Here is a 72,089-nt window from a genome sequence, read left to right on the forward strand (position 1 = left end):
TTATTTCTCACACTGTCTTACAGAGAAACCATGCTTTTCCCCATGGTGCATGCTTTCCCACACTGCAATGAGTGATAACCCCAACTGTCAACTGCAGGTGTGTCCTCGTGGTCTCTGGCTGAACAGTATAGGCCAACCCCCTTGAGGGACTGCCTGGGCTGTGATCCTCTCTTGTCACATAATGATGATTATGATGACAAGGGTGATAATGATCATGAACTTGTTTATTGGTGTTACTTGGTGCCAGACCTATTCTGAGCTCTCCACCTACAATACCTTATAATTAATCCCCACAATAACTCTGCAGAGTAAGTCTTGGAATCCCTGCTGTTTGACAGCTGAGGGAGTGAGACATGCAGAGGTTTAGCACACTATCACCCAGCTAGTCAGTTACTGGAGCAGGGTTTGAACCCACGTGTCTGGCTCCTACTCTGATCTGGGTCCTCAACAGTCTTCAAGGCCTGGGTAGGACTTGGGTTCCTGACCTGCCTTCACCTCTCATAGGCCTTAGAGCTCACTGGAGTGTGGTAGGGAGGAGGAGAAGGTGCTGGGGACTCTGCGCATAAGACCTGGGGGCAGGGGTGGCACCTGTCATCTCAGAAGGGCCCATGAGCCCAGGTAGCCATATTTGCTGTTCTAAAATGACCACTACTAGGCCCACTAGAGACTTTCCCAGGGACTATGACTGACCTTCATGGATCTGGTCTGTCTGTGAGGGACACTTGGACTAAGGGTGTGTGCACTGGGGAGCTGAGAAGGGGCGTCTCTTGTGCTGGGCACTGGGGAGGGCATTTTGCAGAGACAAAGCATAGAGAGAAGCAGGAATGGCAGAGAGTGGGAGAGCACTGGAGACAGAGAAAGAGAAAGAGATACTGAGAGAAAGAGGGAAATTGGAGGGATGGATAAGAGACTGAGGGAAGAAAGGAAGGAGAGGAAGAAGGAGGGAAATTTACAGACTTGACAGAGACAGACAAACACACACTCCTAGGGAGTCTTAGGTCAGCACAGGGCCTATTGTGTCAGTGGACAGAGTTTTGAGAACCTGGCCTAAGGTTTTGAGGGGCACTGGGTGTGGCTTGGAGGCCCCTCCCTTTGTATGTGGCCTCCTGTCAGTCAGTTGTCAGGTGGGCGGTGCCTGCACTTGGGCACCCTGTTCCTCCAAGGCCAACCTGCATTCCTGGGAGCGACCAGAGATGGAGCTAGGGAGCCTGAGCCTTGGGAAAGGATAAGAGCTGCCCCTTCAGGAAGTCTGTGAGGCCTCCCCACACTTTGCTCTGGTGGGGCCTGAGGGTTTGGGGGCGGTGCCTACATGGGGTTGGGCAGAAGCTGCGGGTCTCTCCCTCCGGTGATGCTCAGTTCCTGGCCCAAGGCAATGGAGGTTGGAACCTGGCGGATCATGCAGGCAGGCTTTACTTAGGCAATGGCTTGTGGCTCCTCAGAATTTAGGCGTAGGTGAGCTCTGTGTGCCCGGGGGATGTCTGTGGGAGGTGTTAGTGTTAGGGAACAGACCCTTTTTGCTGAGTTTCTTACCCTTTAATATGCTGAACCTCCCCGCATTCTCCACTGGAGTCAGTCTTAGTGGATTTGTCTACAGTGGACCCTGAGGGGAACTCCAGATCACCGATTGTAGAAATTATTGTACTTCCATGAACTGCATTAGGATACAACAGATAAAAATGTTTGATTAGCACTGCAATGACTGTATGTTCCCCTTTGTCCAGGGCAGTCCTGGTTTATGTCTGTTTTCCTACCTATAAATGTCTCCCCCTTTCACTCCCAGGAGTATCCTGGTATGGGCTTTCTGTTATATGGTCACACCTATTAGGTCTAATAGAGAAATGTCTCTCAAAAAGTTTAATTTAGTTACTGAATAACAACAATTTAAGTTAAAAACTTAAAAATGCACAAAATAGGCTGTACAATCGACACAGACATGTATGCTTGTGCCAGGGTGACGTATCCATGCAGGGGATGCAAGAGATCGCAAAGTGTCTGGGAGGCTGTAGAACTGAGGGAGCAGAGCTGGAGGACAGGGAGACTGACCTTTAATTGTTCACCTTTTTCAGCATTTGATTTGTTTTTTTATTAATATGAACATGTGTTACTTTTCCACAAAGATACATTAATAATAATAAGATCCTTGGGAGGGGCCTCAATGGGGGCTGGAAGTATGGCCTGTTATGTGAATCCTGCCTCCTAGAACGTCTCTGGTCAGCTGGACATTAACAACCAATGTGACAAGATTTTGGATTTACGTTCATGAGACATTTCCTTGTGAAATTTTCCATTGTTATATATCATTATCTTGTTTTGGTATTAGGGTAATGCTGTTCCCTCTGCTTATTTTCTGAAAGAGATTGTGGAGAGTTGGTTTCACTTCTTCCTTAAATGTTTGGCAGAATTTACCAGTAAAACCTTCTGAACCTGGTGCTTTCTTTTTGGAATGTTATTAATTATTGATTCAAAAGTTTAATGGCTACAGGGCTATTCTCATTATCTACTTATTCTTCTGTGAGGTTGGTAGTTTTGTCTCTCATGGCATTGGGCCATTTAATTTAACAAATTTTTGGACACAGCAGTGTTCATAGTCGTCGATTATCCTTTTAATGTCCGTAGTAGCAGTGGTGATGACTCCTGTTCCATTCCTGATTTTGGTAACTTGTATCTTTGCTATTTTATGTTTGGTTAGCCTAGCTAAAGGTTTATCAGCTTGATTAACCTTTTCAAAAAACAAACTGATGTTTTTGTTTGGTCAGAAGTTTTCATTTCTAAGTGATTAACCAGCAAGGTTGTGTGGTAAGTGTATATTTAGATTTATAAAAACTACCAACTACTATCCATAATGACTGTACCATTTGACATTCCCTCAAGCAGTGTTTGAGAGATTCAGTTTCTCTGCATTCTCACTTTTTTATGTTACTACTTTTAATAGTGTGTAGTTATAACTTACAGTGGCCTAATTTGCCTTTCATTCATGGATGTTTAATGATAGCAAACATCTCTTCATGTACTTATTTCCCATCTATTTATTTGTTTTGATGAAATGTTTGTTCACATCAGGAAAATGAAGCCAAAACCTTACTGTGACACACTGAGAAAACTCTACAGGAGGAAGTGTCTCTCTAAACTGAACCCCAACCAAGGACACGGTTGTTTTGAATCACCCAAGACCTTCATCATAGTGCCATGCACACCAGGCCATCCACCCAGAGAAACACCACCAAACTTATCCACCAAATATGACATATCTGATCCTTTGCACCCATTTCTGGTGATCAGATATGTCATATTTGATGGGATAAGTTTGGTGTTTCTCTGGGTGGATGGCCTGGTGTGCACGGCACTATTATTGGAGCAAGCAGAAGAATTTCAAAGCAGGCAGATACTGTGATATGGGCCTAAAAATAACATTGTGTGAGCTAACATTGTTGAGCACTTACTATGTGCCGGCACAGTTACAAGACAATAACAGGTAGGTTTATGAGTCACTGAACGTAACTGTTGATACTTAGGATATGATATTGCTTCTGAGACTTAGTTTCATTAAAATTGTGATGTAATAGTTGCCTTACATTACATTTCCATTTTTGCCAGTCAATAAAAGTAAAATATCAGATTTGAAGTTTAAATTCCTTTATTTAGGAGCAAGCATTCAGAGTAATAAGCACAAAAATAGTTCATATCACAGTTTGTTTCTCGAAAATCAGACCCTGTGATGGAGTTTGGAATGCAAGATGCTTATTTAGGATTAATAACTATGGAAAGGAGGAGGAGAAAGCGGGATTGGATGGGGAAGAAATCAAACTGCAAAATCAGGCCTGGCAAAGCCTTGGCCTACCCAGCTCAGATTTCTGGAGAGCATATTGTCTGCCAGAGTGTCCCACATCAAGCTGAAATGGCTAGGCATTTATATTCCTGCCTATCTCAGTCCACAATGTGGACTACGGAGGCAGATGTGGGGGAGCTGATAGCTGGGGTCTGTCTTGACTTCATTTCCCAGCCAGATAGAAAGTCCATCCTCAATGGGCAACTTGGGTAGCACATCTCCAAATCTACAATGCAGTGCTCTGTAATCATGTTTTCACTTTTGTTTAGTCTTAATTGTCTGTCTATGAGTTCACTAAGGAGGAAAATATATATTGTTCTATGATTTACCTAACACCAAGTATAATATCAATTATACCATTTTTGAAACTACAATGCATAACCTTACATACATTTATCAAGAAAAAGAAAACTCATTGGGATTTTTGTTAATTTTTATAACATATTGGATTTTTCAAATCATTCTGAAACCATTTATAAAAAAATATGATTTAATTGAAATAGAATTCAAAATGTAAATGTCCTTAGGGGAAGATGAGTTATATTTCTCACTCTTTGGGATGTAACAATAATGATTTCCACCAAAGTCATTTTGTCTTTCATAAATTCAAGGAGATTATTTCCCAATGCCTTGTGAAGAGTAGAGTTCCTAGCAAATATATGTGTGTATATATATAGAGCTTTTCCATAACTTGACAACAAAAAAATTAATTTATATACCCAACCTAACATTTTAAAGCATCAAGATGATAATCTCTTGTGAAACACCACATAGAGATGCACCATTTGGCCTGTGTTTAGTAAAATGATTCTGGACAGTTGCTGCCACTTGATTAACAAAGGCCTGACTGAGAAAGAAAGAGATTCACTAGTCATATAAAAAAATATAGATAGGTGAAACCTTAGAGAACAACACAATCTGTCTAAAAGAATGTTCTTTTACTAATGTAGGAAATTAATAATCCTTTTCTTATATTCATCTACACTAGATACACTAAAGTGTTCTGGACTAACATGTAATGCTTATTGAAAATCCTCAAACTTCAGTAAAATGGTAACAAAAAGGATGCCTTCATCAGAAGGAAAAAAATGAAAATGATCCCTACACATCAGAACAAACTGCTGGATGCCTGCATGATCAAAGTTTAGAGAAAAGCTGTGAGTTTTCTATACAAGAAAAGGTCAAGTAAGACATTGCCCAAATAGATTTGCACCTCATATGTTTGAGGAATTCCCCAATTTCTTCAGTTTGAATATACGCATCCATGAGTAGAACCATGCTCTAGCTCAAGCAAGTAGCCTAGCCAGTGGATTCTGAGTGTGGAGAAGCCTACAGAGCTCCCTCTATTTCATACTTTAGGCAAAAGAAAAGACCACATAGATTAAAATGTAAATTTTAAAAGGTAACTATAATGTACTCAAAGTGAAACACTTTCATATATTTTCACACCTTTGTACACACACAAGAAACCCTAAATGAAAATACTGATATGTCTAACTATACAAAGATATTAAGGATTATCATTAAATAACTTAAATATAGTACAGATAAAATGATAAATGTGAAAGAATATTTGTTACATTTATGTCAGAGAAGAAACAGTTAATAAGCTTTTTATGAAAAGCTCTGATAAATCAACAAAAACACAATGCTCTTCAAGAAAAAGAAGAATGGCAAAATACAATAACAGGTAATTCACTACAGAAAAAGAAAGAAACACCAATGCAACCAAAATCACATTATAGATGCTCAAATTACTATTAATCACAGAAATATAAAGTTAAGTATAACAGTTTTCACCTATAATTATGGCAAAACTTTTCATAGATGTCATGGATTCAAACTTTTAGAAGTGTAATTTAGCAATAAGATTGCATTTGACCTAGGCAATTCCAGTTCTAGTAACTTGAGTTTTTCTTGTTATATTTTATTAAATCATGCAATGGGCTCATATTACATTTATCATTATGAAAACAAGCTTAATCAAAATGAAGTATTAATTAAAATTAATCATATAGTTCAATTCCATTCTAAGACTAACCACAAGTCACTCTATAACCACACATTTTTCTACAGACCAAAATGGAAAGAATTAGTCAACCCAACTAAATTGGTCTTTCTTATAAATAACCAAATTAAATTCAAGGGGTTGATAATGAGAATATGCAAACTTCCTGTAAATCAAACTGTCCTCCTAAATGACAAAGACTGTTTTTTCTGTTTCAAGTTCAAGATCAAGCAGTGCTAGACATAAAAAAATGGCAAAATGATCTCTTTTGAGAGACAGGCCAGTTGCTAATACCCAGCGGCACTTCAGATACATCCCTAACCCCTACTCAGACAAGGTTAGATCCTCTGGGGACTTGCAAATAGCCCAACAATTGTGTGGCTGCTTCTCTCAACCCAAGCAGAATACCTAATGGCAACATGGGATGGCCAGACTTTTTCTTTCTGTGTTCTGAGGGAAGTATTGTCCTGCCTACTGAAACTGGAAGGAGAACATGCAGGTCAAAAAATAAAGTAAAATAGACCCCCTAGGTGGCCATGTGAAATATTTGAAAATAGGAGTTTTGGGAAAAAGAGAAAATTATAGTCATATAGGCAATTAGGCTCTACCTTTGTTGATGTGACATATACGACTACACCTTCATCACTCTCCTTCAAGACTTTCTCCACACAAGTAGGAAGCATAGGATTTTTCCTGAAGATGTTGTGGCAATAATTGATTCTGATTCATTATTATCCACAACATCAAGGAGCTCTCACTGCAGGTTCAGAGGACAATTTGTGTCAAGAAAGTGAGCATTATATTACCAAAATAGATTAAATACTTTCAATATGGTTATCTGAACCTCAAATGGAATGATTGGGTGCTACTAACATATAGAGAGATTTATAGGAAATGAGGACTTGTGTCATTCTCCCAGAAGAGAGATCATTTTATTCCACTAAATATCTGGAAGGTGAGTTTTCTGCCTAAAACACAGAGAGTGAAAAAAAATGGAGAGTGAGACTAAAGAAAATACTATCTTTTTATTGCAAAGTCATTTTTTCTCATTACTTTTCATTAGTAAGTGTAGAATGACTGTGAGAAATTAAGTTCTAAGAAGTAGCTAATATCTATCTGATGGTAAAAATGACAGGATAGAAAACATAAAGACTCATACTTTTACTATTTATTTCCTATTTTCTATAAAGAAAATGCCAAGTACTTATCTTGGAGGGCATGTGAAAGCTTCATGGGCTTTCATTCCATCAGCCTATGCTTTTATTGCAACAAAAAAATGACTAGTCAAAGAACCAAAAGCCTGTCTGATGGGCAGACAGAATATGGAAAAAGACCCCACCCTATGCTCTGTGTTCAATCTAGGTCCACACCTGGTCATGACTCAGAGCAAAGTGGGCCTCAGAAAAATTACAGTGAGCATGGAAGTCATAGGGACTACTAGGCTGCCTTGTGCCCTACATTGAATTGAGAAAATGATCCTCCAGCTCTAGAAAGGAGGCATGAATTCTTAACGATATTCCACCATCATCAACATAAGAAAGATCAAGTCAGACTCTGCATGGGAAATTCAATTAGACTGAATCTACGAAATCACATTTTATGTTCAATTTATCAGCAATTTTATACAGTTCAATATGTATAGGAAGACACTTTTTCAAATTTTTATCAGTCAATACTGATTTTATATACCTTGGTAGAATAGCTACTACAGTGACATGTGATGTGTGAAACATTTAAACAACTGTCCTATTGTTTACACTACTCAAATTTCTCTGCATTTATTATTTGCATATGAATTCTATTGTCACACCCAAAACCTGGAGGTTGCTCCTAATGATATGTCTGGATGTCACATCAAAAACATATATGTGGGAGGATCTAAGATGGCAGCATAGAGAGGAGTGGAAGCTAAGTAGTCCCCCAGGAACAACTTGTTAATAATCTGGGATAACTGTGGGGATACAAACATGACCGTCCACTCTCATACACCAACCTGAATTGGGAGGAATGCTCAAAATCACAGCATAAAATCTGTAAGTAAAAACTGCAGAACCAAATCAGGAGACCCCTCCCCCACAGTCCAAGCTACAAAGCCTCATGGTGCCAGAGAGAAGCTTTCTCCCAGCAAGTGAATATAGCTTAGCTGAGCTCCAACTGACGTTTTAATTAGTGAGTGTGAACTGCTCCCTATGAGGAATGGATCCCCAACAAGCAGACAGAGGCTTTGGGTGATGACTGACCTTGGAGAGCCAGAGGGTTGCCTCAGACTACCTCTGAAGGGGACTCTCTGTTCCTTTTTCATCTCAGTGGAGAAAGCCTCAGTCATTTTCAGTTCCCAAGTTCTGTGACACAGACAAGGGTATAGCACAGGCAGAGAGAGACCATTGAAATGCTAATGACCTCTGTGTAGGGGGTCTATCTTCTCTAAGAGGAAAGGGGTGGGGCCCAGCTCTACTATCTGCCTTTCATTCAGAACTTGGGGAAAAAGAGCCACACCTCCTTACACCAGTAAAGAATTATAGGCTAACAGGTGCCACCTGTGGGGCAGAAAACCACAGTGACCAGAGACATCAGAGGGTATACCAATTTTCTAAGACACACCCTCAGGGAAACCAGATACTGAATATTTCTTCCTTCTGGGACCTCAGCCCATTCTGGTCTGGGGAGGCCTGATGGGGGTAACCAAGGAAACCATGCCTACACAACAGAAAACTACAACCTACACCAAAAAAAATGAGGTTATGGCCCAGTCAGGGGAACAAACTTGTACTTCAGCTGTGATTCAGGAATTGAAACAACTAATAATAACTGAATTCAATAAGTTTAGGGAAGATATGGCAAAAGAGCTGACCCATATAATGAAAACACAGGATGTACATAGGTAGAAATTGAAAGTTCAAAAAACCAACTGGTGGAATCTATGGAAATGAAAGACAAAACACAAGAGATGAAGGACACAATGGAAACATAAAAGAGCAGATCTCCAGAGGTGGAAGAAAACACTCAGAAACTGGAGAACAAGGCATATGAAAGCCTACACACAAAAGAACAGATAGAGAAAAGAATGGAAAAATATGAGCAATGTCTCCAGGAACTTAAAGATAAAATGAAAAGCAAGAATTTACATGTCAATGGTGTCCCAGAAGGAGAAGAGAAGGGAAAAGGGGCAGAAACAATAATAGAGGAAATAATCAATGAAAATTTCCCATCTCTTATGAAAGACACAAAATTATAGATCCAGAAGTGCAGCATACTCCAAACAGAATAGATCTGAATAGGCCTATGCCAAGACATTTGAAAGAGATTTAAGTATACTATTTAAATAATCAGATTATCAAACATCAAAGATAAAGAGAGAATCCTGAAAGCAGCAAGAGAGAAGCGATCTACCACATACAAAGGGAAGCTTGATAAGACTATGTGTGGATTTCTCAATAGAAACCATGGAGGCAAGAGGAAGTGGGGTAATATACTGAAGATACTGAAAGAGAAAAACCACCAACCAAGAATCCTATATCCAGCAAAACTGTCCTTCAGATATGAGGGAAAGCTTAAAATAATCTCTGACAAACAGACAATGACAGAGTTTGTGAACAAGATACCTGCTCTACAGGAAACACTAAAGGAAGCACTGCAAACAGAAAGGAAAATACAGGAATGAGAGGTTTGGAAAACAATTTTGGGAGATAGCACAGCACTGTAAGTACACTGAACAAAGATGATTGTGAATATGTTTAAAAGAGGAAGGCTGGGATCATGTGGGACACCAGAACAAAAGATGAACAATAAAGACTGGGACTGTGTAACTCAGGGAAACCCAGGGTGCCCAACGATTGTAATAAAAGGTACAAATATGTTTTTACATGAGGTAGAACAAATGAATGTCAACACTGCAATGTGTGAAAAACATATATGTGAATCCATCAAGAGATCTCCAACAAAATGGTCTATATATAAAAATTTCAATTTGTTTAAATGGAAAAAGTCTACATTTCACATTCTCAATGATAGAATGATTTTAAATGACAGTGTCATGATGCAATACTAAGAAGTTCATGTGAAATATAATAGGTGGAGACACAATCATGAGAAACTCTTGAGATCACAATTAAAAAGAAAACACCAGAATGTTAGTTTCACTTCACATCATTATCTGTCAAGTGTCAGGAATAAAATCCAGGACTCAGGGATCTGGATTTTTTCTCCCAACTCATACAAAATGATGATCCATGAATTGTAGTTGAAACAGAACTGGACCAATGCCAGTTGAATATTTATTCTTTTTTCTTCTCCTTTATGTCTTCTCCTACAATCTTTATTATTTATTTTGAAAGAGATTTTCAGTATAAAATTTAAATAATTATATTTTACTGACTACTTCCTATGGGAGAAGCATTTTTAACACATTGTAAACTGTCATTTTTATTGAAGAATTTCTTTGCCACTGAAATCACCTTTACTATGAATAAATTAGCAGACACCAAGATCTTCAAACATGTCATTGTATTTATAGCCTCAACCAAATATATTTAAAGACTGTTGAATAATCACACTATAGGTTTGAGATATTTTGCTAGAATTAAGTATAGGGTTTATTTTAAGTGTCTCCAGAGATTAACTGGCATTTAATCTGTTTTTCCAGGTAAACATTTATACAAACTTCCTAATTCTTGATTGCATCAAGTTTGGTTAGCTTGATTACTAATAATGACTATGAACAAAATATTTTCAGTTAAAAAAATGGAGCATTGATGACTATTTATAAGACACTAAGTATATGCAAAAATTACTCTAGTATATTAAAATGGAGCTATTTTAAACAGATGTACCTTGTTTGGATAAAGAACTTGTCAATTCATCAAATCCTAAATACTTAAGACATCTGGCTATAAGTTGATGATCTGCTTCTTGCAAAAGTTCTGGATACTTTCCATTAAGGAGTGGATCCATTTCATCATTGAAAAGCTATACTTAGATCCTTTGAGGTTTTGCCTTTGTAGAGAGTAAAAAATAAAATTGCTTTATAAAGATGATCAGAACTAACAAATGTTTCATTACCTAAGATTAATCATTCAGTCTATCAATTAATTGATAGACTATTTAAACTCACTATCTTACTTGATATTTATGAAGATTTATTTAGAGGAGAGAGGACTGAACTTAATGACTAATATAACTTTAAAATGCAACTATCCTCACTTCATCACCTCCATGGATAATGGAAAGTAGCAGAGCAAGTATTTAGATAAAAAGAAAACCTTCATAGTTCATGATAGAAATAAGATCATTAAAGCTCAGGTTTGTATAAGTTTCTAGGATACAATCTCCCTCCACTATTATTTTCATATTACTTCTCAAGTATGCTCAAATAAAAATATGTATATGACTTTAAATATCAGGTCAAAATCTTAACATTTTTTGAATCCTACTCTTGTCTATAGATAACTATTTGCAGTAATCACTTCAACCTTCCCAGTCAGTCAGTCAATTTGAACCTCCAAATACAGACACTGTTAATCCTCTCCATTACTGTATGTTGAGTTGTGCCATGTGTATCCTCTTCATTCCACTGCCACTGCCATTGCTTTCATACTCAGTAGGTTGGGGCTGTTTTGGTGCCCCATTTCTTATAACAACCCCATGTTTCATTTGGTCAACAAACCTTACTGAACTCCTAATGAATGCCATAAGAGGGTACAAAAGGAACGTACTGCTGAGCTCTTCCGCTCCAGTTCCATATAGAGACAATGCATAGCCCTTGACCTCCCCAAATAAAGCATTAGAGGCAATAGAAATTTATGCTAAATGGGAATATTTTAGGAAGAATTTATGGAAAGATGTCCTATGTATGGACTTGGAAGATAGGTAGAATTTAGGAAGATGAAAGACAAGGAGGAGAATATCTGTAGAAAATACTGCTAGCTGTCTACTCAATATATATCACCCAATGTTCCTTACATATCCGTATAGCATCACAATCTGCAATGTTTCCATGTTAAAAAAAAAACTACATTTTCCAATACATCTTACAGTTAGATGTAGACCTGGACTAGGTTCTGGTTAATAATATCTAAGTAAAAGTTGTTTCATGAAATTTCTAGGAAAGCTCCTTAAAGGGAAACATACAGCTGGAATGAAAAAATTTTGTCTTCTTCCCTGTCTCCTAAAATCTTCTATAATGGAGCCATCCAGGAATATGAGGCATTTTGAAGAATGGAAGTCAATTACCAAGGATAATGGAATATAAAGATACAAGAAACTGGTCACTGATGCCCCCGTGGAGCTGCCATAGCAGCCCAGGAATGGTTGCCTCTGGACTTCTTCTAAATGTGAGTGAAATAAACATCAATATTCTTTTGGCCACTGTCAATTCTGATCTCTCTGCAAATCCTAACATCCTGGATGGGGAAAAATACATAAGCTAAATCTTATTCCTCTCACTGTCATGCTATGCTGAGGGCAGAATTCAGGATACAGTGAGAGTTGGGATAAAAAATGAAAACTAAGAACTCGGTGATGATGTGTAAAATGGATGTGAGTGTGGAGATGCTCCAGACTGAGAGATCAATGAGGTTTACTTAGAAGACTTGCCAGTTTGGGTGTGTTCTGACACCTGATCATTTCAACTGTTATCAATTTACCCATCTCTACCTAGCCTTATTTCCACCTTATCTTTCTCTTGCTGTGTCTTCTTTTCTTTTCTACTCCCTGCTATAGGGATTGATAAAGCACAGCAAATGGAAAGCCACAGCAACCTTCAGAAGAATTCTATGTGCTAGGTAGGCATGATCCTAGTTTTACACAGGGGGAAAATTATGGTTTGGATCTCCCAAGGGTGAGTGACAGATTCTACCTGAGTGTCTCACCATCTTTTTTGGTCCCTTTAGCGATGCTTATATTTGTAAATAGTTCTTTTTAAAACACTATCATTGATTTTGTTTTTGAATATGCAAAATATTTTCTGCTAAGACCCTCTCTGAGATTTCATTACTCATTGGTAAAATAGAAACAATAATACTTGTCTTGGAGGTTGTTCAAGTTTGCTAATGCTGCCAGCATGCAAAACACCAGGGATGGATTGGCTGTTATAAAAGGGGGTTTATTTTGTTACACAGTTACAATCTTAAGGCCAGAAAGTGTCCAAGGTAACACAGCAGCAATCAGGTATCTTCACTGGAGGATGGCCAATGGTGTCCAGAAAACTGTTAGCTGGGAAGGCATGTGGCTGGCATCTGCTCCAAAGTTCTGGTTTCAAATTGGCTTTCACTCAGGACATTCCTCTCTAGGCTGCAACTCTTCAAAAATGTCACTCTTCATTGCACTTGGGATATTTGTCCTCTCTCAGCTTCTCCAGAGCAAGAGTCTGCTTTCAATGGCCATCTTCAAACTGTCTCCCAACTGCAGCTCCTGTGCTTTCTTCAAAGTGTCCCTCTTGGCTATAGCAAGCTCACTCCTTCTGTCTGATCTTATACAGTGCTCTAGTAACTCAATTCAGACCCACCCTGAATGGGCAGGCCAACACCTCCATGGAAATTATCCAATTAGAGTCATCACCCACAGTTGGGTGGTGTGCATATCCATGGAAAATTCAAAGAATTACAATCTAATTAACACTGATAGGTCTGCCCACACAAGATTTCATCAAAGTATATGACTTTTTGGGGGGAATAATACATTCAAACTGGCACAGAGGTTTTTGTAAAGATAAAATCAGATTATGTATGCAAAGCTCCCATGAAAATTTCCAGTTAATAAATGCCAGCTATCGTCATTATATTTTTATTAATTTTCCAATTCACTGAAGCAAGAAAAATAGAACTGCATACCTTTATCTTGGCAATATTCTTTCCATGCTTTCAAGCACACAGCTAACCCTACCATTTCAACTTGAAATGTCACTGAATTACTTTTACATGGTTTCAAAAAATCTTCCAATTTCCTTATTCCAGAGTTTAAATTCTCTTTCCTTTTCTGTTCAATAGAAAATGAGAGAGCATTCCATTTTTGTTCTTTCTGTTCTTCTTTGGCAAATAACCTCTTCTTATTCTCTCTAGCAATTATTTCAGCTTTGGTCTCCTGCCCAAAATGGAAAGAAACATATCATGAAACGTAATGGAAGTATGCCAAATGACATTTCATTAATGAGACAGTATTTTTAATCTTGTATTGATGACTTCTACAATCATCATATTCTTGAATAGGCACAATTTCAGTTTCCATATCTGTTTCTTATAATCAATGCCTCTTGTTATTTCAAACCTTAGGAAAATTCAATTTAGTAAGTATTAAGGCTCTGTTAAGATAATGTTCTAGATTTCCAATGCCATAGATTATTTATAAAGGAGTAAATGTTATAAAATCAATGAGACACTAGATGGAGGTTCTTTCACATCTCCATGCACTGGTACCTGTTTGCTTTCTTGGAATCCCCTTTCCTCTTTCATTCCTCCCCAGTCTCCTCTCCCACCTCTCTTCACCTTTGAAGACCTTCTTTCCTAAACCCCTCCTTGACTCTCCCTAGCCTGCTTTTCTGTTATAACCCAAGCATCTCTTTATTGAAGTACTCACCAACATGTCCTGTAGTCATGATTTACTTACCATTCTTCCTCTCTACACTGAGATTCTCAAGTTGAGAATGTACCATGTTCATCTGAATGTCCCAATTACAAAGCAGTTCATCCATAATGTTTGATGACTGAATGAGGAAAGGTAGGGGAATGAAGAAAAGGTGCTGATAGAACAATATAAATCCAACTGATTTTTCAGGAAACTAGAAATGGATTAAAGATTGACTTAAAGTGCCCATTGGAACCCCTTTTACTATGTTGAACAAATTGATTTATTAGTCCACCAATTAAAACTGTTCTAACAGCAAAAGAATTTCAAGTCACCATTATACCACTTAGTCATATTATATGTAAATGTTTCCTAGAATGAAGTCAATTACAGTTAACATCACTTAACTAGTTAATTCTGATCAATTTTACTTTACTTTCATTTCTGATGACTTTACTATGCTGACTTGGCAGGGCAGATGTGCAGCCAATGTCTCTGTTCATGATTGGATTAGTTAAGTGGGTGTTCTAAAACCTTTGACCTTAAGGAAAGCTTTAGTGTAAAGAGTGCAGATGTCTTTACCAATTTTGAGGCAAGCAGAATATATAGCAGCCTAATGAGAGGTCCATTTTAATTAAAAAGACAGCAAAATCATACCCTAAAACAAAATCACAAATATCTTTTTAACATAAAAATTTCTTTACTCATATATTAATACTATCAGGACTATTAGCTGATCATTTTTTACATCACAAGTTATTAGTATCACTATTTCAAGAATACATTTAAGCTTTCCTTATTTACTCCCAGTACAATCCAAAACTAGGAAAGGTGTTGAAGAAGGACATCCTAAGAAGGAAGATCAGATGGTAAGAAATTGGGAGTTCTTACTTTCCGCTTATACCAAGGTGGTAGACTGATTATTTAAATATTTGGAGAAGTGTAGACAAACTTTACAATTTAAGCCAAAAAGAGCAGAAAAGTATTTTATATCCATTTTATCCACCGATATATAAAAAGATTTTCTTTGTCACTAATTAGTAAACATCTATATTTTAACCTTATTTCAACATTTCTAAATCCATGTCTTTATTCATTTAATGCTTTCTAATCTTTTTTAAATAAACATATTTTTATTATGCATAGGACCCATACATAACCTTTTATATGCAGGTTTAATTTCTTAACATGTAAGTAAAGTATTAATCAATCATATATAAAAGGAAAAAGCATAGCATTACAAGAAACACTGATGGGTGAACAAACATCAGCTTAAGAAACAGCAAAGCACAGTGAAAACACCTGATAGAATTTGCTAAGCCTATAAAACTACATGTGCCTTTGTGCTCTTGGGTTGACTGAAACCCTTGGGTTCCATAGCCTGAGTTACAGTGAGTTTTGATAAGACTGATTCTAGTGAATTCCCATTAAATCATTGGAAAACATGAAACTTTTGCACAGATTTAAGAATACTAGGACCCTCAGATTTTTCTGAAGAAAAGGAAAGACGTCAATGTAACATTCCCAAATAATTCCTGGTCTTATTATAATACAGAAGTGACAAAAAAATCTTTCATGGTCCACCTCCAAAAGCAAATATAAGGGTGCTACCAAAAAATGACAGATTCTGGACTTTACCTCTGCCTGTGCCCTGAAAACTGTATTGAGAAGAAAGTAGAGGCAGAGGTGAGAAGGTATCATACAGGACATTCTGGCTTCTTGTATCCCCATTAGGAAAATCTCTGCTGGGGAAAATAGCCTTAGAGTCAGGAGGCTGGCACATGAGAAAAGCAAAAACCTCATTCACTATTGTAAAATCCAGTGACAGGAAATCCCAGCAATCCAGGTATGATTAACTCTCATACCAAAAGAAAACTCACTTAAAGGGAAAAAATCTAGTTGATTAAAATTTTCTTTGCCTGAATCTACACGTCAAATCAAGCCACATTACAGGTTGTTAATGGCTAATCCACAGTGTCACCTCACATCTTGCACAGTATTGGTAGCTGGTTATATTAGCAAGAATGGTAAGTATGCCATAAAAGCATGCTTACTGTGCACGCTTTTACACTCATCTGAAATTGTCAGCCCAAAGGGTAGGGTGAATATGGGAGTAGAAAAAGATGGGATGAAAACAAGGAATTAGCCAGAGAGACAAACCCCCTATTTCAATCTCTGGTGACCCACTCTGAGTGGTTCCAAAGACCTCCTGTTGCAGTTTCAACCTCCCTGAGCATGAACACAGATCAAATGCTTGCACTTGTTACCTGCCATCAATGGTACCGAGTGAAAGCAGCTGAAACTATTTGAAAGTCTATGGTTCTTCAATATGCTTGACTTCAAAGAATACTCAGATTTTTTAAACTACCATCCTTCCTTTAAACAGTTTTGACATTTGAGGAGACAGATGTCATATTTGTGCACTTCCTCCTAAGACACCTGCATACCTAACTATATGTACACATCAGTAAACAAAGTGGGAAAGTTTCATTAACTTCCTTCCTGATAATACAATAAGTTTTTGGTATACAATAAAAAGCAGAAAGTGAAATTGATTTAAATGTATTTAATCAAGAGTCACAAAGCTTACCATCAAACTGACATTTTGTCCTTTCATAATCATCACTGTTTGTGAGAATGCCAGTGTACAAGTTCATCAAATTCCTTTTGTTTAATCAGTGAAGTAACGATGGGATCATCACTGTGAGACAAAAGGAAATACATGCATATTATAAATTGCATGCTTCCAGATACAACACAAAGATTTCAATTTTATAGTATTTTAAAAATTCAAAGCTCACTTTTCTCTTTCTCTGATACTATGTGAATGACAGAATCCAAAGTTTAGTTGATCAGAGGTTTAAGAGTCCAGAATCCTCTCCATTTCTCTAAGTGTACCATGAACTTCAACAAATATTCATTAAAAACATGTGGCTGGAATGATTTTGCTCTAAGATTAAGACCACATAGATTTTTATCCAGCAATGACTAAAGGACATTGATGAATTTAATATTAAATGTATTTTGTGTTAAACACATATTCCAGTTAATATACTGATTTAATATATTGATTTTAAATATTCTTTGATTAAAGATTAACAAATTCCACAAGTATCTAATGAGGCACACTTCTGGTTCTATACCCCTTTCAAAAAGGCAAACCTTTCAAAATATCTCCCACAAATGTATTAGCCATGCTAGATGACCTTGCAATAAAGCCCAATTAGGCATATTTTCCTTGGAGCTTTCTGTAAGTAAATAAAAAATTAAGACAAAGTCAAATGTAAAACTCTCATATAGAAATATTACACATTATTTTCTAAAATTCACATTAGAAAACATTTTGTATTATTCTTATTTACATAGATCAATTTCAGCCCTTCCCATAAAACTAGTTCTCACATTAAAACATTTTGGCACAAAGCGGAGTATAAAGATATAGATGACATTTAAGCATTCAGGTAGCTGGGTAAAGAGGTAGAAAAGGAGGAAAGGGAGAAACAAAGTTACATAAGTTTTCTATTTAGTGTTTATTCCTTTTGTAATTCCCTATATGAGATAAGATTCTCAAAGATGGAAGTCTCATTCAGAGATCTCCTATGTACACACACACACACACACACACACACACACACACACACACACACACTTTTATGAAAATGAAATTTAAATAGTAGGGAAAAATGCATATATTAACAAAATTACTTGATTCCATTACAGTATTCTCTTGGGCAATCCTTGATTTCATATATGTATGTGTGTGTGTGTACATAAATGTGTATGTGTATACACTGCATTCCAAATACATGTCTATGTTAATATTTTTGAATATTACATGTAAAATAAATATATCATATATATATATCCTATTATATAAAGATACATGTATATAAAAATCCAAATACCACAATGGGCTAATGAATAACTTTTTACCTGTTTTCTGTTTTGTATTCTAGTTAAATATAGAAGCTGCTACCTTCCTGCCTGCTGTCCCCTTCCTGCTCATGTTCCTGTTTGCCCTGATGCCTACCCACTGTGAGCCCCTGCAGCTCTCAGCTCTCTGTCTTGCACCTTTTCTTCTTACAACACATGTGAAGTCTGCCAGAAGTGCTGAGGATTTAATGTTCCCATGGATAGCCCTCAGCTAGACTGGGCAGGTTTCAGAGGACCAATACCACAGCTATCTACTAATCCCAGAGATTCAACCTGAAATTTACCTCAGTTTGCCCACAGTGCTAACCTACTCATTAACACATCCTGCATTCATTTTCTTCCCTTCCTAATCTTACCTGCCCACTCTGTTACTGGGGCTCCTTGGGATCAATAAAGGGCTTGCACTCCAGGGTCTTTGTCTGATGGAACCTATCCTAACAAAGGGGAAAGTGGTGTATGTTCTTCCCCCATATTCTGAAAAATATCCTATGTCAAAGCATCCTAAGTTCCTATGACCTTTCCTTCTTATATCCTTCCAGGATCATTTCCTGCTACCTGAAATTAATCATATAGAAATATCTTCAGTGATGTGTTGATGGATAAATAAATTTTTGTTTTTTTCTGAAATTGTCCACAATTACTTCTTCACTCTTAAATTATATTTTAAGAATCATATGTAATTCCACTGTATTCTATGTTTTTTGTTGGGAATTCTGTTATTAGATTAATTTTTGTTCCTTTGTAGTTAACTCTGGCTCTTTTAAGATTTTTTTTTTTTTTTTTTTTTTGGGTATTCTGCAATTTCAATATGTCATGTCTAGCTTGTCTGTTTGTGAGTGTATATTGGCATGTGTTTAATTTATTCCATTTATGGTATAAATCTGCACATCCTGTGGAATATCCATTCCATTTGTAGAATAAATTCCATTTGTGGAATAAATCTGCACATCTGTGGAATAAATTTGCACATCCTGAATGTGCAAATTCTTGTCTCTCATTAATTCAAGAAAGTAATCAGCTATTATCTTTTCAAATATTGCCCAACCCACACAAGTCCTTTCTCTCCTTCTGAACCTCCAAATGGTTAAGATTGAGCTTTCTCTTACTATCCTCCAAGTTTCTTAACATCTCTTTCATATGTTTCATCTCTGCTTTTTAACTACTGTAATGGTTAATTTTACATATCAAATTGACCAAGTTATGGTGTCCAGTTATTGGGTCAACACTGGCCTAGATGAAACTGTGGAGGTGTTCTGTAAATGGGGTTAGCATCTACCATCAGCTGACTTTAATGAAGACAATACCCTCAATAATGTGCAACTCATCCAATCAGTAGGAGACCTTAAATGAAAAGAACTGAGAGTTTCAAGAATAAGAAATTCTGTCTGAAGACTACACACTTTACTTCTCTCTGAGTTTCTTCCTCTATGGATTTTAGACCCAAGATTCCAACATCAACTCTTACTAGAATTTCTGGCCTCTGACCAGCCCTATGGAATTTGGACATGCCAATCATACAGTTGCAAGTCAATTCCTTAAAATAAATCTCTTTATATATACATTTTACATATATACACATAGATACATATCCTGTTGATTCTGTTTCTCTGGAGAACCCTGAGTGATAAAACTAAATAAATCTTTTGATCTATCCCCAGTTCATGAATTCTCCAAGCAACTTTGGTTTTTTTTTTGTTTTACATTTTATTTTGAAATAAATTCAAAGTTATAGGAACAGTTACAAAAACAATACAAACCCCATACACAGAACTCCAGCATTCCCTGACCCCCCTCCCCGATACCCTGATCCACTAACTTTAACATGTTACAAGCAACTTTTGAAACCGCGTGTTGGCAATATTTTTCACTTTAAAGTTCTATTTTGTTATTTTAAACTGTGGTTATTTTTTTATGTTTCTTCTTTTCCCATATTTCAAATTCCATATTGTATTTCTTTAAACACTTTTAAACACATGCATAATATACCCTGCTTGTGATAATTCTGAAATTTGAAGTACTTGGATTTCTAGTTCTGTGGCTTACTGTTTCTCTTAGTGGCTGATTTCCTCTAGTGTTTTATAATTTTGTATTTGAGCTCACATTTGGTAGTGTCCTATCTCTGGAAATCGTCTATAGAGAAGTCTGTTCTGCTATAGAGAATTTGCCAGATTCCTTTGATCACTTTATTTTTATTTTCTAGCTAATGGTTGTCTTGTGCCTATCAGTAGTGTAAATTTAATCCCCAGATTCTTGGGGAGGTGGGTCTATGGTTACAAATATTCAGACTGATTTATTTGTTCTACCCAGAGACCAGACCTGGTGAAGGCTTGTGGAATTCCTTTGCTGAAAAGCAGTCTTGGGGCATCTACCCTTTTCAGTGTACTTCTGAGATCATGGCTTTGTGCAGGGTCCTCAGTTCTACTGCAAGCCTCTGGATCACTGTGCTCAGCAAATGTTCCCAAGGCCAGCGATGGCTTCAGGGTTGAGTTTCCACAACAGTTTCAAGCACACACACCTCTTTCATTTTTGCTCCCCTAGGATTTTTCTTACATTTTTTAGCTTAACTATAATTATACAAAAATTGTTTGGTATCTTTTATTCAGCATTTCAACTGTTTTGTATAAAGAGATTTTTCAGTTTATCTATACTGCACTCCTGCTGGAAATGGAAGTCACATATATTTGGCTTTTCTTTAAATGACAAAAACATAATTACAATAAAACATATAAATCTTCAAAATCAGAGTCATCACATACTATCCCAAAGATATGACAGCAAAGATAATTATTTTTGTTATTAAAATGCAAAGTGCCAGGAAATGGTCTATACTTGTAGAATTGTTAATCGTGTTTCAAAACATATTCAGGGGAATGATGCTTTAACTCCAAATTAATTAAAGGATTTATTACCTTACTGGTGATGGACTGTTTGTAAGAAAATGAAGTTCTATTGTTTGGAGAGGAAATGGCTTTCCAACATCAAACTCTGACCAAGTGTGACACGGTTTCCAGAGATGTTTATATTCCTTCATAATGACATTGCTCAAATTCAAATGTAGGCCTATATAACAATTAAAACACTAACTATTGAAAATTCTTCATATATTACAGAAAAATATATTTTAACCAAATCATAGAGCTCCAAGATACTTGTCAGTGAAATTTTCAGTGACTGCCCATTGCACCTAAATGAAAATAGCCACTAGTATTGACCATGTGATTGCAGATTTTAAAAGTGTATCTTCTTCTCATATTTGATAACTAAGTAGTAAAATTATACTATCTTATTAACAAGGAACAGATGCTGAATATTTAATTATGCTTTAAGGTAACAAAAAATGTTATCACACATATAAGTTTGCTATCAATAAAACTGATAAAAACCATGGTTTTTGAGAGGCCAGAAAATTTGTAGAATATTGCTAAATATTTGTGTAGCGTGTTAATTCCAATGCTTTCTATTGGAAGGAACTAGTTCTTAGAGGTCAATAAAGCTCAATCAGTAACAGTCCTTTTAGTAGCATGTGTATGTGTGTCACTATTAAGAAACACTAGAAAATATATTCTTAGGAAATAACTGTAAAAAGAAACCAAATTACATACAACAAATTCTAAAGGAGCTTTATCTCTGGAAAAGAAATTAAATGATTGTAACTAGAGCATACTAGCAGAATGACTACTTTAGACCAAATGTTATGAAGAAATATTATGTATGCATTTAAATGAAAAATTCAGGAGCTGTTAAAATTATGCATAAATGCCAAACAACCAAATTTCATATTTTTCCAAAACTTCTTATGGAATAATATTAAATGAAAATAATTCATGATTTAAAAATTAAGTGATTTCAATTAAATAAAAATTATACACATATATAAACAAATATTGGAAGAAGGAAATTGAATGGCTTTTTTATTTGCTGGAAGCATGGGGAAATATTTTTGAAGTATTTAATCCTTTTGTCCTTTAGTATGTTTATCTCTGGGTGAAATTTTTATTGTAATATGTATAAAAGGTGGTACCTTGAACACTTTCATTTTCATAGTAAAAGGTAATATTCTTCAACAAAGGTTCATCACCTAAGTTGGAAAGATGAACTAAATTCAGATTCCCAATTCAAAATTGTTTATATAACTTAGGATGAAATAGTCACACACTCTTATTCTGAAAACTGAAAACAAGACAAAGTTATTGTCATTCTTTATATCAGCAATAAACGATAGAAATGCTGCATCCCCTATGGTAATCCAGGTTGAATGGCAGAGTGGCGGGCTATCCCGTTATTTAACAGAAGGCCATTCTGGATGGGTTATATGAAGGCTTTTACCTTAAAAGATTAAAGTATAAAATAAAATAAAAACTGGCAAGTGGATTCAGTATAGTCCCTTTTCTGCATTGGGGAAATCAGTATTCAAATTTTAGTATGATTTATTTTCTCACACTGTAATCCACAGGTACAGTCTCAAGGCCACAGGAAGATTCCTGCTTTCCAATGTGCCTCTGATTTTTATTTAGGGCTTTAATGTTTTCCAATTTGCTTTCATATTAAAAAAAAACATTTTTAAAGGGCATTTTGATTATTAGGAATTTAAAAGATGCTGAATCCTTCAAACTGAAAGAATCCTTTCCACCTACAATGGTGTGCAGCTATCAGTTTTAAGACAATGAGGGCTATATTCCCATTAGCAGATGTCCTCACGAACCCACTTGCTTAGTTCATAGTAGACATAAATGCATACATTGGTGAGTGAACATCTGGTCAACCTTTTAGTCACAATAGTGTACAGAGTTAAGCTGTGAGGGGAAGAACTGGGACTTATCTGCTCCATATTCCCTTGATGATGAAAAACAATGACTTTCCACATGTGAACTATTTATTTATCTGTATTGATATGGAATTTTAATCCTGCACTGTCCAGGGGAAATGTAATAAGGGCAAGCTCCATAGTTATTTTAAATTTTCCAGATTGCCACATTAAAAAAAATAAGAAGAGCTGAAATCAATCTTAATTTATTTAACCTACTGTACCCAAAATTTATCAATTGAGCATGTATCAATATGAAAATATTAACAAGACACTTTATATTCCTTCATATTTATTTTCAAAGTTTGGTGTTTTTTTCTGTTGCAGCATATTTCAATTCAGATTACCCACAGTTCAAGTGCTCATTAGCCACTTTTGGCTGGCTAGTTGGCTACTGCATTGGACAGCCTAGCTCTACCAGGTGTGTCAGGGAGGCTACCTAAAGTTCACAACGAAGTCAAAAATGTCAAGAAGCAGGAATCTCTGAATTATAGTATAGTTTTATCTACAAAGTAAACAATAAAGAGAGCTGCCCAGAGCCATGTAGCTGTGGTTCTCACATTTCAGCATGCATTAGCCTTACATAGAAAGGGTGTAAAAAGAGATTGGGTGGCCTCACCCCCAGAGTTTCTGGCTGAGTGTGCTTGGGGGTGGGGTTGAAGAATTCACATGGCTAATGTGGGTTGAAATTGTGTCTACCCAAAAGACAGATTTTAGTCCTCATCCTTGGTATCTGTGAATGTGACGTATTTGGAAATAGGGGCCTTTGTAGATTGTAATCAAGTTAAAATGAGGTTGTACTGATTAGAGGTGGGGGTCCTAAATCCAATGACTAGGTCTTTTATAAGGAAAGAGATTTGGAAGAAAGAGAGAGACACACAGAGGGCAGACAGCCATGTAAAATGGAAGTGGAACTTGAGTGATGCACTAGAGAAGCTGGGGAATGCCAAGGACTGTGGCAACCACCAGAAGCCAGAAAGAGGCAAGAAAGGATCCTCCCTATAGGTTTCAGGTGGAGTATATACCACATATATAATCTAACATTTCCCCTTTAAATCACATTCAGATATATATTTGGTACCATTAATATGTTCACAAAATTGTGCTACCATCACCACCATCCTTACCAAAATATTTCAATCATTCTGGAACCTTGTACATTTTGTAAGCTTAACTTCCTATTCTCTATCCTTACCTGTTCCCAGTACCCTATATTACAGATTTTGGTATTATAAGTTTGCTTATTCTAATTATTTCAAATCAGTGAGATCATATATATATAACCCTTGTGTCTGGCTTATTTCACTCAAATGATGGTTCAAGGTACATCCATGTTGTTGCAGATATCAGGATTTCATTCCTTTCTATGACTGAATAATATTCCATTTTATGTATTGAACACATTTTATCTATCCACTCATTGGATGATGGACACTTTTGGCAATAGTGAATAAAGCTGCTATTAACAGCAATTTGCAAATCTCACTGCAATTCCCTGCTTTCAGTTATTTTCAGTATATACCTTTTAGTGGGATTGCCAGGCCATATGGTAGTTCCATACTGAACTTTTGGAGGATCTGTCTTTCACAGCAGCTGCACCATTTTACATTGCCACAAGCAATGAATGAGTGTTCTTATTTCTCCACATCCTCTCCAACATGTTATTTTTCATTTTTTTTAGCAGCCATTCTAATGTGTGAGATTTGGTATCATACTGTGGTTGTGTTTTGCATTTTCCTGATGGTTAATGAAGTTGAGCATCCTTTAAAGAGCTTTCTGGTCATTTGTACAGCTTTCTTGGGGAGACAACTAGTCACATCTTTTGCCCATTTTTTAAATGGGTTGTTTGTCTTTTTGTGGTTAAGTTGAAGGATTTCTTTACATATTCTGGATAATAAACATTTACTGGATATATGGTTTCCAAATATTCTCTCCCATTGTGTAGGCTGATGTTTTACTTTCATGATAAAATCCTTTGAAGCATAAAAGTTTTTAACTTAGATGAGGTCTATTTTCTTATTATGTTGCTTGTGCTTTGGGTACAAAGTCTAAGAACCATTGCCTAAAACAATGTCTAGAAGGTGCTCCCCTATATTTTTTTCTAGGAATTTGATAGTTCTTGCTCTTCTATTTAGGTTTTGATCCTTTTTTTTAATTTTTTTGGGATTGTTCAGATACCATACAATGATCTAATGATCCAAGTGTATAATCAGTTGCCCCTGGTGCCCTCATACAGCGGTGCATCCATCACCACACTTAATTTTTGTTCAATTTTAAAAACTTTTCATTATCCAGACAAGATAAAGTGAAAGATGCAAAAAAAAAAAAAAAAAAAAAAAAAAAAAAAAAGAAAGAAGAAAAGGAAACTCAAATCTTCCCATATCCCTAACAACCCCCCTCATTTGTTGACTCATAGTGTTGGTATAGTACATTTGTTACTGTTTATGAAGAATGCTGAACTACTACTAACTGTAGTATATAGTTTGCAATAGGTATATATTTCTTCCCTATATGCCTCTATTATTAACTTCTAGTTGTATTGTCATACATTTGTTCTGGTTCATGGAAGAGTTTTCTAATATTTGTACAGTTAATCATGGACATTGCCCACCATAGGATTCAGTTTTATACATTCCCATCTTTTGACCTCCAATTTTCCTTCTATTGACATATATGACTCCGAGCTTCCCATTTCCACCTCATTCACATGCCATTCAGCACTGTTAGTTATTCTCACATCTTGCTACTGACACCTCTGTTCATTTCCAAACATTTAAGTTCATCCTAGTTGAACATTCTGCTCATACAAAGCAACCACTCCCCATTCTTAAGCCTCATCCTATATCTTGGTACCTTATATTTCATGTCTATGAGTTTACATATTTTAATTAGTTCTTATCAGTGAGACCCTGTAATATTTGTCCTCATGTGTCTGGCTTATTTCATCAGTATATTGCCCTTGAGGTTTTGACATCAACCCATTTTTTTAAAGATGGTTTTTGTTCATATCACACTAAGTGATGGGTGTTCACCACCATTTCAGACCTTCATAACATTCACCTAAGTAAACAATTGATGGTTCTCTGTATGGTCACATATTTATGTGTTCACCACCTTCACCACTATCTATATAAGGGCATCTACATTTCTTCCACAAGGCAGGAGGGAGCATCAAAGAAGGTAGAGAGGGAAAAGAAAGCAGAGAAAAATGAGAGCTAGGAAGTAGCAAAAGGAAAAGTAACCTTAAATCAAAGTAGGGTAAAGAGTCAGACAACACCACCAATGTCAAGTGTCTAACATGCCTTCCCTATCCCCCCCTCTTATCTCATTTACCTTGGTATCACCTTTGTTACATTAAAGGAAGCATAATACAATGGTTCTGTTAGTTACAGTCTCTAGTTTACATTGATTGCATCCCTCCCCCAATGCCTCCCCATTTTTAACACCTTGCAAATTGACATTTGCTTGTTCTCCCTTGTAAAAAACATATTTGTACATTTTATCACAATTGTTGAACACTCTAGATTTTACCAAGTTACACATCCCAGTCTTTATCTTTCCTCCTTTCTTCTGGTGTCTCACATGCTCCCAACCTTTCTCCTCAACATTCATAGTTCTTTGTTCAGCATACTTACATTGCTGTGCTACCATCTCCCAAAATTGTGTTCCAAACCATGCACTCCTGTCTTCTCCTATCACTCTGCAGTGTCCTTTAGTATCCTAGGGTGGGTGTCTTGTTCACAAAGTCTCTCATCTGTTGGAAAATATTTTGAGCTCTCCCTCATATTTGAAGGACAGCTTTGCTGGATATAGATTCTTGGTTGGCAGTTTTTCTCTTTCAGTATCTTAAATATCACACCACTTCTTCTTGCCTCCATGGTTTCTGCTGAGAGATCTGCACACATAGTCTTATAAGCTTCCTTGTATGTGATGGATTGCTTTTCTCTTGCTGCTTTCAGGATTCTCTTTTCATCTTTGACATTTGATAATCTGATTATTAAGTGTCTTGGCATAGGCCTATTCAGTCTATTGTGTTTGGAGTATGCTGTGCTTCTTGGATCTATAATTTTATGTCTTTCATAAGAGATGGGAAATTTTCATTGATTATTTCCTCTATTATTGCCTCTGCCCCTTTTCCCTTCTCTTCTTCTCTTCTGGGACACCAATGATACACATTCTTGTACTTTGTTTCATCTTTAAGTTCCCGAGATGTTGCTCATATTTTTTTATTCTTTTCTCCATCTGCTCCTTTGCATGTAGGCTTTCAGGTGTTTTGTTCTCCAGTTCTTGTGTTTTCTTCTGCCTCTCTTGAGATCTGCTGTTGTATGTTTCCATTGTGTCTTTCATCTCTTGTGTTGTGCCTTTCATTTCCATATATTCTACTGGTTGTTTTTTGAACTTTCAATTTCTGCCTTATATGCCCAGTGTTTTCTTTACAGCCTCTGTCTCTTTTGTGAAATATTCTCTAAACTTTTTGAATTGATTTAACATTAGTTGTTTAAATTCCTGTATCTCAGTTGAAGTGTACGTTTGTTCGACTGGGTCATAGCTTCATTTTTCTTAGTGTAGGTTGTGGTTTTCTGTTGTCTAGGCATCTGACCTCCCAGGCCACCCCAATCAGGTTTTCCCAGATGAGAACAGGCTCAGGTCACAGAGGGAGGTAATATTTCAGTATCTGTTTTCCCTGATGGCTTTTCGTAGAGGATTGAGACACCTGTGCTTTTCTGCCTGGCAGATGCACCTGTCAGCCTGTCACTGCCTGTGTAAGAGGGTGTGGCCTGTGGCTCTCCTCCCCCAGGCTTTGGGGTCTGGTTCCAGAAAGACTAAAAGAAGGGCAGTAGTGCTGGGCCCCTCTCTTTCCTCTTGGGTAGCTATGCCCCCTCCAGAGATGTCATCTGCCTATCAATAAGTTCTTTGTTTCTGTGATTCTGCTGATCAAAGTGTTTTGATTTTAAAATGGCTGAGGCCGTCTTTACTGCAAAGTGCTGCAGGCAGAGCACAGCTGAGGTTTTCTCCACAGAGAGAGAAAGGGACAGAAAAACTCCCAGGTTCACCCATCAGCCAGAAATAGCACCCAATCCTCTGGGCTCCCTGTACTGAGACAGATATGTTCCCTAACTCTCCCAAGGTCAGTTGTCACCAAAAGCCTCTGTCTGCTTGTTGAGGATTCGCTGTCTGTAATGAGCAGTTAACATTAAAACCCCACTTGGAGCTGGGCTGAGAGAGTGCACCACGTGGCTTCTGTGAGGGAGGGGCTCCCTCTCTCAGCTCTCAGCTCTCAGCAGGGTCGCAGTTTTACTTACAGATTTTATGCTGTGATCTCGGCATTCCTCCCAATTCAGGTTGGTGGATGATGAGTGGACAGTCATATTTGTCTCCCCCTGTTATTCCAGGTTATTTACTAGTTTTTTGGTCATTTATAAATTGTTCCTGGGGGACTAACAGTCTTCCACTCCTCCCTATGCCACCATCTTAGCTCCTTCCCTCTAGGTTTTTGATCCATTTTGAGTTGATTTTTGTATATGGTGTGAAGTGTTCTTTTATGAAAATGGAGACCTAGTTTTTCCAGCACTATTTGTTGAAGAAACTATTCTTTCCCAACTGAACAGTCTCAGTCACCTTTCAAAAATCAGTTGGCCATAAAAAAAGAGGCTTGAGTTTTGGGCTCTTAATTCTATTCTATTGGTCTCTAAATCTGTCCTTGTGCCAGTACCATTCATTTTGATTACCATGGCTTTGTAATAAGTCTTAAGATAGGTAAGTGTGGGACCGCCAACTTAATTCTTCTTTTCCAAGATTGGCTCATATTATTCATGACTCCTTACACTTTATATAAATTTGATGGTTGAACTTTCCCATTTCTGCAAAGAAGGTTGTTAGAATTTTGATTGGGATTGCATTGAATTTATAAATTGGCTTTGGGTTTTAGGATTGATATCTTCCAGTCCATGAACACAATAATGCTTCCATTTATTTAGGTCTTCCTTAATTTATTTATGCATTGTTTTTAGTTTTCCTGTACATTCTGGTTAGAGTTATTCTTAGATATTTGATCTTTACTTGCTATTGTGAATGGATTTTTTTCTTGATTTCTTCTTCCTATTGTTCTTACCTGTGTATAGAAGCAATACTGATTTTTAGAGGTATTGATCTTGTATTCCCACCACATTGCTGAATTCATTTATAGCATTAAGATTTTATTGGGGATTTGTCTGAATTTTCTGTATATAGGATCATGCCATCTGCAAATAAGGAAAGATTTACTTCTTCCTTTTAATTTGGATGCCTTTTCATTCTTGCCTAATTGCTCTACTAGAACTTCCAGTAAAATGCTGAAAACAGTGGTGAAAGGGGCATCCTTGTCTCATGCTGATCTTGGAGGGAAAGTTTCAGTCTTTCACATTAAGTATGACATTAGCTGTGTGTTTTCATATAGTCCCTTAACATGTTGAGGAAGTTTCCTTCTATTCCTATTTTCTAAGTGTTTATATCAGCAGGGGTGCTGGATTTTGTCAAATGCCTTTTATGCATCAACTGAGATGATCATGTGATTTTGTTCCATCATTCTATTAATGTGGTGATTACATTAATTGATTTTCTTATCCTTGAACCAACCTTTCATAGCAGGGAGATAAATTCTTACTGCGTCAAGGTGTATAATTAAATGTTTTTGGATTTGTTTTTTTGTTGTGAAAAGCTAGTAAATGAAACTTTTAGAAGATAATATCTGAAGAGAATATCTTCATGATTTTGAGATAGAGAAAGGCTCTTGTAGTAAGACATTAAAAAGCACAACCTGGGAAGAATAAATAACAAATTTAACTATTTTAAAATTAAGAACTTTGCAGTCATCAAAAGATTAATCTTAAGCAAAGAAAAAGACAAGCCACTTAGTGGTAAGTATTTGAAACTTTATAATGGATAAAGAACATTCATATAAAAATATGAAGATTTACTTTAAATTGATAAAAATCCACTCACAAAGTTAATATCCAAATGCCCAATATACCCCTGAAAATTAAATTAAAATTACAATGAAACCCACTCAACTAGATCAGCATAAAATAAGAATCTGACAATAAAAGTGTTGCAGAGGAGACAGTGCAACAGGTGGGCTCATACTCTGCTGGTGGGTAGCTGCTTTGGAAATGTTTGGACAAAATATAAGTAAAATGGACAATATTTCATGAACAAGGAATTCCAACTCCTGATGATACATCCTAGGACTAGAAAAATAATAGTAAGGTTTTAGAAATAAGACTGAATTTTAAGAACTCTTACTACATGGATCACAAGATGTGTGTACAAATGTTGATAGCAGAAATATTAATGGAAGCACCAAATTAGAAACAACTCAAATGTCCACAAAAGTAGATATTATAACCAAAATATGTAATTTCACACAATACATACAGAGAGCAATAGAAATGAATGCTACAGAGATTAATCTTAAAACCATAACATGCAAAGTTAGCTAGGCATGTAAGAACACATGCTATGTTTTTCCATTTATAACATATTAGAAGATTGGAAAAACCAACTTATATTGCTTATGAATGAGCATACTGACCCACACATATAATGAAAAACATGCTAAGCAAATCTTAATAAAAATAGCAACACAGTAACCTCCAGAGGAAGGGGCTGTTATAATCTGCACTGCTACCTGGATTTCTGAAGTGATGGCAACATTATTTATCTTAATTTAGGGAAAGTTACACAGATGTTTGCTTTATCATGCTTTGTTAATCTGAATATTTGTTTTATATATGGACTGATATTTACAATAAAATAAAGGTAGAAAAAGAATGCAAAGTTTGATTTAGATATAAATAATTATATTACATATTGCTATACAGAGAGTGATAATAGCTAACATCATTTTAAAGTTTATTATGGACATTTACAATTTCCAACTCTAACATTATGTACTTTTCAGAGAAACCCTATGAAGTAAGTAAGACATTATTATGGCTACTAAATTGAAGCAGAAGAGATTAACTTTCTCAAGTTCACACTTTTAAGTGGCAGAGCAAGCTAGAATGCAGGCAGCCTGCTTCCATTTTCTGTACTTTTAATGGTTAAGTCACATTCTAGCACAGAGTTATCTCCATGTGCAAAATGACAAGATTTAATGTTCTCAAACATAACAGTGAATTTAAAAGTTGTGAAATGTCTATGTCAAAGTATTTTGATGCTTATCTTTTGAGTCTGGTTAAAATACTAGTAAGTGATTCTATCAAGTTCTCATGTCATCATTAAAATTCCATGCCCATCTCTGATTTATTGACTATTCTTTGACAGGTCAAACACACACTCATAAATGTTGCAGTTTATTAAAATGACTTTGTTACCAACATGTTTCTGGTGTCTATATCTGTTTTTCTTTTTTTTCCTATTTTGACTAAAAGCTCTTTGATATCTTCTGTTACCTCTCCACAGTGCCTGTTTCAAATCTGTAAAGGATAAATACTTTAGTAAAATCAGAAATGAAGCATAAACATAGGCCTTTTGAAATGGGTTTTTTTTAAAATTGTTTTTCTTGCTCTATTAAAATTAGGGTGTAATATACAGAAGGATCTAATTTTAGGAAATATAGGCTTATTAGTTGAGAATTTTACAGAAATTAATCATAATAAAGTCTAATGAAGTTGTTCTTGCTTTTATGTATTACTAATCTACACATATTTTGCCAAACCTAATAATTGTACTAATCACTGCACTCATCTTGCCTCCAGTAACAGTCAGGGAACTCAGACTTTGTGCTTGATTTCTCACTACTGTAGAATAGGTGCTTTTATAAAACCTGTAGACCAAAGACTGAAAAGTTGTTTCAAATTAGTTTATTTCATCAAAAATTTTTAACTGTATTTCAGTGATGGGTTTAGAGACACATGAATAAATATTTTATTTTACAGAGATGTTTCTTCACCTTACTATCTTTTCATGGCAATCTCTATAATTTAACCAATATTTAATTCATAAATAAGACTTATAAAACCTTTTCTTTCATTCATCTTTCTTTTTTATGAGTTTTTACTGCCATGGCAATAAAATATATATAGTTCAGCTGTCATACGCAAGATGGATCAAGACTTCTCTTGATACATTATTGGTAAAAGTCTCAAATCCACTTTAATTCTGCTTAAAAGATTGTTAGAATCATTGACCAACTTTGTCAGTGGGAGAATGAACAACACTGAATGGCGGAGAAGGGACTAATAGATTTTGGTGGCACAATCTATTAAAATTTTGGAAAAATTGTCACTAATTTTTTCTTCAGACTATTTTTTTACATTGAAAGGTGTACTGTCTTGGGGCAGAATTGGAGCAGAAGTTTGGGATTACCTTCTTCTTCAGATCCAATGTCCCTCTTTGGCACTATCTACTATCAGTAATCCTGAAGCTCTCACTAAGAATGAATTTTGAATTCATTATTGTTGCTATTAATGGATAAGTAATTTTATCTCATCTTTGATTCAGTTAATTTCTAAAACAAAATGAAATAAAACCTCCTCAAGTTAAGATTTATTTTCTTTGAGTTTGGTTATATTTAACTGGAAAGCATCTCCTCTCATCACTTGACATAATATAATTACACATCCTTACATGACACCTCATGTTGTGTTACAGTGATTTAATTTTTCCATTTATTGTTTGATATTTAGATTCTCAGAGAGAAGTGAGAGACAGTTTAGAATGATCCTTCTTTTGTACTATGCACATCGCTAACTTCCCCACACAAAAAAGCTAGAAATGTTTTCAAAATTGGTCAAAACTTCATAACTGAAATGGATATAATTACTATATTTGGTCAATGAAATTCAAAGTTTCAGCCTTTGGTGATTGTTTAAAATTAACCACAGATTATTTTATTACACATACATTTTTAATATACTCAGGATTTAGAGAATATTTTTATTCTCTTAAAATGTCTTTTTAGCTTTTTATTTTCTTGAAAAGCAAGCAACGTCAATTTGTTTACTGTGACAATACTTTTCTTTCTTTCTAGATGGGTGGTGTTAATTTAAAGATAATGGCAACAGTTTGAGAGCAAAATGGAAAATTCTGGTCTATCATAAAATACCTTGAAATGTTCAAAAAACAACAAAACAAAAGGACAGAAAAACCATCATACAGAATTAGATTGGGTATGGATATCTTAACATAGGAGAATGGGAGCTCAAAATTATTATAACACTCTGTGCTTGCATCGTATTTTGGCATCTTCTATATGCAAAACAATTTATCCTTAATAAAACCTTGAAAGGTAGTTGATTTCACTTTTATTTACAGACTATACAACTAGTCTCTAGGGGGGTAAATGACCTGCTTATGTCCACACAGCTAAATGATGGGGGATCTATCAACCTCTAAGATCAGGCTCTCCCATGTTTATCTATTTCAGTCTATGTGAATTCCCTATGTAAGTTTAGTGTGATTATGGAAGGAATAATAGCAATGGTAACTTTTTCACTCCAAATTTTTGTAAGAAAAAAGTACAAACATATCCACAGGCAATTTTAGTCCATTGTGAAATGATTGCCTAAAAATATTCTATTTATATGTGGTTCAGTTCCATATTATCATTCTTGTTTCATACCTCAGGAGTCTTCCCTTTCATGAATTTTCTTGATATTTGCATTATTCATTGTTACCCAATGCTTGACTGACTTTGCTTTAATTCTTTTTGGTGAAATGACTAACATTTCATTTTTATCTTACCTCTACACTTGATGAAGCAAAGCCCTATCCATTATCTAAAAAATACTCTGTTGAGGCATAGCTCAAATACTATCTTGATTCCTCAGTTTCAAGTCCTATATTATTTCCTATATTATGAGATTTTTTACAGTGTATTTTAGTTATTTTTGTGTACGCCTTAATTTCCTTTGAAAACACTAGACATTCACATAGAGACCATACCTTTTGATATTTTTATCCATATTTTAATGTCTTACACTTTATATGTACTCAGTATGTTATTATTGAATTAATCAATATTGCTATAGCTTATTTATGACTATTTTCATAATTTTCTGAGGTAATATAAAAACATATTTTTCTGGCTACATTCAACCAAAATCTGCAGGTCCCCTAATGTGTCATTCATATTTTCACTGAACAAATATTAAAGTGGCTAGTATGTACTTTGCCCCACTCTAGTTCCTAGAAGTACAAGAGAAAACAAAAGTCTTTGTTTCATAGAGCTTACATTAAATTTTAATGTGAATAAAGGAAATAAACAAGATACTTAAGTAAAACAAATAGTTAGATGATAACCCTATGAAAAAAATAAAGCCAAGTATAATATTAATAGACATAATGGAATATCAAATATTTAGATTTGAAAAAAATGGACAAGGAACAAAAGCTCATATCATCTTGTGACTTGTTATTCTCAATGATAGAGACATAATACAATAACAATAACAAATAATATTAATAATTAAAGCTACAAATTAAATAATCATATAACTATATAACTAGTTATTCATCCCATGCTCCTTTACACAAAGGCATGCTTCACAAGAATATATACAAAAATAAAGTAGAAAAATCATAATTAAAAACCAAGACCTGAAAGGCAATTATAGATTATAACAGAAGATAAAGACAGGAGGAAAAGTAAAGCACAGTTATGTTTTATAGTTAAACTGACTACTGTTCAAGGTTCTTCTCACTAGTCAGCACTATTTCTAGAGCTGTATTGAGAATGAGCTCACGTACAGCTCTCCCTAGACTTGCTTGTATTCATAAAATCAAAGTTACATGATAGCTTTGAAAACACAAAGAGAATGCAGTTACCATTTCAATCCTGTAATTACAGTATGGTACAAAGAGCAGTACAATGATCTAGTAAAGTACGTGTGCTCTCTGAAGGATAATGACTTTGTTATTGAACACTATCACCACTTGCTGCACTTACAGTCAATCATACAAGTATAAACCACTTGGAAGTGAGTACTCTCCAGATTGTTATACATCTGCATAAAGGATGTGAAATTAATATTTTTGCATTTTATGGCTTTTAGATAAAGAAATATGGAATCCCTTTGGATCTTGGATTTTCTCTTCAGGAAAGCCTACTGCTTTATGATGCTATGGTTCACATTTGCCCAGAATGGTCAAGAAGGCAGGTGTGTGTGTGTATATGCTGTGGCTGGCATCTAAGGTCCCTTGGCTACAGCAGCACATCAATAATAAGCAGATTGTCCAAAAGCATTTATTCTGGTAATAGGTAAAGGCAGCCTAGCTCATTGTTAAGAGCATAAGCTCTGGAGACATTTTTCTCCAGAACTGGGAAATTAAAATCTCTATATAGCATTTTGCCAAAAGGAAAGAATAATACCTACAACACGTATTTTTTAAATAAGCACTACACAATATTCTTTTTTTTAAATATTTCTAAAGTTAACCATAATGTCTTTTAAAAATGACTTATTATATGTCTTGGTAGATAGTAATGAGAAAAAAAGCAACAATAATCTAGAGAACAGAACTGTCATCATATATGCAATTGAGGCTGTAACTGAACATTGGGGGTGGGGGAATGAAGCAGTTTGATAAGTTTACCTGATAGTGATGTATGTGGAAAATTTGGAAAGCATGATGACTACAATTTCTTTGGTATCTATGGTTTCCATTTTCTAGGAGTTAGAACCTGAAGAACTCATTTGCTTCAAAAATAAATTAGTCATCAAGAGGACAGATGCAAAGAAATATGAAGAGGAACTGAAAAAGAAAATGATTCCGTGGACTCAACTGGATCCAGGCAAGGTAGTTAAATCTTTTTAAGATTTATGTAAATAGAAGATTACTATGAAATGAGTCTGTGTTCTTCACTTGTGTTCAAGAGAATCACCCATAAAGCTATTCAAGATTTGATGGTGGATATCTGTTGCCATACTGTGATATTCTACCTTCAGTTTAACTCAATAGCTGTAGGAAAATGCGAAGGGTCATTGCTTGAGTTCCAACTTGAAAAACCTCCACAAAAACCTCCACAAAGCTTGTATTTATCCTTCTTTTGAATCTTCATTTTAAACAATAAAACTCAAGTTCAGCTATTGCTTCTCATAGAGGGTAGATCTTCTCTGATTTCTAATGTGACTGTCATTACTCTCTCTTCAATATTTTCCCAAGTAGAAACTTCTATTTATTTATTTGAATCAGTGAATTCCCAGTTTCTCCTTGGCCTCAACAGACTCCACAGATGGGAGAAAATTTTTTTTAATTTACTGTACTTTAAGTTATATTTTTTGACGTTTCTCTTTTCCAATGATTAGAAATGCCAAAGAAGCCTTATTTCCTGAAAATGAGTACAATATCTCAGTGGCATGAGCAGCATAAAGATTATTTCTTCATAAAGTCTATTTCACACCTTTGAGGGGGAACTTTCATGGTGAGTCTCATGATTCAAAATTTCTCCTTCTCTTTGTTCTTTGCATTTGTTCTTACTCCTCGAGTTTACTTTCTTATCCATGTTCTCTTCTCTTTCTGCTCTCTTTACACTGAATCTATTCATTTTCCCCCAGGGCTTATTTTTCTAGAATTATTGTTCTGCTTCCAAATTCTTATCAGCTAATTTCATCATTTTGGAAATCTTCATATTGGTCTGTGTTGCTTTTTCCTCCTCGAGAATAGGTCATATCTCCCTCATTCCTCACATGTTAATTAATTTTGGATTTTATTCTGTGTATTATGATGTTATGTTGTGGGGATTCTAGATTCCCTTATAGTATTTTGAAGAGTGTTTTATTTTATTTTAGGAGGCAATTAACTTTTAAATTCAAATTGCAAACTCTGCTTTCTGAGTGACGGATAAAATCTTCATTTATGTATCCACAGTTGGGTTTGGGTTGCATGGATTTTGCCCTGCTCAAGTGTTGTTCAGTAGTTAGTTATACTTCGGAATGGCTTAAATACAGACTATAAAGATCTCCTTTTAAGTTCTCTCCTTTCTGGGATCCCACTCTCCCTTTCTAGTAAATATGGTTTCTCTGATTCAGTCTTCTGTTTCTTCATCCAAAAGCACTGTAGACGTGTTGTTTGTGTAAGGGGAGGTTATAAGAATTTTAGCCTCTACATGTCTCCAAGCTAAAAGCCAAGAAACTAGATACTTCACTCATGCTGTCCTTTTTTTTCTTGTAAATTTTACTCAAGAATCTCTCTGATTTTGTTCAGTTTTCTATGACTTCAGGTCACAGTTTTTGTTATCTTCCCTGAGGTTGTAGTTGTTAACTACAGGAGGGTCGAATCCCATAAGACCTCCTTCAGCCATTAGAGAAGCGAAACTCCTGGTCCTCACTTATTGCTCTCAGATAACTCCTCTCACATTCCTGAGGACACAGACACACATTTAAAAGAATTACCATAGTTTTCAGGAAATTTTTATTGCCATTTTTCTTACATAATAACTTATCTTTCTTTCTTTAGCATTTTGTCTATAGACTATCAACTTATGGAAGTACCTACTTTTTCTCAAAACACTGGATAAAATTACCATAAAAACCAACCCTCCTTATCTAATGGTGGAGTTTCCTTAACCTCATTATTGTTCTTTAGCATCCTGCCTTTCTACTGAAGCTAGAAATAATGAGGCCTGATGGCATGCCTCTCCTCACAGTTCCCAGGCCCCATCCAGGCCAGACTGAATCACCAAACTCTGGTGGATGGATTGACATCTACCTCCTAAGACTCACACGGGGCTCTGAGAGATGCTTCCTTAGCCTGAGTCTGGGAGTGGAGTGGAGGGCCTGAGCTGATGGGACAGAGCTTGTCTGAATATTGTATAAAGTGTTTATTAATGATGTATAACTTGAGTTATTAAACATAAACCAAAGGGTAAGGAAACATGGTAGTGTAATACCAGAACAGTTCCCATAATGTCTTATTCCTCCTTGATCTCAGGTTGAAAGGCAAACTGCTCTAATTCCCACATTTTTAGATGATTGCAATTGATGGTTAGCTGATTGTAGTTCTCAGTGATGGGTTTCTAGCCCCTTAGGAACTTAAGATGAATTCAAGTTTTCTGAGATTCTAGTCTTATTTCAAAACATTTAGTGTGGCATTTAGGTTAAATCCCCAACTTCCTCCATAAATTATGTACTATATATCCATAGGTTATAAATGCACTAAGCCATGTCAATTTGATTTTCAGTCTTATCAGCTGACTTTATTACCTTTCCTTCACTATCACAAAGGTTTTATGTTCCGCATTTTATTTATGATAATTTCATTCAGGTGAATCAGTTACTGAATTACCTAAAGCCCCTGAGACGCCCTGGACTGGTCACCCCAAGAGTTTCCCCTGAAAGCAGCAGCAGGTCAAATGGGAGCTCTGCCTCCAGGCTGGACTCCAGGACCCTGACCTAGTCTTTGATTCAAACAGCACATATATGATTTGGTTATTGAGAGGAACTGAAGGTGACTGAGTGTTGACCCAACACATCTATATGTTGGAGCACAGCAAAGCTCCATCTCCTAGAACACTCCAGGATCTAATTATTCAAGGAGAGCAATTTTCCACCTGAAAAAGAGGTGGGGGGAGGCTTGGGAATAAGAAGCATAAAATTTAACAGTATGGGGTGTATATAATATCAACCATTCCATATCTTCTTAAAACACACACTCAACATTAACTACCTCTTCCAAAGGGAGCCATACATGGCAATGAAAAAGGGGTGTAAACCCCTGCATCAGTGAATCTGATGGTGAGTTCAACAGATGTGTCCTGTGTGGTCACACACTGACCTTGGGGACTACAATCACCCCCAGAGCTCTAAGTCTCCCATGATTGAAAACACATGTATACACACAGACTCAATACATTCAGATGCCAAAACATACATGCACAAAAATGCACATTCCAGTACACCCTCACACTCATGCACATACACACCATCACACACTCACCCACTCTCAAACTCACACATGAACACACTTTCACAAACACACACACTGCATTCACACCCTTACACTCACAAGCATGAGCAGCCTCAATCACACATGTGTGTGTGCACGTGTTCCTATTCTCTCACTCACAAATGCATGCACACTCATATGCACATTTGGGTACACACTTCTACACATACATGAGCACACCTTCACATGTGCACTCCCATGTGTGTACACTCTCATACTCCATGTGTGCACACCCTCACATGTTCATGTACACTAGTGTGCATACCCTCACATACATGCATGCAAACCCCCATATACATGAACACACACTCATGTGTCCTTCTGGATACTTGCATACAGGCATGCTCACACCTACATGTGACCACACCCTCATAAACACACACACTTACACACTCACATGCTCACACATTTACACACATGCACAGCTGGCCTTTGTAGATATCTCCAGCCAACCCAGGCTTGCTGAGTGGAATCTTCTGGACTTTTTGTCCAGAGCAGAGCAGATCATCTGACCCCATAGAATACACAGTTTTCCAGGGATGACTTCTGAGGTCAGCACCATTCTGAAAGTCCAAGAGCTCCAGAAGGCTGGGCTAGGGACAGCCAGAATTTCACTATGTATTCAAAGCCATGGTCACCAAGTGGTGACCCAGATGGAAGGAGACTGTTCACTGGAGGGCAAGAAGAGCAGAAAACAAGAATGTATTATAATCTACTAATATCTAACATATGCCTTCACTACATACTATGTATATAGTTTCTAAATTATATATATAGCTATATGTTTAAAATATTTTTACTGATAGGAAATTATCAAAAAAGTTAAGAGATGATTAAAACCATTTAAGCTAAAATGATTTACATATATATGCAGGCAAACAGAAGCTATATTATTAAATCAAATTTAAAAATGCTTAAGTCATGAAGAACTCAATTAAAAACACCAATTGCATCTATATTTTTCTCAATTTTCTAGATGGTTCATATCCCAATACCTTTTATAAAAAGCTGCTTCTACCATGTTTTCAATTATAAAATATTTTATGAAAATTGGCTTTCTGTAAAAAAGACTAATGAAATTCCTCTCTTACTCAACATACATGCAATCAATTTTTAATCCAAAGATTTAATGATATGTAAGCCTATAACTTCACATATATTTATATATATATAATGATAAAATATCCAAAAACAATCACATAACCATGAAAACAAATTAATTTCACAATAAGGAAATAACTGAAACTATGGTAACTCATAACTTTGGAAATTTCCTATATAATTACTTGTTGGATCCTGCTTTCAAAGATGCTAGCTTTTTGTATATATGTTGTGTTTCTCATTAAGGAAATAGCTGAAAATGTGGAACTGTAACCTACAATATTCTTTGAAATTTGTTCTCTAACTACTTGGTAAATTGCAGTTGAAAAGCTGTCACTTTTATGTATATATGTTTTATTCTACAATAAAGAAATAAAAAAGAAAACAAATAAGTCAATTTCATTTTTAAAATCATTTACACTCAGCTTTGCTTCTACTGTGTTCTCTTCAAGAAAAAATATTTTTAAATATTCTAAGAAAAAGTATTTCAAAGAAACTAAGCAGATGTTCCTACTGCTGTTATGCAAAAGACCAGACATGAATTAACTTTTCTAAAGGGGATTTATTAAATTACAAATTTACAGTTCTAAGGCCATAAAAGTGCCCAAACAAAGGCATCAAGAAGAAGATATCTCCACTGAAGAATGGCCAATGGAGTCCAACAACCTCTGTCAGCAGGGAAGGCACATGGCTGGCATCTGCTTGTCCTGCATCATGTTTCAACCCCTGCATTTCAAAATGGTGTCCTACAAAATGTCTCTGGGTTTGTCTCTCTTAGCTTCTCCAGAACAAACTCTGGCAAGCATCTCAGTGTCAGCTCCCAAGCATCTCTCCAAAAGTCTCTCTCATCTGCAACACTGAGTTCCATCTGTCTGTGAGCTCTTCTTGGACTCCAGTGATTTCATTAAGACCCACACTGAATGGCAGGGTAACACCTCCCTGGAAATAACCTAATCAAAGTTATTACCCACAGTTGGGTGAGTCACATCTCCATGGAAACACTCAATCAAGTTTCCATCCAACAATATTGGGTTAAAAGATTATGGCTCTTTTTGGGGAACATAATATATCCAAACCAGCAGAGTAGTCAAACCCAAATATGGAAAAATTTACATATAATTAAAGGTGATTTTAAGTCCTCAGGGCAACTTCAATGGTGCAAATTATATCTCCATGTGAATAGCACTTTGGCTGCAGTTTCTTGCCCACATTTTATGGGATGTATAACTAAGAAGAAATGTTTTTAAAGACAAAAAATACAAATGAATGGGTAGATAAGATGACAGAGGGAATAGCACACTTAACTCTGAGAGCTGTGAATTCCACAAGCACCTCTTTTCATGACTCCTGGCTCCCCAACATGTACAGGAACAAATGAACTGCAGAACATCAATATTCTACACAAATTCCCAAGTGTGTAGCACATAAACTATGTTCTGACAAACAAGTATGAAATAAGCAAAAAAGCTAAGTGTTAAAGAGCAAAACCTCTGAAGCTCCATAAATGTTGAAAGAGAGACTGTGAAGAGGAAGAAAGGAGAGAAACTACTAACAGATGCTGGATTTCAAAACGCCAACATGAATTCAAAATAGCCAAATTTCCCCTTTGATAATGCAACTTTTTTCTTCATTCACTTCAGTCTGTAAAGGGGCAGACTGCCTCTCTATTTTGGTGGAAAAACACTGAAAGTTGCAGCATATCCCTTCAAAGAGACTAACTTTTAAAACTGTAGGAGATATAGGGAGGGAGAAAGTCATGCTAACATTTTTTGCTTTGGGGGAAAGAGAATTTATAGCATCTTAAAGCAAGTAAATGCCAAACCCATTTAAACAGAAACTACTGATAACTAAAATCCAATTAACTATTTTCAGTTACTATAGACAACTAGGATAAGTGTTTCACTCCAAAAGAATTTTTCAGTGATAAAGTGCAGTGTCAGTTTTTGACACTTGCATCTGTTAATTAACATTTAATTATGGAACTAAAACTTCTAATTATTCCATATGAATTTAAATACTTCAATAACTAAGATCAGTTTTCAAAATATAATCAAGAAATAAAACATATCTGCTACTAGCTTATTTATTTCATATCATTTGTGCTGGATTTCCAGTTCTTGATCCAAAATCTCCTTTATCACCACTGCCTTATACTGACACCTGCTGGAAGTACTGGAATCGTCTATTCCTCATTTCATCATATGGGCAGTTGTTAATTTTGCGTATGTGTGAAGAATATGTGGAAGAGAACATTTCAATTGCAATCATGCAAATGCAAACTTTCTAAAAGAGAAAAAGTAACATTTATTCTAAACATTTAAACATTTATTTTGAAAGATTCACTAGGAAATTATAAAACCTCAAGATGTCTGCCCTAAGATTACTTCAGACAACAGTTAACTTAACCAGTGAGTTCAGTAACTTAATTTCTGCTTATTTTGGGGTATAATTAAGGAACCAATTAAGCAACTTCCTCTACACTGGGCTTTTTCTCTTCACCTCAGACTAACTTAATACCTGGGCAGCTTGACTTGAGATAAAAATCTGGCTTTATGGAAAAAAAAGATGCTTTATATATTCTTAGTTGTAGTGAAAAATATTTTTTTTTAAAAAGATTCCTTAAAGTTTTCTTCTATATTAACAAAACTGCCTTTTCATGGACAAAAATGTTTTACCAGCACATTGATATAATAATTCAGCTTATGAATTGTTACAAACAGATCAATTATTAAATTAGATTAAGTTTTAATTAACATCTTGCACAGGTGAAAACACTTCTAAGCATTCCTGCAAAGAATGTCTCACTACCTTAATCTAACTTCTAATACTTCTCAAAATAAAAAGTTTCCAGATATAAATACATGTAATTGCCCAATCAGTGAGAAATAACAATATGATATCATCAAGTTAATAGAATGATCCTCCCCAAATCTGCTGCCATGAAAGCATATTTTAGGTGCTTGGTCATGTCACATTTTATATCATCAGAAAAATAATATTGCCTGGCAGAGTCAGTCCCATTATAAATGAGTCTGGGCAGCTAACAAGGCCCCAGGGTACCTTCATGGGCATATGAAGATAATGGCTCTAAGAATATGAAATAAAAGAAGAACTGGCACTGGGGAGCTGTATAAATTGCTTTAATATTCCTCTTATAATCCCTTTCTCCCTTTTATATCAAATCCCTTCCTTGTTTTGCAACAAGTAATGACATAGTACAATCATATTTAAATAAAACAAAATTATGAACAAAACTATAATTGCTAACTTTTTAAAAATTGCCGAGGTTGATTCAATGATTCCTGTTTTGGATGATGTGTTATTTGAAATTTGCACCTGTTAAACAACTTGCCTTCTGGAAGTCTACTGAATCGACCTGTTCAGTAGAACAAGTTCAAAGAATTTCTTGAAGAACAGATATTAAGTTCTTTAAGTTTATAACATGGAGATTCATGAATACAGAGGATGTTTTATGATAATGAGAGTAAGAATGCTAGTTTCAAAAAGATGTTTTAATATCTTTAAAGAAAAACAATGACCTTACAAAAACATGGGTAGCTTTTATCTAATCTACTGAAAGATTAAACTCCTCTTTTAAATTCACTGAAATTTGCATAGGATTAGTGTGGCATTTTCTATGGAGAAGCTGGAAAGAACCCAGAGGTTAATAGGTCCCAATGGAGAGCTGCTCACATATTTTTCTCCCAACAGTTCACTAGCTCATCTGCAAAGGCAAGGTTTTGTCCATTGCAAAATAAAATATGCACTAAAGCAATACTTACTGCAGATTCTTAAATCAAACTGCACGAAGCAATTCCCTGTATCAGCTTTTACAGTTACTGAGAAAGGTGATATATTTCTACAAACTAAGTAAGATCAACTTTCAGAGGCTGAAAAACAGGAGATTTGCCAGGTCCCCAAGATCCTGGCTCCAACCACAGTTACCTTACAGAGCTTCTGAAACTGAGAAGAGGAGACTCCATCCTCTTCAAACGATGCAACAAAACAACTTTCTGCACAGATGTCCACACCACAGTCATCATCTTAAACTTACCACACTTCTGGGGACACCACAGGATTTGCACTATAAAGAAGAGTCAGGATCATTTCCTCAGGGTTGTTTGACCACAGTCTGCCCATTACCAGGGATGCATTTGGAAGATACAGGGTTCAGGTTCTAGTGTAAAGGAGGCTGGTATTCCTCCAACTTCTTCCCAATCAAAAACAAACAAACAAAAAAATAAGACACAAACACAGCACGGAAAGGCCCCAGCAGACGTTGCTAGCAAGCCCTTGCTCAGCCAGGCAGGGAGAGAACTTGAAGCAAGCTGTTCAGCAATGGAATGCTGTTTGCCTGCCTCTGGGGAGCAGTGTGCTCCACAGCAAAAAAGGGCAGGAAGTGAAACATTACAGCTGCAGCTTCAAAGCAGGCATCTCCCAGGAACCCAGACCCAGCATGTCTGCACAGTGCCAGCCTTGCAGCAGTTTATATGAAGGAATGGAGGGGCAGTGGCTTGCTACCCTGGCAAGGAGGGTGTGCTCACCCCTGGCTAGCTGCAGCTCAGGCAGGGCTGGGTAGATGCATGGAGAACAGACACTGCCTGTGATCAGTCTCCAGAGGAGCAGGAGGGGACCTGCTCCCAACAATATCAGACCAGACATTAGGGGCCAATAAATCACAGCCAGGCAGCTCTGAGGGCAAGATGGTCTGAAACAACACAGTGTAATGCAATACAACACAACACACCTGTGGGGTATGTGGCTTTACCAAAAGAAGGGTCAGAGCTAACCCAGGGTTCTTGTGCCTACCTAGCAGGAAAGGTGTTAGGACTGGAGTGGTGAGCACACCTCAATGAAAAGCAAACTTAATAATAACAGTAATAATAATGTCTGTAAGCAAAGAACAAGCAGCCCAAAATGCCACAAAACCCTCTGGACAGCATCTCCCTGATCTCCTTTTATTTGCATAAAGCTACTTTAATTTTACGGTAAGAGGCAGAAGACTGTGATGATACGTAAGGATGAACACATATTGGGATGCTTTGGGTTTGGGGAAAATGATGCAGCATTGTCTTGGATGGCAGCCATGCCAAGCACTGTGAGGGCTTCAATCCCCATTTCAAAGCTGAACAAAACAACTCAGAATGATTAAGTTGCTAGGTCAAGGGGCACAACCAGTAATAGAGGCTGGAATCCCCTCTCTAGTGTCTGTCCTGCTGGAGCTCTGGCTGGGGCTGCAGTCCCCCAGTCCCCCTATACCATGGCTGGACTTCATCACAAGACATTGCTCAGAATGCATCTTATTCCAGGAGTTGTAATTTAGGCACATTGGGCAAGATGTTCAAGACCCCAAATCCACCTAACTGCACCTCAGAGGGTTTTTAAGTTGTTTGCTTCTCTTCTTTTACTTCACTTTTCCCCTTAGTCCTTCATTTCATCATGATTTAAAGTGCTATATTGGGTCTTGGAATTGTGTTCATCAAGCAGCACACTCTGAGCTTCTGTTTATCTTTTCCATGTAGATCTCTACTGAGAATCCACATTGCTTCCTTCTGGACAGTCTAACAAAATCAAAATAACTATGTCAGCCAAAATCAGGCGAGGCAGTCAACTGGTGAAGTCATTAAAACAGGAAGCAACCAGGCAAATATATAGGGAAGAGGGAAGATTAGTGACTGTGTGGGGCTTGGAGGGCTGGGAGATACCAGTTTTACTTTGGGGTGATGAAAACCTTCTAAAACTGGTGGTGGTGATAGCTGCACTGCTCTTGTGAATATATAAAAGCCACTGTATTTTTCCACTCCAAATGGGTGAGTTATTTGCTATGTGAATTATATTTTCATAAACTGTTATGAAATATGAAGCTCTAATTCTAATTCATCTCCCTGAACCAGCAGGTAAGGCTCCCAAGACAAGGTGCTTATCACCAAAACAGGGTACTCACGGAGCTGGGTGGGGCCAGCAAAAACAATCCACAGCTTCTAGGGGATGAAAAGTGGCCAGAAAGGGAAGGAAGGAGATGAAAATAAAAGAATCCCCAACTGCAACTCGTTAGAGAATAAAAACAGCCACCTGTTGTCATATCAGCCCAGAATAGCAGCAGGGCAGCTGCAGAGTTTGACTCAGGAAAGAATCTTACTTAAACAGTGTCACTGAAACGTAAAGCTGAAGCTAAGAAATGTAACTAAAATAACAGAATCCTAGTATGTGGCCATGACCCTCAAGAATAGCGTTTGTCACCACAATTGCATGGAACTTTGAATAGGAAGTGAGATACAGTAGGTTAGTATAGGCTGGAGTGAAATAGTGACACATCCTAGAGTAATTTGGGCAGATACTAAAAAATATATTTACAGCCTCCCCCTCCCCAGCCCCGAGGATCTGGGGGAAGGTGCGGATGTGTTGGACATCCTCACCTGGACTGGTGTTGATGTTGTCACAAACATTGGGACTGGCGGTTTGATGTGCTGAGCCGTCGAGCATGGGACTTGCCCTTATGAAGCTCATTACCACAAAGGAGAGTCTAAAGTTGTATGTAATGGTGCCTAAGAGACTCCCCCTGAGTACCTCTTTGTTGCTCAGATGTGGCCCTCTCTCTCTCTAACTGAGCCATCTCGACACGTGAATTCACTGTCCTCCCCACTATGTGCGACCCGACTCCCAGGGGTGTAAATCTCCCTGGCAACGCAGAGTATGACTTCCGGGGATGAATGTGGACCCGGCATCGTGGGACTGAGAGTATCTTCTTGACCAAAAGGGGGATGCAAAATGAGACGAAATAGTTTCAGTGGCTGAGAGATTCCAAATGGAGTTGAGAGGTCACTCTGGTGGACATTCTTATGCACTATATAGATAACACCTCTTAGGCTTTAATATATTGGAATAGCTAGAAGTAAATACCTGAAACTACCAAACTGCAACCCAGCAGTCTGGACTCCTGAAGACAATTATATAATAATGTAGATTACAAGGGGTGACAGTGTGATTGTGAAGACCTTATGGATCACACCCCCTTTATCTAGTGTATGGATGAGTGGAGGAATGGGGATAAAAACTAAAGGACAAATGGGGTGGGATGGGGGGATGATTTGGGTGTTCTTTTTTCACTTTTATTTTTTATTCTTGTTCTGGTTCTTTCTGACATAAGGAAAATCTTCAGAGATAGACTGTGGTGATGAACGCATAACTATGTTATACTGTGGACAGTGGATTGTATATCATGGATGATTGTATGGTGTGTGAATGTATTTCAATAAAACTGAATTTAATAAAAAAAAAAAAAGAATAGCATTTGTATTAGGAGAGAAACTTATTGGGAAGTCAATCTTAGGTTTTCACTGGAACAAAAAAAGGGCAAAGAATGTTCTGTGCCTGTGGCCTAGTTCTCTTCTCTGAACAGATGCCCCTCCCAGCATGGGTGGGATGGAGGGGACCACCCATCATGCTGCACAGATGCCCCCTGTGCTCACAGTCTCCTCTGTATTCTCCCCCAGTTGTGGTTCTAAGGCTGCTGGGGGTCCCCTCACCTCCTGCCCTCCCCTCTCTGGCTCCCTGTACTGTCAACTCACCAGGTCCAGCCCTCCTGCCACTGCCTCGCTTCTGGCCATCACCTCACTTGGCCTGCATGGTCACCGCATCCCAACAGTGGCTCAGCAGGCAGTCTCACGCAGCTCCCCTCCATTCTCTATAATGCCACCAGAGAAGAAATCTCACAGCACCCCTCTCCTGCTCAGTGTGCCTTACTGAGCTCTCCCCATGGCCAGAAGACATATGGCAGCAAGACCTGCCACAATCTGAGGGCTCCACTCCCCAGGAGCTTCTCTCTCCTGTAGGTCACCAAAGGATCAGGTTTCCTTTCATCATGGGGCTTTTGCTGGGGATAAAGTCCCCACACTTTGCAGCAGGACAATGGAGGGTAAAGGCTCATGCCCAGGAGATGACCCTCGCAGGATGAAATGCAGGGTCCTCTTCCATGGTGCTTCCAATGGAGGCTTCAACATGCTCATCTCTGTGAAGTCCTCCTGTGCCCTTGACCAGGCCGTCACAGCCAGGAGGCGACACATCCACAATGGGTGGGTAAAGCAGCCCCACCCTGTCCCTGTGCAAGGGGTCTTCCTTCCACCCTGGGAGACCCCACACATGGCCCCATATCTCCCACCTCACCACTGCTGAGAACAGACTGTGTGATTTCAGGGCCCTGTTCACATTCATTTTACTCCAACAGTTAACTTTCCAAGGTTTCCATTTTAAGTATTTGTTTACCTGCAGAACAGGAGAGCCATCCACACAAAAGTCCACAGGAAAACAAATTCTCGTGCCTCAGGTATTCTCAGCTAAAGAAACTGCATCCCTCACAGTCACCAACCTAAAAGGCACTCACAGGAAATCATGGAGTTGCTTTCTAATAAAATGGACATTTTAAAATAAAAAGCATTTAGCAAAAGAGGAGGAGGATGGGCAGCACTGAAATTACTCTAACCTACTGAATAATATCCTAAATGGAAAAAAATGAGGTGTTTATCCTTAGATAAACAAGGAGATTTTAATGAGCTCTTAATTCCCTGTTTATCTCTTCCTATGAGGTAAAACAGACTAGTTTAGCCACACTAAATTATTTTTGAGAAGCAATTATTTTTGTATTTTCATCATTAACATTTTTGCCTAGATGCCATTTTCCATAAGACAAATCATCTTGTGCTTAATTTTTTTATTTAGAAATATTCTAAATGTTTCTGTTTACATATATTTCTTCCCAAGTTTGCATATTCATTAAATAGTGAGAAGAGTTTTGGCTATGGTAAGTACATAACCAAGATACGATGTGTGCATGGGAGCCCTGAAAGTCTAGGAGAGGCTGGGGTCTTGCTGTTCTTTGTCCATAAGCACCCCCCACTTAAGTGCATAGCCTGGAGGCCTGGGAATTTAATACAATTGCATAAATCAAGCTGTACGACCACTGATATGTCAGCCTTATAGTTGCTGAAATCACAAAGAACAAGATGTTCCAGGGCACACACACCTGTAGAGCCCACTAGAACACCAAAAGCCAGATACTCCCCAAGGGTGTCCATGGTTATTATTCAGGGTGGCCCCCATCCTAGTTTGCTAATGCTGACGGGATGCAAAACACCAGAAATGGATTGGCCTTTATAAAAGGGGGTTTATTTGGTTACACAGTTACAGTCTTAAGGCCAGAAAGTGTCCAAGGTAACATATCAGCAATCAGGTACCTTCACTGGAGGATGGCCAATGGTGTCCAGAAAACCTCTCTTAACTGGGAAGGCATGTGGCTGGCATCTGCTCCAAAGTTCTGGTTTCAGAATGGCTTTCTCCCAGGATGTTCCTCTCTAGGCTGCAGTTCCTCAAAAATGTCACTCTTAGTTGCACTTGGGATATCTGTCCTCTCAGCTTCTCTGCAACGAGTCTGCTTTCAGTGGCCATCTTCAAAGTGTCTCTCATCTGCACCTCCTGTGCTTTCTTCAAAGTGTCCCTCTTAGCTGTAGCTCCTCTTCAAAACATCACTCACAGCCATACTGAGTTCCTTCTGTTATGTCAGTTCATTTACATGGCTCCACTGATCAACTTAGACCCATCCTGAATGGGCGAAGCAACAGCTCCATGGAAATTATCCATTCAGAATCATCACCCACAGCTGGGTGGGACACAGTCCAAAGAAACACTCAAAGAAATACAATCTAACCAACACTGATAATGTCTGCCCGCACAAGATTACATCAAAGATAATGGCATTTGGGGGACATAATACATTCAAACTGGCACACCCCCTGTGGTTCCAGTGCAGGGAGGTGAAAGAGCAGATTTCACCCAATACTTGCCGGGTCACCCTCATCACCATGTCAGGAAGTGGTTGTGCAAAGAGTAGGAAGTCAGAAGCCTCCCTGCCATCAATAACAGCAACACACGTGGGCAAGGACATTCATCTAATTAAGCTTGAGAATACAGGAGAAAAATTCCATAATCATCCTTATGTGGGGAACAACTTAGAAATAAGTTTATCCAAAACAGTTCTCTTTTTGTCCCCCACTTTTGTATGATTTTAATGAAAACAATCTTAAAGAAAATTTGTAAGAATAAGAACTGTTCAAAGAAAGTCTCTCTACCCTTGATCCAGATCTGCATACTGGGAACATTTTATGAAAAATTACTAAGAAAGGGTTCAGACAGGGTCTTCAGACCACATTCCATGGTGGTGTCTCTAGGGTGGCTGGTGGTGTGTTTTCAGGACTGCACCCAGGGCACTGTGCAGGCAGCACCCGAAGTCAGATCTGGCCACCTTCAGAGAAGTGCATGATCTGTGGCAGTGGAGGGAACACCCACTCCCAGCCTGCAGAAAGGGTCACTGACAAACCACATGAGACTGACGTGGCCTAAGGAGCAAGTAGTGGTACAGCCACAGCAGAGAGAAGGGCCTTGAGCCAAGTTCCAAGCAAGAGGGTCTACATGACTGCAAGTATGGCTCATTCCACCTAGAAAAGGGGCTTTGAGGGCACTCAGGGGCAGTGCGAAGCTTCCTGCATGCTTTATAAGGGTCCACAAAAATTCTTTAAAAGATTTTGTATTACCACATTTCATGTGGAAGAAAGATTTGAACCTCAGACTACCCATATAATCAATTATCAAGCAAAAGATATAAAACAAGTACCTTTGAACTTACATCCTTAGATAGAAACCAAGCCACAGAGTGTTTTGTGGTTTTTAAATTAAGTATTTCTGATAAAAGGGGAAGAAACAACTTCATGTTAAGGGAAAATACCATTATAACTTAGGATACAATAGGCTGATTTGTAATAGGGCTGAAAATGATGGACAACAGAATAACTATGAGCCCATAAGTCTAAATCAACAAGTATCTCTTCCATAAAGCAAGGTATTCTGCCTCTAATACTAAATAAAATAATTTATAAATCTTGTTACTAGAAACATATCATTCCCCAGGGAACATGGATTTCACAACAGAGCAAGATGTCAACCACAGCTTCTAATTTAACAGCCACTAGTCTGCAGGTGGATGGGTCTGGGTGTGCCCCAGGTGAAGGTATTGCTTGTGCTCCCCCCACTCACCTGCACCTGCTGCCTGAGCAACCTGGCCAGGGTGCTGTCCTGGAGGGCATCCTCTCACTGAGAGACACCTGCCAGCACGTTTAGCATGGTTACTGCCTCCTGGATCCACTTGAGGAAGTTCTCCAGGTCCTGGTGAGAGGCCTGTGCCACCCTCATATATGCCTCCAAGGCCCTCTGCCTTTCTGCAATACTGAAAGAACAACTGACAGGAGGTCTCGTTAGCTCCAGGCCTGGACTGCATGCACACCTTCACCAAGGGAGATGGCCGCAAGGACCACTGTTGATGACTGTCACCCTGGCAAGTGGGAGGTTCATTGACACTGGGTCCTGACCAAGGCTTCATGAAGGAGCCATATGTATTGTTAGATGAGGGAGAGAGACAGGCAATCATGATCAAAATCATAGTCATCCATATTAAAAATCATCATGACTACATTTCACAAATCAAAACTGTAGCTGAAGTCACTCCCCTGAATGTTTTAGTCCAGTTCCTTAGTGGATAGAATGCTTGATGTACAAAAGGCTATATCAATAAATACTTATGATGGGCAACTAAGTGAATTATAGAAACAAGGAAAATCTGAAGAAATATTTAGGATAAAATAAAAACACGAAGTGGGACAACTTAGTTTTTTACAGTTCAGATCAACACAAGTTGGTTTTTTAGGCTGATTTAGTAATGTTATATTTGGAGAACATTAGACAATCAAGCTTTTAAAAACCCTTCATTAAATCTACATCAAAATTGGGTACTTTGAAGAGAGAACTACCTTGGAGATAAAGAGTTTCAAAGATACACCTACCTGTTAATCCAACATTTAAAACTGCATATACCTCAGAATTACGTACGGAAAAAAAACAATGTTAACAATGGGCACAAGCAATGCTACCCTGGGGTACTTAAACCCAAGAGAATTGAAAAATTCATCCACACAAAACATGCAGACAATGTTCTTAGCAGCATTACTTATAATAGCCAAAAAGTAGAAGTAACCCAAATATCCATCAGCTAATGAATGGATAAACAAAATGTGGTGTATCTATACAATGGAATATTTTCCAGGTATAAAAAGGAATGAAGTTCTTGTAGATTATATAATATGAATGAACCTTAAAAACATGATGCTGAGTTAAAGAATCTAGACCCAAAAGACCACATGTTATACGATTCCCCTCATATGAAATGTCCAGAAAAGACAAATCCATAGAGACCTAAGTCAATTAGTGGTTGTCAGGGGCCAAAACGGTGAGGAGTGGTACGGGTTTGTTTTAGGGGAGTGAGAAAAATGTTCTAAAATTAAGAGGGGTGATAGCTGCACAGCATTGCAAATATACAAAAAACTGAATTGTACAGTTGAAAAGGTAGAATTTCATGGTATATGAATATTTCAATAAACCAGCCTTATTACATGATCCCATTTATTTATGTGTGTGTGTATATTTTTCTCTCTGTTCTACTACTCATTCATCCATTTAACTGCCCTTCAATCTGTATATTCCAGAAATTCCATTAGCGGTGCGAAGCTCCCGGAGGCGAAACCGCCCCGCAGCGCTCCCCAGGCGAAGCCCGCGGCAAGGAGGCCTCCTCAGGCCCTGATGCCGCCGACGCCCCCGCACACGCCGGCTGCAACCGCTGATTGGCTGCTGGTCCCGGCGTGTGGGCGGGCACTGGTCAGGCGCATGCGTGCGCGCTCGGGGTCCCTGGCAGCTACCTGGTGCCGCAGATGTGAGGCTGGACGGCGAAGAGGCGCATCTGTGGAGAACCTGTTCCTGCCCTGCAATGTGCTTCTCCTGGATCAGTGTCCACTCCAGCCTACGCTCTCCAGACCCTCCTCAGCATTCTGAGTTTTCCGGCATGGTGAGACTCTGGAGAAGATACTTGTTGGTGAGGTAAGAAACAAAATGAACAAAGAACATTCTGGAGAGAAGGGAATTCGGGGGAGAGAAGCCGCCACTTCCGGGTGGGCAAAAGTGGGGTAAAGAGCAGCGGGCGTCCCCTGTGGAGGAGGGAGTGGGGCACCGGGGTCGAGCCTCGCCCGCCGTTTGCTGTTGAGCTCAGCAAACCCCTACAGACCAGGCCTTGCACCCCGAATGTGAAGGGGTAAAGTGGGCACCAGAAGAGTAGGTTGCAGAGGTGGGCCCTGGTCTCAACTCTTCTGTCCCACAGCCCTGCAGTTTGGTGGGTGTGGTCATGGGGGAAGCAGCCCCGCACCCAACCCCAAGCCCTACACCTTCTAAACCCTCAAGCCTCTCCCAGGCCTCTCCACCACCACACCCCTGTTCCTCCCCCACGCAGCCCCTTCCCCACCCCAGGACCAGCCAATCCCCTCCCCCCACCCCAGTTCCCCAGACCTGAAGCCTGGCCCTATACCCTCCCCCCACCCCAAGCCCAGCTCCTCCCCCACCTCAAGAGCAGCCTAGTCCCCTCTCCCCACCAAGCCCAGTTCCTTTCCTACCCCAGGACCAGCCTCTTTACAGGCACCAGGCCAGGGCCCAATCCTGCCCTACCATCTTCACCCCTTCTTATCAACCCTCCCTCACCCCAAATGCTCTCCCACACCACTTCCACTCATCAATCCCCTGGTCCCCCAGCCCATGAAAACAAACCCCTTTTGGGTTCACTGTTCAGGTCCTTTAGAGATCTTCAAGATCTCATGAGATTTTCCCCTGTAAAGAACTAGAAACCAGGTTTGGTCAGACAACGCCAACACTGGTAAGGATGTTTCTCTCCTGCTGAAGGGTAATTTGCTGAGTCTGCACACTCCTTCTGTCCTCTAGCTGCTGGAAAACTGAACGCTGTGGTGAGAGGTACATCATTTGGATGAAAATCAGGTCTAAGTTCAAGCCCTGATTCCTCCGTTTTCATGCAGAGAGACTTTGGGCTACACACTAGTTATCCTCTGGGGTCTCTGCTTCCCATTGGTAGAATGGGGATACCACAATGAAGGCAAAATAAAGTCACGTGCTCCTCTCAGGTCAGCCCAGGACTTCTGCTTGGTAAAATTATGACAAGTAGAGAGCAGTTTGGCAGAAATGTGGGTGGAAGGACAGTAGTCAATTTGTTGGAGCATAAGGTGTGTCACTAAAATTGTCCCCTGGTTCAGCCAGTAAGGAACTGGAGCTCGAATTGGAACGTAAAAAGGAAAGACACATTGAAAAGGCAGGACTAGCTTTCTAGTTTTCAGTTTCCTTACCCCATTGGTAGAAGTTTTCCAGAGAGATCTTTGCTTTATAAATGGATGGGTTAAAAACACAGTCTCTTTGTTTGTAGAGCATCTTGGAAACTACACTCTGACTTGGGTGGAAACAGGCCCTTGAGACCATAGGAGACCCAAGAAACAAAGTCTTGGAAGATTCAAGGCAGGTCTGAGCTGGACCAGAGTGGGCAAAAGATGTCTTCAGGTAAGATGGCCCCATGAACCTTCATTCTCTATACTGTGTCTACCTGCTGAGGCCTCTAGTTGGGGAGAGAAGAAGCAGGTGCACTTTTTCTGCTACCTCTTTGTCAGAAACAACCACAGTGTATAATGCTGCCTTTTCCAAAGCCACTGTCATGTTCAGAACTACTGCTTAGGATGAAGGAGCAGAGCAGGAGTCAGACAACAAGACTCAAACTTCTCTTTGGGTTTCAAGCAGGGGATAATGTGTGAGCTCCATCATCAGAGTACAGGGTCCTGCCCATTCCATCTCAGGCCTACATTCCCCATTTCCCAGAGAAGCACAAAGGAGGAAAGTGGGTGTGAAGAAAAGGATGAAGGTATCCCAGAGGAAGTGATGCTAGAAAAAACATCACGTTAAAAGAACCCTAAGACATTATGCAATGTCAAATGGGAAAGGAAGCTGATCCAAACTTATAAAGGAGTGAGACACACTTTCTAATCTAACCAGTATGGTCAGTTTTTTAAACAGCATGATTACATGGAACCTAGAATAGGGAATGATTGTTATTTTGTACAGGTTAGTGTAATACCCTGATACATCCCAGAGTATTTTGGGCAGAAAATAGTAATGTATTTGCAAAGTCCCCTTGAGGGACTGGGGGAAAGTATAGAAATACTAAACTCTCTCACCTGGGGAATTCCTGATATTCTCACAAATATTGGGTACTCCCCATTTAATAAGTCAAGCCCTCAATCTTGGAGCTTGCCCATATGAAACTTATTCTTGCAAAGGAAAAGCTAAGCCTATTTATAATTATTCTAACGGCCACCCCCAGAGAAAAACTTTTGTTACTTATATGTGGGCTCTCTCAACCAGCTCTGCAATTAAACACACTACCTTCCTCCCTATGTGGGACATGACACCCAGGGTGAGTCTAGCCTAGCATCCTGGGATTGACAATGATGCATTTTTGACCAAAAGGGGGAAAAGAAATGAAACAACTTAATATATCAGTGGCTAAAAGATTTCAAATAGAGGTTAGAGGTCATTCAGGGGGTTATTCTTATGCATTATGTTGATTTTCCTTTTTAGTTTCTAGTATAGTAGAATAGCTAGAAAAAAAAATACCTGAATTTGCTGAACTATCATCCAGTACACTTGATCCTTGATGATAAGTGTAGAATTATATAACTTTTATCATGTGACCATGTGATTTTGAAAACCTTGTGACTGACACTCCCTTTACCCAGTGTATAGGCAAAAGAGTAATAATATATGTATATATATATAAAATAGGGGAATGAAAAGAGTAATTATATATATATTTATATATTTGTAAAATATGGGCATGAAGGTTGTGGGATGGTTTTGGTGTTTTTCATTATTTTGGAGTAATGAAAATGTTCTAAAATTGATTGTGGTGATAAACACACAACTCTGTGTTGATACTGTGAACCCCTGATAGTATACTTTGGATGGATTATATGGTGTGAGAATATGTCTTAATAAAATTTCATTTAAAAAATCAGTTGACCAAAGATCTGAGGTTCTAGTTCTGAGCTCTCAACTCGATTCCAGTGATCAATGTCCATCTTTGCACCAGTAGCATACTGTTTTGACCACTGTGGCTTGACAATATGCTTTAAATCCAGGAAGGGTGATACCTCCCACTTCATTGTTCTTTTTCAAGATGGTTTTAGCTATTTGATGCCCTTTACCCTTCCTAGATCATTTGCTTCTCCATGTCTGCAAAGCAGTCTGTGGGAAATTTGATTGGTATGGTACTGAATCTGTACATCAGTTTGGGTAGAATTTAGTGGTGTTAAGCCTGCTGATCCCTGAACATGGAATGTTTTTCAGTTTGTTCAGGTCTTCTTTGATTTATTTTAGCAAGTTTTTTTCCTGATAAATGTAACTGTTTTTGATGCCTACAGGTATCAATAGTTGCCTCTTTTTTTAAAAGTTGTGGAACATAATTATATAGAATTGATAACTTTCCAAGTAAAATTTAACTAGTAGTTAGCAAATTTCAAAGAATGTCATGGATTGCAGATTCACATTTTCAGTTATTTCTTTATTCTGAACTGTAACATATATGCCAAAGGTGACAACTTTCAAAGTAGGAATTAACAATTAGTTATATAGGAAATTTCCAAGAATGTTGTGGGTTATAGTTCCATATGTACAGTTATTTTCTTATTGGGAAATATAGCATATATTCAAAAAGGTGATAGCTTTCAAATTACAATACAAGTAGGTATATAGTAAATTTCAAAGAATGTTATGGAAGTCAGTTCTACCATTTCAATTTTCTCCTGCTAGTTATTGTAATACCCTAGGAACTAAGAAAAATAAACTTATATAGAGATTCAGTATTCTTAATCCTTTATTAAATTCTGTCTTATCTATTGCTACTCCTTCCTCTAACATAATCACTTTCCCAATCTTCAGGGATGTCTAGGCAGTACCATCCCAACTTGTTCATGTTGAAAAGGTGTGTCAACATTTTAGGAAAAAGGGATGCAACTGAAGAGGCGGTTGCCTCTGTGTTTTGGGACTTAGTTGGCATAGGAGCTTACTGGAGGATTTAAGTTTCTGAAGAATGAACTTAGTGAGTGAAACTATTCTAGAGTCTCAGATAGGGACCTGGGTATTTTTTAGGGTTTTTGGGAAGACGGTTTACTGTGGCCATTTGAGATATGTAGCTGAAGTTTGCATAGGAGTGACCTCCAGTATGTCCCGTCAACTCTATTTCAAATCTCTTAGCCACTGAAACCTTATTGTGTTACCTTTCTTTTCCCCCCTTTTGTCAAAAAGGAATTCCCAATCCTTGATGCCAGGTTCAGGCTCATTTCTGGAATCCATGTCCCATGTTGCCAGGGAGACACTCACTTAGGGGTCCTGTCCCATGTCGTGGGGAGGGTGATGAATTTATTTGCAGAGTTGGGCTTAGAGAGAGAAAGTCCACATTTGAGCAACCAAAGAGGTTCTCTGGAGGTGACTGCTAGCCATAATTATAGGTGGGCTTAGCCTCCCCTGTATATACATAAGTTTCACAAGAGCGAGCCTCAAGATCAAGGACTTGAGTTATAAAGTAGGGGGTTCCCAAGTTCACATGGCATATGTTTTGTCTACAGTAATCAATATCTCACATTATCACTTAGTTGTACAATCCTTACCACTCTCCATTTTAAGCAGTTCTCAGAACAGAAAGCACTCTATAGCTCTTTTCAGCCCTTAATTACTTGAAGCTAGTGTTTGTGTGATACTAGTAAGGTATTCCTTTTAACTATGGTCCCTAGAAAGCAATAGGTAGATTTTTCCCATATACCACTCTGTTGTCAACTATCTGTAACAATGTCATTGTTTAGAAATATATCATGCAAGCACCTATCTGTATTTGTAGTGCTGATCTGTGAGATACATGCCTCTAAACAACCCCTTTCAATTCTGTTCACCTTCAATGCAGTTTTGATGCTTATAATCCCATTAACAAACAATCATCATTCCTATCCATTCCCATACTTTTAAATTCACCCTTGGCAATATGTTAGAACATGTTAGGTTATCATTCCCCTGTCACTAACTTCTGTCTCTAGATACCTAGTATTCTACAGTATAAGACATTGATATTACATTGTTCAGGGAGTTTATAGTAGTGCTAACATACAACATCTGTCCTTTTGTGTCTGGCTTATTTCACTCAATGTTATATCTACAGGGTTCATCCATGTTTCCATATGTTTCAGGACCTTGTTCCTTCTTGCTTTGGCATAGTATTCCATCATGTGTATAAACCACATTTTGTTTATCCACTTGTCTGTTGAAGGATACTTGGATTTTTCCATCTTTTGGCAATTGTGAACAATGCCACTGTTAACATCAGTTACAAATGTATGCTTGTGTCACTGCTCTCAGATCTTCTGGGTATATACCAAAAAGCGGAATTGCCAGATCATTGGGTAATTTGATTTCTAGTTTCCTGAGAACCGCCAAACTCTTTCACAGTAGCAGCACCATTATACATTCCCACCAGCAGTTTCTCCAGTTTCTCCACATTGTCTCCAGCATTTGGTAATCCCTGTTTAATGAGAAGCATTCTTATTGGTTTGAGATGGTATTTCATTGTGGTTTTGATTTGCATTTCCGTAACAGCCAGTGAAGATGAAGATGTTTTCATGTGTTTTTTAGCTGTTTGTATTTCCTCTTTGGAAAAATGGCTTTTCATATCTTTTGCCCATTTTATAATTGGGCTGTTTGTAATATTGTTGAATTGTAATTTCATCATATATGCAGGAAATAAGTCTCTTACCAGATAAATGGTTTCCAGATATTTTCTCCCGTTGAGTTCGTTGCCTCTTCACCTTTTTGACAAGGTCTTTTAAGGCACAGAAGCTTTTGATTTTGAGGAGTTCCCATTTATGTATTTTTACTTTTTGCTTTTTCTTTGGGTATAAGGTCTAAGAAGCTACCTTCTATTTCTAGTTCTTGAAGATGTTTCCCTATGTTATCTTCTATGGGTTGTATTGTGCTAGCTCTTATATTGCGGTCTTCATTTGACTTTGAGTTAATTTTTCTATAGGCTGTGAGGTAGAGTCCCTCTTTCTTTTTTTTTTGGATATGGATATCTTGTTCTCACAGCCCCATTTGTTGAAGAGACTGTTCTATCTTCAGTTCAGTGGATTTCATGGCTTTATAAAAAATTAATCAACCTTAGATCTGGAGGTCTGTTTGTGAACTCTCAGTTTGATTCCATTGTTCAACATGTCTACGTTTGTATCAATACCATGCTGTTTTGACTGCTGTGGCTTTATCATGGGCTTCAAAGTCTGGAAATTTATGTCCTCCTACTTTGTTCTTATTTTTCAGGAAGTTTTTGGCAATTTGAGGCCTGTTTCCCTTCCAAATAAATTTCATAACTAGCTTTTCCAAGTCTGCAAAGTAGGTCATTGGAATTGCATTGAATCTGTACTTCAGTTTGGGTAGAATTGGCATCTGTGCCAGTTTGGATGTATTATGTCCCCCAGAATGCCATTATCTTTGATGCATTCCTGTGGGGGCAGATGTATTGGTGTTGATTAGGTTGGAAACTTGTGATTGAGTGTTTACATGGAGATGTGACCCACCCAACTGTGAGTGACACCTTTGATTAGGGTGTGACCTCTTGATTGAATGCTTCTATGGGGGTGTGTCTCCACCCATTCAGCATGGATCATTATTGAATCACTGGAGTACTTTAAAAACATCTACCCAGGCCCAGGCTGCAGCAGCCTAGAGAGAAATGCCTGGGGAGAAACCCATTTTGAAACCGGAACTCTGGAGCAGATGCCAGACACATGTCTTCCCAGCTAACAGAGGTTTTCCTGACACCATTGGCCATCCTTAAGTGAAGGTACCCAATGGTTGATGCATTACCTTGGACACTTTATGGCCTAAAGACTGTAACTGAGTAACCACAACCTGGGAGCAAGCAGACACCAATAACATGCCTTCCTATCTAACGCAGGTTTTCTGGACACCAATGGCCATTCTCCAGTGGAGCTATTCGATTGTTGATGTCTTACCTTGGACACTTTAAGGCCTTAAGATTGTAACTTTGTAACCAAATAAACCCCCTTTATGAAAGCCTATCCATTTCTGGTGTTTTGTGAAAAAGCAGCATTAGCAAACTGGAACAGGATGGTCATGATTGAGTACAATGACCCCAGTTTCTCAAAGTTTCATTGCTTTTCCATCTAGGTCTTCTTTTCATAATGCAGAGGACTTTCTCTAGTCAACAGGACCCCAGAATGGCTGTTTTTGTAATTTTCTGCCTGTAGATCTTTTATGGTAGAGTGAGTTATGACTGTCATATTCTGTTCCAGTTTACTAAAGCTGCCAGAAATGTGAAATGCCAGAAATGGATTGGCTCTTACAATGGGGGTTTATTAGTTCACAAATTTACAGTTCTAGTGCCATGAAGACATCCAGATTGAGGCATCAAGAGGTAGACACCTTTTCGAGGGAAAGGTCAGTGGTGTCTGGAACACCTCTGTCAGCTACCCCAGGTTTTTTCAGGTTCACAGAAGCAATCTGTAGATCTGAGGATGGGCACTTAGCATCCCTGGTTGTCAGTGTGACCAGGGCCCATGATGGGGCTCGAGCATGCACATTCCAAGAAGCCCCTTGACCTCAAGGAAGCTATGGGTATCTGGGATGAGTTGACCCTTTCAAAAAGTTCTACATGATAGGGGGTTTGTATCCCCTGTTCTGTTACGGTCTTGAGTTGTTGCTTTATTTTGTGCCTGCCAGTCATCTGTGTAATAGCATAAATTCTGAGATACTGTCAAGGCAATCCATTGAGGCAGCTACAAAATGATGATGATCTTTGTTGTGTTGGCTTTCAGTGTGTTGGAGGCTGAATTTGGGAGACAAGATGTTACATTCAGCAGGCAGGAATGATGGAGTCAAATGAACATTGTTTGAACCTTGGTCCAACAATTCCCATAGCCCTAATGGATTCCCCACTTGGGTGGCAAGACTCCCTCATCCCTGACACTTCATGGGTTCCCCTGGAAACTGTGAAAATCCACCCTTTATCCCCCTTTAACATGGTGCTGACCTTGGGAGACAGAATAACCCATTTGGGCACAATATATGTTCATCCTCAAAATGAAATTTAGTAGCAATGGAAGTTCAAGGAAGACTTCCCTGACCTGTCTGATCCCACTGTGCTCATCATGCCAAGGAGAGTAGCTTCAGGTGGCACTGATCCTGCCCATTCCTCCCAAATCCTCTGAAGGCAAGTTCTTGTAAGTTCACCTTGCTAGGACATTCTCCCTTCAAGATGAGGGCAACCACTGCCTGTGAAATTGATTGATTTTATTTTTTTACACCATATTAACATTTGCTTTATTTTCTGTTGCTAGGAAATCTTTTTTTCTCACCCATTGCAAGTAATGCATAAAGAAAATGCGTGAATCTTTCTCTATGCTTGTAGCATTTCATTTAAGATCAACCACATTGTCTTACATATTCACAGAAATATTCCCACATTACAGAATTAATTTGGTGTACCGCTAGTATATCATTTTGGGCCTAATCCAACCCAAACTGATAACACAATTAAAGCCCTTTGTAACAAACAAATCCTAAATATCAAAGATGATGATAGAAATGAGGGAAGAAAGAAATAACACCTACAACCACTCTAGATTCACATCATATATTGTATTTTCTGGTCAGATATCTATTCATCTTATTCTGAATAACTATATTTAAATACATATGTATATTTTACTGAAGCTCATCATATTTGAAGAGGGGTATAACCATTTGATAGAATGTTCCTCAATTTGCATTTATTCACTGTTTCATCTTGGTAATTTACAGTTTTTTTTGGATTTTTGGATGGACATCACAAAAGTAATAATCAGGTAGACAGAGGGTTAGGGTGACGACTGACCTTGGAGAGCTGGAGGGTAACCTCGGACTAGCTCTGTTCCCTTTTCAAGTCAGTGGAGAAAGCCTTGACCATTTTTAGTTCTCAGCTCTGTGACCCAGACAAGGGTGTGGCACAGGCACAGAGAGACCATTGAAATGCTAATGACCTCCCCCTAGGGCATCTATCTACTCTAGGAGGAAAGGGGTGGGGCCCAGCTCTGCTACCTGCCTTCCATTCATCAGGCAAGAATTACAGGCTAATCTTTGAATCAGGCTGGAGTGCCCCTGCATGGCCTGGCAGCCCGGGGCTTCCCTTGAGGGACAACACACACTAGTGAGGTAGCACAGCCTTCTCTCAGCAGAGGTCCTGGAAGATCACAGCTGAGAAGGGGGGCCCACTCAGAAAACCCAGGGATGCTACATCAGTGCCGGTGGTTTGTGGGTCAACGACAGAGAAAAGCTGGGGCAAAACTGAAATGAAGGCTTAGACTCTTGCAACAGCCTTGAATCTCTGGGAACACCTGGGAGGTTTGAATATTAAAGCCACCCTGCCTCTCTAGGCACTGGGACACATGTCCCACATTCAGGGCACTCAACTCCAACAACAAACCCAAACTGAGTTCAGCAGCTGAACCACACAAAAATCATTTCCCCACACACCACAGAGAGACAGAGTTGGGAAGAACTGACTTGAGGGATATAGGTGACTCAGAGACGCCATCTGTTGGTTAGTTAGAGAAAGTGTATGCCACCAAACTGTGTTTCTCAAAAATTAGATAGATATTTTTTTTTTTTACAACTTGAAAGAACTCTGCTGAGCAGAGCAAATGCCAAGAGGCCAAAAACAACAGAAAATCTCAATGCATATGATAAAACCAGATGGTATGGAGAATCCAACTCCAAACACACAAGTCAAGTTATCAGAAGGGACAAAGTACCTAGCACAATTAATCAAAGAACTACAATTGAGGAAAAAAAAACATGGGAAAAGATTTAAAGGACATCAAGAAGACCATGGCCCAGGATATAAGCAACATAAAGAAGACCCTAGAAGAGCATAAAGAAGACACTGCAAGAGTAAATAAAAAAACAGATGATCTTACGGAAATAAAAGAAACTGTTGGCCAAATAAAAAAGACTCTGGATATTCACAATATAAGACTAGAGGAAGCTGAACAATGTCTCAGTGTCCTAGAAGTCCACAGAACAGATAATGAAAGAACAAAAGAAAGAATGGAGAAAAAAATTGAAAAAATCGAAATGGATCTCAGGGAAACGATAGATGAAATAAAAAGTACAAATTTAAGACTCACTGGTGTCCCAGAAGGGGAGGGGAAGGGTAAAAGTATACAAAGAGTATTCAAAGAAATTGTTGGGGAAAACTGCCCCAACCTTCTACACAAGATAAATACACAAAACATAAATGCTCAGTGAACTCCAAATAGAATAAATCCAAATAAACCCACTACAAGACATATTCTGACCAGACTCTCAAATACTGAAGAGAAGGAGCAAGTTCTGAAAGCAGCAAGAGAACAGCAATTCACCACATAAACGAGAACAACCTAAGGCTAAGATGTGACTACTCACTGGCCACCATGCAGGGGAGAAGGCAGTGGCATGACATACATAAAATCCTGAGACACAAAAATTTACAACCAAGAATACTTTATCCAGCAAAACTCTCCTTGAAATTTGAGGGAGAACTTAAAATTTTCACATGCAAATTTTGAGACACTTGGCCAAAGAAAGAACTACCCTACTTCAGATTCTACAGGGATCCTTCCCAACAAAAAAAAAAACAAAGGAGAAAGAGATACAGAGAATTTTAAGACACATATATACTACCTTACATCTCAAAGCACCAGGACACTCATTTTTCCCTTACCTGCCTTATCCCACTTTGCTCATGCCAAAGAGAGTAGCTTCGGGTGGCACTTCTCCTGCCCGCTCTTCCCACATCCTCTTAAGTCAGGCTCTTGGAAGTGCACCCTGCTCTGACATTCTCCCTTCCTGATGAGGGGAACCACTGCCTGTGAAATGGATTGATTTTATTTTTTTACATCATATTCACATTTGCTTTATTTTCTGTTGTTAGGAAATGTTTTTTCTAGCCCACTGAAGTTAATGCTTAAGCAAAATGGGTCAATCTTTCTGTAGGCTTGTAGCATTTATTTAAGACCAAACACATTCCCTTACATTTTCACAGAAATGTTGCCACATTAGGGAATCAACTTTGGTGTATGGCTAGTATAACATCTTAGGCTTAATCCATAGCAAACCGATAGCACAATGAAAGCCCTTTGTAACAAACAATTGCAAATTATCAAAGATGAAGATAGAAATGAGGGAAGAAAGGAAAGACACCTCAAACCAGTCTCGGTTCACATCATACATTGTCTTTTCTGGTCAGGTTATCTATTCATCTTATTGTGAATTGATGTATTTAAGAAGTACGTGTATTTTTGTGAAGCTTGTCATATTTGAGGACAGCGGTATAGCCGTTTGATAGAATGTTCCTCAGTGTGTATTTATCCACTGTTTCCTCTAGGTAATTTAGAGTTTTTGGGTTTCCGGATGGATGTGCAAAAAGTATTAATCCATCAGGTGTTTATTTCTTGATGTTTTTGCTAATTTTCATTTCATTTTATCTAATGTTTAAGTTAAAGTAAATTGAAAGCCAACACACACACACACACCAAGAAAGAAAAATCGAACACATATTTCTAATTGAAGAAATCAGTAGTTTAAGAAATCATGTTACCTCCAGTAACTACTTTCCTTCAGCACACGGCTCCTGGCTTGCATTAAACTTGTATCTTCAGGGCATTTCATGAAAAACTTTTGTCATATTCTAAACAGTAGTGTTAATTCAGGCCATAGATTTTCATTCCGGTCATGTCTTCTGGTGTAAATTGCTGTTACTTATTTTCCTGTTGTTTCTCTTAGGTAGATATATTCACACTGTTGCATTTGCCACTTTTGCACTACCGGATGTGGATTTCTCGGCTGAACGTCATGTGCAGAATCTGCTGTGGCCAACAACACCAGGTAAACATTCTTTCCGTCACTCCCGGGAAGATTTACTTACCCATCAGCTGCCGGATAAACATTGGAAAATCCAGCACAAAGACACCTCCTGAAGAAAACTTCCATTTCACTAGAACCTGTGAGGCAAGCAGAGGCAGGCCACTTCACAAAGGCGCCTAGATTTCAGCAGGTTCCTTGAAATGGGCATTCTCCCATGCCCTGCCCCTCCCCCCACAGACCTCACAATGACTGCTGGGTTGCTAAGAGACAGGCCTCAACTACAATGTATCCTTCTGGCTTCAAGAAAAGGGGAAGGGAACCAAACCTGGGTAGAAATTGGTATAAGGAATTGTGGCCCCTTTTCTTGAAGTAACTGTGTAGGCTTGCTTTTGTAGCCCACAGGATCACCTCCATCCCTCAGTTATCTTGAGAGTTTGGCTCTCCCAAATATCCCGGGGCTTCCTGGGATGTTTGGCTGCTTCGGGCTTTAATATCAATGCCCTTGGCCATGTTTTGGGTCATGTCTCTTTTCATTTTCACGGCAGGAAATCTGTACAATTGAGGATGGGCGCTTAGCATCCCTGGTTCACAGTGTGACCGGGGCCCGTGATGGGGCTCGGGCATGCGTATGCCAAGAAACCGCTTGGTTTCCAGGAAGCCGTGGGCACCTGGATGGGTCGTAGCACTCAACAAGTTATATTTGATAGGAGGTTTGTTTCTCCTGTTGTGTGATCGCCTTCATTTCTTCGTGTATTTTGTGCCTGCCCGGGAGGTGTGTAATGGCATTAATCCTGAGAAGCTTTCAGGGGAGTCCACAGATGCAGGACCGAAATGGTGATGATTTTTCTTGTTACCTCTCAGTGTGTAGGAGGCTGAATTTCAGAGAGGAGACGGAACTTTCAGAAGGCAGGGATGGTGTAGTCAAGTGAATGTTGTTTGAACCTGGGTCCAAGGAATTCCCATAGCACTTCTGGATTCTCTGCCTGACTGGGAAGACTCCCTCATCCCTGATGGTTCGAGGGCTCCCCTGGAAACTGTGAAAATTCTCCCTTCCTGCCCCTTAAAGATGGTGCTAACCTTGGGAGTCTGCATCCCCTTATAGGGCACAATGTTTGTACCGCCTCGAAATGAAATTTAGTAGCAATGGAAGTTCAAAGAAGGCTTCCCTGACCTGTGTTATCCCACTGTGCTCATGCCAAAGAGAGTAGCTTCAGGTGGCACTTCTCCTGCCCGCTCTTCCCACATCCTCTTAAGTCAGGCTCTTGGAAGTGCACCCTGCTCTGACATTCTCCCTTCCTGATGAGGGGAACCACTGCCTGTGAAATGGATTGATTTTATTTTTTTACACCATATTCACATTTACTTTATTTTCTGTTGTTAGGAGATCTTTTTTTCTCCCCCATTGAAATTAATGCTTAAACAAAATGGGTCAATCTTTCTGTAGGCTTGTAGCATTGATTTAAGATCAAACACATTCTCTTACATAATCAGAGAAATATTGCCACATTAGGGAATTAACTTTGGTGTGTGGCTAGTATAACTTTTTAGGCTTAATCCATAACAAACCGATAGCACAGTGAAAGCCCTTTTTAACAAACAATTCCTAATTATCAAAGATGAAGATAGAAATGAGGGAAGAAAGGAAAATACCTAAAACCAGTCTAGGTTCACATCATACATTGTCTGTTCTGGTCAGGTATCTCTTCATCTTATTGTGAATTTCTGTATTTAAGTAAATATATATATATTTCTAAGCTTGTCATGTTTGAAGACAGCGGTATAACCGTTTGATAGAATGTTCCTCAATTTGCATTTTTTCTCTGTTTCCTTTAGGTAATTTAGAGTTTATGGATTTCTGGATGGATGTCCGTAAAGTATTAATCCATCAGGTGATTATTTCTTGATGTTTTGTCTAATTTTTATTTATTTCATCTAATGTTTAAGTTAAAGTAAATTGAAAGCCAACACACCCACACCAAGAAAAAAAATCTAACACATTTTAAATTGGAAAAAGGAAAATTTTAAGAAATCAAATAACCTCAATTAATTACTTTCCTTCAGCATAATGCTCCTGGCTTGTAATAATGTGGTACGTTCAAGGCGTTTGATGAAAAATATTTTCTCCTATTAACTGTACTGTTAATTCACGCCATGTATTTTCATACTGGTCACGTGTTTTGGTGCACATTCCTATGTTACTTATTTTCCTGTTGTTTCTTTTAGGTGCATATATATATACACTGTTACATTTCCAACTTTTGCAATATCAGATATAGACTTCTCAGCTGAACATGATGTGCAGTATCTGCTATCGTCAACACCAGAGTTATACATTCTTTCTGTCACTCCCAGTAAGATTTCCTTACCCATTAGCTGTCAGATAAACACTAGGAGAAACCAGCACTAAGAAACCTCCTAAAGGAAACTTCATTACCCCTTGAACCTGGGAAGGAAACATACTCAGACCAGGCTCTCAAAGCAGCCTAGATTTCAGGTGTTTCCTTGAAATGCACATGTGTTCATGCTCTTCCCCTCCCCCCACATACCACACAATGAGCACTTGGTTGCTAAGAGACGGGTCTCAGATCAGTGTCTCTTTCTGGGGTTTGAAAATTGAAAGGGCACCAAACCTGGGTAGAAATTGGTAGGAGGAATTGTGGCCCCTACCATCTGGATTAGCTGTATAGGCATGCTTCTGCAGCCCACAGGATCAGCTACACCCCGAGGTATGGTGAGAACTTGGCACTCCCAAATATTCCACGGGAATTCCTGGTATGGTTGGCTGCTTGGGGCTTTGAGATTAATACCCTTGGCCATGTTTTGGCCCATGTTTCTTTTTAGTTTCACAGAAGCAATCTATAGGTTTGAGGTTGGGCACTTAGTATCCCTGGTTGTCAGTGTGACCAGGGCCCATAATGGGGCTTGGGCATGCACATTCAAAGAAACTGCTTGATATGAAGGAAGCTATGGGCAGCGTTGGACCTGTCAAGAATTTCTACTAAATAGGCAGCTTGTTTCCCCTGTTGTGTTATTGCATTGAGTTTTTGCTTTATTTTGTGCCTTCCAATCATCTGTGTAATAGCATAAACTCTGAGACACTTTCAAGGCAATCCATTGATGCAGGTCCAAAATAGTGATGACCTTTGTTGTGTTAGATTTCAGTGTGTTGGAGGCTGAATTTGGGAGAGTAGAGGTTACTTTCAGAAGGCAGGAATGATGGAGTCCACTGAATATTGTTTGAAGCTGGGTCCAAGAATTCCCATAGCCCTAAGGGAATTTTCTGCCTAGGAAGCCAGGCTCCATTGTTCCTGGTGCTCTGAGGGTTCCCCTGGAAACTTTGAAATCCCACCCTTCATCAATCTTAAACCTGGTGCTGACCTTGGGGACAGAATAACCTGTTTGATCACAATGTATGTTTGACATCAAAATGCAATTTATTAGGAAAGGAAACTCAAGGAATTCTTCCGTGTCCCATCTGATCCCAAATGTGGTGATGCCCAAGAGAGTAGCTTCATGTGACATTGATTCTGCCCATTCTTCCCAAATCCTCTAAAAGGCAGTTCCTTGTAAGTTTACCCTGCTCTGACATTCTCCCTTCAAGAGAAGGGCAACCACCACCTGTGAAATGGATTTATTTTTTCTTACACCATATTACCATTTGCTTTATTTTCTGTTGTTAGGAAATCTTTTTTTCTCAACCTTTGAAGTGAATGCATAAACAAAATTTATCAATATTCCTATAGGCTTGTAGCATTTCATTTAAGATCAAATGCATTCTCATGTATTCACAGAAATATTCTCACATCAGGGAATTAAATTTGGTGTACTGGTAGTATATCATTTGTATTAGGGTTCTCTATGGAAACAGAATAAATGAGAGGTGTCTCTGACTATAAAATTTGTAAAAGTGACTCATGCAATTGTGTGTATGCATGAGTCCAAATTCTGTAGAGCAGTCAGCAGACTGTCAACTCCAAGGAAGATGTCCAATGAACTCCTCAGGAATGAACCAGCAACTTCAGTGAACTCCTCAGGAAATGAATTGGGATCTTCAATGAACGTGTTTGATCAATACCTCAGGAAACAAATGGGCAACTTCAATGAACTCCTCAGGAAATGCTTCACTGGGCAGCTGAAGAAGTGAAGGTTCTCTATCTTTCTGGATTTAAGTCTTCAACTGACTAATTGGATTAAATCCAGCCAATTGTATTCTCTCATTGTGGAAGACATGCCCTTTGGTGAGTCATCGGTCACAGCTGCAGTCAGTTGACTGATGATCCAATAAACCAGCCTGTTGGCTTATTAAGCAGCCACAAATGTCCTCACAGCAATTGTTAGGCCAGTGTTTGCTCAACCAGATAGCTGGGCACTGTCACCTGGCCAAGTTGACACATGAACCTAACCATTACAATCCACCCCGTGTCAACTTGGCAGTTATACACATCATGTAAAACCATACTTTATCTCTAAGTAGATAACAATAACAGACATATATTCTGCCTCACAATACTCTGCTGTGCAGCATACAACTGGAAATGCACTAAATCTCTCCAGAATAGGGTGCAAGTCCTTGGGTGACATTAGCTCTTGAAATTGATTTCAGTTAGCTTAGATACAGCAAAATAAACAGTATGGGGCATGCCATATGATAAGGGAATAAGAGAGAAGAAAGGAAAGATATTTGCTCTACAAATAGAAACATAATCATAACAAAACAAGGAGGAAATATTCATGCCATCATAGTCCTCATTTCTGTAACTGGTCATGTGGCTGTAGTTCATATTTATCACTACCGTCTTCCAGTACCCATTCCATGTTCCCTTTACCCTCAGCAAGCACTTCAGCTGGCCATGGTTCTTTGCATGGTGGGGTGACCAAAACCCTCATTCCTGAAGTTTCTTGGCCATTGGTAGTCCTGCCTGAATTGGGTTGTTGCAGTTTTCCATTGACTTTAATCACAGGGCATGGTAGTACTAAGAGATGCCCTAGGGGATCTCCTGTATTCCAGGAAAACTCTTCTTTACTTACATTGTGTAGTTGCAGTGCTATTTCCCCTTGATAATCAGGATCAATCACCCCAGCCAGTACAGTAACCCCCTTCCTTGCCTGTTGATTCAGAGGCATAAGAAGCCCAGAGAGGCCAGGTGGCAGTCTTAACTTCCAGTTCAATGGGATTATTGTGTTTCCTGGTGGAAGCACTCCTTTTGGAACCAAGACCTGTAGACCAGCAGAACTTAAGCTTGCAGGGACAGGAAGCAAAAATTTACCTAGTGGATCACTAGGAGTGATAGTGGTGCCACTCCTGTTTCCACCCCCTGATTCTTGGACCCATGAATCCTGGCTATGGGTGAAACAGCACCATAGATTGGACCCTGATTCAGAGCATACACAGCCTCTTGGAGAACACTGCCCTAGCCCTGCAAGGTATTGCCACCTAGTTGGCACTGCAATTGAGTCTTCAACAGGCCATTCCGCTGTTTTATCAACCCAGCTGCCTCTGGATGATGAGGAACATGGTAAGACCACAGAATTCCATGAGCAAGTGCCCATTCCCTCACTTCATTTGCTGTGAAGTGGGTTCCTTGGTCTGAAGCAATGTTGTGTGGAATACCATGATGGTGGATAAGGCATTGTGTAAGTCCATGTATCGTAGTTTTGGCAGAAGCATGTCATGCAGGGAAGGCAAACCCATATCTGGAGTATGTGTCTATTCCAGTAAGAACAAATCACTGCCCCTTCCATGATGGAAGTGGTCCAATGTAATCAACCTTTTTTTTTTTTTTTAGCAACTGACAGTTTATTAAAAATAGTTGACTTAGGCGTCTGCGATGGTGACTTCAACCTCCACACCTGGCTCAATACTGATGGAAGTAATCTGCTTAACAATCTCTGAAGGACTATGCAAGTCAATGAGTCACTTGTGGATTCTCATCTGGAAACGATCCCAAGTCTTTGATCCTTCACCACAAGGTGTTTTCCTGGTAGTGATTCTTAGGGTCTTGGTAGGCATCCGAACAGGTCCCTTCACTTTGAGATTCTTTTCCTTTGCACCTCGGATCAAGTCAGCACACACCTTCTCCAGAGACTTCACGTTGCGGCTCGTCAGGGTGATCCTAATGCGGTGAATCGCCACCTCTGGTTCCACAGGCGTCTTTCCGGTGTCTTTAAAAGCCATGGCTGCGGCGCGGCTTCCTGACCGACTTGTTCCTCCCTACCACCGTGACCACTTTGTCCATGAGCTCAATGGGCAATGACAGGAGTTGCTGGGGAAAGAGGCTGATTGGTATCCTCCAAACAGGTCATTTTATCCATTGGGTTATTAAAATCATCTGAAGTCACCCTCTGGTGAGAATTCACATGGGACAGAAATATCTTCATGTTGTTTGCCCACTCAGAAAGGTCTATCCACATACCCCTTCTCCACACTTCTTTGTCACCAATCTTCCAATCATGTTCCTGCCAAGTCCCTGACCATCCAGGCAAACCATTAGCAATAGCCCAGGAATCAGTATACAAATGCACCTCTGGCCAGTTCTCCTCCCAAGCAAAGTGAACAACCAGGTGCACTGCTCAAAGTTCTGCCCACCGGGAGGAATTCCCCTCACCACTGTCCTTCAGGGCCATTCCAGAAAGGGGTTGCAGTGCTGCAGCTGTCCACTTTTGGGTGGTGCCTACATATCATGCAGAACCATCTGTAAACCAGGCCCGAGCCTTCTCTTCTTCAGTCAACTGATTGTAAGAAACTTCCCAAGATGCCATAGCTGTGGGCTGGGAAAGAGAAGGTAATGTGAAAGGAGTGGGGGCCATGGGCATTTGGGCCACTTCCTCATGTAACGTACTTGTACCTTCAGGACCTGCTCAAGCTCTATCTCATATATACCATTTCCATTTTATGATGGAGTGCTGCTGTGCATGCACAAATTTATGGCTCAGTGGGTCAGAAAATACCCAGCTCATGATAGGTAGCTCAGGTCTCATGGTAACTTGGTGGCCCATGGTTAAGCATTCTGTCTCTATGA

At 38.5% G+C, this 72,089-nt stretch overlaps 2 pseudogenes; both read right to left on the minus strand.

Moving 5' to 3' along the window:
* Window positions 1-3,226: 3,226 nt before the first annotated feature.
* LOC119525564 lies at window positions 3,227-48,218 on the minus strand (annotated as a pseudogene).
* A 22,667-nt stretch (window positions 48,219-70,885) lies between these two features.
* LOC119525661 lies at window positions 70,886-71,276 on the minus strand (annotated as a pseudogene).
* Between the last annotated feature and the right edge of the window lie 813 nt (window positions 71,277-72,089).

This window comes from Choloepus didactylus (assembly GCF_015220235.1).
Source record: "Choloepus didactylus isolate mChoDid1 chromosome 25 unlocalized genomic scaffold, mChoDid1.pri SUPER_25_unloc2, whole genome shotgun sequence".
NCBI classification, from domain to species: domain Eukaryota; kingdom Metazoa; phylum Chordata; class Mammalia; order Pilosa; family Megalonychidae; genus Choloepus; species Choloepus didactylus.